The sequence below is a fragment of the Hydra vulgaris genome, chromosome 01 (assembly GCF_038396675.1).
Source record: "Hydra vulgaris chromosome 01, alternate assembly HydraT2T_AEP".
In the NCBI taxonomy this organism is placed as follows: Eukaryota; Metazoa; Cnidaria; class Hydrozoa; order Anthoathecata; family Hydridae; genus Hydra; species Hydra vulgaris.
In genome coordinates this window covers 355255-427343 of record NC_088920.1, presented here as the reverse complement: position 1 = coordinate 427343, position 72089 = coordinate 355255, and the positions used below count along the sequence as shown (strand labels likewise).

The following is a 72089-nucleotide window of genomic DNA, read 5'->3' as shown; positions in this document are numbered from 1 at the left end:
TATATCACTTTAAACTTTAGGAATTTGAGAAAAAACTTCACTATTTTTAAATGCTCTTCTGGCAGTATTGCGGCCATTGGTATTTCCAGATCCAGTTTTAGGCAGTTCAACATATAGGTTTAACCGTTGTCGTAGGCCTGACCTATCATATCTTCAAGTGGAAGTTTATTTTCATCAATAAAGCCACAATGTTTTGCTCAAATCCATGGTCAGGAAAATTAAAATTTGGTTAATTACGTTTCTTAACTTTTAAAATATACTATATCAAAAAAATCAGAAAAATTTCAAAAATTTACAAACCTGTGGTATCATCAATAATAATAAAATTTAATAAACACTCTCGGATGTTGACAACCACTGAATCGTTACGTTTTTTCTATAACTAGATATCATATAATAAGAATTACATGTTCATGATGAGTGGCATCTGGTGTCAATCCGCAATAATGGAGTAGTATTTGGCTTTTCAAATGTATTTCTAAGGATTTCCTCTCTAGTAGCACGAGCCACTAACTGAACAATTTCTTCTTGGATATTTTTGCTAAAGTAATGGGTTTTGTTTAGATTTCCCCCTGCTTTGGAGACATGAAATTCCATAATTGGGTCAAATTCCGCCCTAAGTTCAACTATTTTTTTAAGAAATTTCCATTGTTTTCTTCATACAGTTTATCAGATGACCCTCTAAATGCTATGTTTTGTGATGCCATCATAATGATTATGGAAATTATCCTTTTTAAAACATTGTTCCATCGATCAATTACATTCAAAAGTTGCTTTTCCGTTAAACAATCAACAGTTTTTGAACTTTTAAATCTTCTTTTCAACTCGATCCAATTGCCAAAGCTTTCAATATGATCAACACTAACTTCATGCCTCGTTAAACTTTGTGATAAATGCGTCCATTCAGCAGATTCTATTCTCGCAAGGGAAGAATCTTTTATGTTAAATAGTTTACAGAATATTTTATTTACTTTTTAGCCATGATCTAGGATGACTTTTACCATTCGAAACTTTTCGGCAAAAAAATTTTGAGTTGAAGGAACGGTTATCATAATTTCTTGCATAACTGTTTAATTTTTGGTTTACAGGGCCCTTCATAACTATTTCTTGAATATTATGGTTTGTAAGGGTCTTAGGCCAATCAGAAATTTCTTCCCATGTACAAAAAGGGAGCACGTCAGTTAAATTCGCTCGATTCCCGATCGAGAATCGAGTTTCTTTCGAGAATGGAGTTTTGCTCGATTCTCTATTTTGGTTCAATTCTTCACCTTCCATCTCGATTTCCTGTACTCTGATCTCGTTTGAATTGATTTTATATGGCAAATTTTTTATCTCAGAATCATTGTTGGGGCTATAAAATGTTTCTGAACTTAAAAAAGTATCTAGTTTAGTTTGATTTTTATCACGTTCTTCCTGTTTCTTCAGCCGTTTCAGATGATACTGAAAACCGGGCAACTTTTTTCATTCTCCATTTTCTAGAAATTTAATAACAATAAAAATTATATAAAGTTTCTCCCCTCAAAATAAAATTGTTAATTAAAAACTCGTTAGACAATATCTAATACTTTCTTATTTATTGTTAAACATACTAAAAAAAAAAAAAAATCACTAACTTGTTAAAACGACTGATCAACTATAATAATAAAGTTATTATGATAACAACATTGAAAATCCGCCAATTCAAGAAACAAATTCTATTGGTACTAAGATATGCTGAATAAGCAAAAAAGAACTTTCTTTAGAGACATTTTTATAACTAAATTATTTACAAAAATTAAGTATTGAAATATCGATTTAATTTTTTACATATATATAATAATAATTTTTATCAGAACAAAGCATTTTTTTGGCAAATTTTCATTTAATGTTGATCTTAAAATTTGCCGCCCTTAGAAATTTGCCGCCTGTGTGCATCGCACACTTGGCACACGCCACAAGCCGGCCCTGTATATAGCGCCAAAAGATTTTTTTCAAAATAAATATACACTTTTATTTAAATTAAAAGTACTCTATTTTAGTTAAATAAAAATCTCACATTTTTCAGGTTTCTTTGAAAATAATATCAAATTTTTTCGCTTCTTTTTACTATAAAATACAAAAGAAAAGTTTTATTAAAGAATTATTCATACTTTTGAAAAAAAGTTATTACAATTAAATATTATTTAAAAAGGGTACTTAATTGATAGAAAAGTTGTGAGGGGTTTATAAACATTTTTTGTTGTTTTGAATCGTGTGCGTTGCCAGCAAGAATCGTTTCACTTCTGAATGTTTTCTCATCGCATCCAATATTCAGAGCACCATTCCTCAATCACTGAAATCATTCAAAGTACTTCTTTATTATCTGTTTTGTCCCTATGTACAATTAAGCTTGTTTCTGAGAATCTATAAGCATTTTAACTTGTACTTTTTGTCCAAAGTCATGCTCAAAAAGTCAGCATTACTCATTCCAATTTTATTAAACAAATGGCTTTTACTCTTACGCGAGTCAGCCGAGTTTGCTTTGCCGGCAGACGCATTGCAGGTCTGACTCGCAAAATATAAATAAGATTGCCTTAATATTCCAAATAAGAGGGCGTTAATATTCCGACTATTTCAGACAAATTGGATTGCACTATTCCAATCATATCAATTCACAATTATTTAAAAAATCCGACGAGAAAAAGTGAGCGAGAGAAGAAGACTAAGGCAAACTCCAATGAGCACTTTGATTAAACTTATTTTAAATATGAGAACAACAATATAATTTTTGTCTTTTTTAGAGAAACCTACAATAACAAACAACTGGGTCAAACGCGGAAATACCCAATCAACTACTGAATTATATTAAACACAGAAAAATATATTTGACATGTGATAAATGTCAATAAAAATGTTTAAATTAAAAACGGATTTTGTATATAAAAAAAAAAATTCCAACTTTTATGACATCCTTTTTGAGGAGGAGGAGGAGGGGTATAGAAAAAAAGACAACCGGTGACACTGGGATTGGAGGGGGGAGGGGAGGGGAGGGTAAGGGGTCAAAAATTGCCTTAAAATTGGTGACCCTAACCTAGTTGCTTAGTTCTGAGTTTACATATTTTTTGTTCAGTTCTGGAAATTTTGTTAACTAATTCTACCATACTAAATGCTGTTTTTTAAAATATCTCTTAAGAATAAGGAATTAGAAAAAAAATTAATATTTTTTGAAGTTAAAAAATTGTTTTACTCAAAAGTTTTGACACAATAAGAATAAAAATATCTTTATTACTATTAAGTAGAAAACTAAAGTAGTTTTAAATAAAATAGCAAACACAAGTTTATCAAAATAAAATTTATAGACCTTATAAAAAAAAATTATATCCAAATACTTGTTACTTTTCAGTCGACGGTGAAAAGACGACATTTTGGATAATCGTTCACTACTGACCTTTCATGGAAACCATATATAGAGTCAATTGCGGAATTAGCATTTGCATAGGTTGCTTCGTTTTCTCTCTTTTGGTTCCATTCTCTAGCTCTACATGTCTTTTATTTGTCCCTGCATGGAATGCTCTTGTAATGTTTGAACTGGTTCTTCTAATGATTTTTTTTCTCATCCTGACATTTTAACACAAAGTTCAAAAACACGTTGAAAACGTTGTAAGACCCGCTCTATCTGCCAACCTCGAGCCTCTCTCCCACCGTCGTAAAGTTGCATCTTTTTCTTTTTTCTTCAAATATTTTCATGGTTGCTGCTCTATCATCTCTAGTTATATGTTGTTATGTTGTTATGTTGTTATGTTGTTATGTTGTTATGTTGTTATGTTGTTATGTTGTTATGTTGTTATGCTGTTATGTTGTTATGTTGTTATGTTGTTATGTTGTTATGCTGTTATGTTGTTATGTTGTTAAAGTTAAAGTTATATGTTGTTATTGTTATATATAACAACACTAACATAATAATATATTTATTAGTAAATATTATACTATTTCCAGTAGATATTATATTATACAATTTATAAATTATAATATACATATATGTATTATTATACATATAAATGTATACTATAATTTATATACATAATTTATATGTATATTACAATTTATAAATTATAATTTATAAATTGAAATATACAAATAAATTTTGTGTGTATATATACTTACTTAATACACCTTCAAATTTACAGTATCCTGTAATTTTTATGGATTTTAAAAATTGCAAAGATAGTTCAGCTAAAGAAATTAAATCAAATTTCATTGATACAATTATTAAAACTGTAGAATGTTTTGCTCATTTGAAAAATAGTGATAAACCATATACTGTAAGAACAATCCATGAGGAGTACATATAACTCCTTCATAAAATTAAATTATTTTATCCTACAGCATTTAAAAAACTCAGTGATTTACTTAGGGCATATCATTCTAAACAAGTTTGGATATTAATTGATGAAAATGATGCTGCTGCAAATATGGCATATCTTTAATTTAGTCCTGAAGATGCTATAACGGTAGCAGGATTATGTGGATCTATTTTCTGACCTGCTTTAAAAGGAAATAAAAATTTAGAAAAGGGTGTAATTACTGGTGTTCAGTATATTCTAAAAAGTGGAATTTTATTAGGATTAAATAACTTGACAAAACATAATATAACCAGTTGCAAATACTCAAAATATTACGAACTTTCTGAGGTAGAGCTTAGGATTCTTATTAATCATTTTAAGTTAAAAAAAGATGAAAATTATATAAAAGATTGGTATAATAGATATTTGTTAAATATTGGTACATACGTTAACCCATAATTCAAGGATAAATATAATGTTTGATCAGTTATAAATTATATATCTAATCCTGATAAATTTGTCTCATATTGGGAAAACGATAATCTAAAAGAATTTTTTAATAGTAATATTTTGAAAAATCATGCAATAAAAGATATCATATATCATATAAAAGATATCAGCTTGGTTGGCAATTGTAACGTCTTAATAAGTATTCCTACCACTGATTTTAGTGTGAATGATTTTCAAAATACAAAATCTGTTACTAGTAAGTTAAACAAAATCGAAGTTAACAAAGTGGGAATAAACTTACTACTTTCCTATTTATTTATTACTCGTTATCTAACTAATACTAGATCAGTAAATGAGTATTATATACCTAACAATGAAATTAAAATCGAGTTTCAGAAAGTTCTGTTATTATATTATAAAAATGTCTTTAACATTCTCTCTTCTTTATTTGATGATATGAATAAAATTCTTTTGATGTTTTTGAAGCAGATGAAAGTTGCATTTCTTCTATTTTTACTAAGAGTTTAAAAAGTCACACAAGCTAAGGATTACTTTGCATTAAATAAAAATGCCAAAACTTGCCACTGATCGATATACAACAAAGCCTAGAGGCAAAAAGGGGCAGAGCTGATATAATTTTAATAAAAAATGACATTTGTGTTGTCATAGAAATGAAGTACAACAACGATGTTCTGGAAGCTTTCAAACAAGCTAGAGATACTTTGTATTAAATAAAGATGTCAATATTAAGGTTTTTGTTGAATGTAATATAACAGATAAAAAATTAGTGATTTTATCTGAAGAAGTGATTAGCCCTAGTTCATTTATTTCTTTTAATTATCCATAACTTTAATTTAAACAATATTGGGTTTACATCATTTTTTTTTCGTAAATTAAATACACTCTTACAAAAATTTTTTAGTGTACTTTTATTTTTGAGTAAAAGTCATGCAATGTTTTGTTGTTGTTTAGGTATATGTGGTCGTTGTTCCAAGTTTTGCGTTTTTTTAAGGGACATGTATAATTTATTTATCAATGTTTATTCTTACTTTTTACAGTTTAAATATATTGACTTTGTTATTTTCTCTAAAATCTTGCGTTTTTAAACCTATATATATCTTGTGTCATTCCTTCAATGTGCATCTTGAACTTAATTAAAAAAAATTTTTCTTTTTTTAAATGTTTAAATTAAACTGTTTGAACAATAATAATAAGCCATATAAAGATAAGTTATTTGCTGCAGCATCATATTTAAAGTTTATAGTCATTTAAAAAGTTATTAAAACTAAAAAATAATTGACCTAAGTTTACTCCCATCGTTTTTTTATTGAGTTGAGTTTGCATTTTTTTAAATTCACTTCCTTCAAATATAAACTAATAAATCAAAGATAAAATTGCTAAATAATTGTCTAATTTATCAATATCTGAATCAGCGATATCAAATCCATTCAATCTCAACATGCATGCACTGCATCTACATTTGGTATACACATTTCGAATGCTTGCAACAGCAAACAACAAAAGACATCTTTTACTAATTTGTTTGTTTTGACAAGTTTGGCTTGTCGGCAAGGCCGCCAACCAATTCTTGCTACAAAAGGTGATGCCATCCGCTGCCTTCCCTTTTACCACCTCGGAGAACACCTTACCGTGAAGGACAGTATTAATCGCATAATTAAAGATATCAATATGGTTTGAAGCAAAGCAAGAATTCCGACTCAGAGGATTGATTCTGGTGAAGGAAAACCGAAGAAGTTGTATGGTGAATATCAACTGTTGAAGGTGAATAGACGAAAGCATATGAAAGCTGCAGATTTAAAGAGCAAATGTTCAAAGACGACCTGATGGAACTTTATGACTTGGTCACAAAGAATGCTTTGGACATCATGACGAACAATGAAGACAGACAGTTTCTAACGATGCAATGAAGACAGAAAATTTCTAACGATTCACACTAATTTATATATATATATATATATATATATATATATATATATATATATATATATATATATATATATATATATATATATATATATATATATATATATATATATATATATATATATATATATATATATATAAATATATATATATGTATATATATATATATATTTTAACTTTAAATATAAATATTATATATATATAAAAAATTAAGAAATAGTTGTCAAAAATATAAGTTTCGCTCCCTAAATTTTGCCAACACCAGTTTCAAATCCAACTTCCTTTATTGTGTTAGTAAATTATGCAAAGCATAATTTACCAACACACGTCGATGTTTGCGCAAAACAAAAGACCATAAATTATTGCACATTTTTAATGGTAAAGATTTTACATAAGAATGAAAAAAGCTTGGAAGGTTTTTGTTATGCTTTTAATTTGTATAATTACTACATGATATTTTTTTTTATGTGTTAATGGTATAAAAAAGGAATAGAGGAGTCATGTTAATTGTGTAACTAGATAGTTATATATTTAGCTTAACATATGTTATTGCGACAAAAAGCTAAACTTAACTACTAGTAAAAAAAATCCTCAAAAATGGAAACAAAGTTGTAACGCAATATCGAGTTTAATTAATTAAACTAAAAAATTTAGTATTTAAGAAAAGTAAAGAAATAAATTTGCAATGTACGCAAGAATTCAGAGAAATTTTGTTAATTTTTTTTTTTTTTATGTTTATTCGTTTTGTACGTCTTTTCGCTTTTAAAAATGTTTTGCTATATTTGACGTTTTTTTTATCGTTACTTATATAACAGGAAAATTAGAAAATAAATTGTTATTTGTTTGTAAAATATAATATTTGATTTATAGTTTTTGTAATGACGGCGTAAGTTAAAAAGAATAACATGGTTTCTTTAATCAATGTATTTACTGCATTTGATGCATGTCTCAAATAGCTTCTTTATAATGCCCAATTTCAAACGTTTTTATGAATTACTTATGGTTGCTTTGTTTAAAAAAATGTATTTAAAAACTAAAAAAAAGGTTTTAGAAAGGTTCCTTACCATTTCGTTAAATGGTTCGGTAAAGTGCACTAGCCCACAAGCTTTTGGAGCATCAATAACAATATTTTATTAGAAAATAAGCTATTGGGTTTAAATGCACAATTTGGGTACAAAAGTGCAGACATTTTCAATGGGGTTACTAAGGGCAACCAAATTTTATATTTAAATATTATTATTAGTACTTTTTATTTTTGTTTATATAAAAAACTTGTTTGAAATTTTTTTTTTTTTTTTACAAAAAAATAGCTAACACCTGATGACTAAAAAATGAGACAACTTTAAAATTGTTATTATAGCCATAGTTACATAGCTATCAAATTTAATTTAAAATAAATTTATAAACAATTATATGATATTTAAAAAAAATATATATTTATTGGTTTTCAATAACGCCTTTAAAAGCAATTCGACCTAGACGGACTGAAGTCATTGAGGCATAACGTTTTGCCACTTCCGGATTCATTTCGTTAAGACAATTCACAATACGCCATTTGAGTTAAGGAATCCTTGTTGCTTGCCAATTATCCTCATAGAATAAGCGTTTCAAATGACCCCAAAAGTCCTCAATTGGTCGAGATTTTGGTACATTGGGTGGATTTTTTTACCTTTGGCAGGTATTTGATGTTATTGGCATCGAGAAAAGAAACCACTTCATTTGCATAGTGCGAGCTAGCTAAATCTGGCCACAACAAGTACTCTTCATTTTTATAATGTTTATCAATGAAGGGTATTAACTGCTTGCGGAGACATTCAATGTACTTCTTCTTTCTTTTGAACTTGATGTCGCTAGTTGTAGATGACACGTCGCTAGAATAGAAGCAATTGTTGCCAGCCAATTTTGTATTCGCATATGTGAAATATGATTCGTCATTCAAGACAAAATAAAAATTCCTAAAATTGCGATATATATGCCGACACAAAGGTTTGAATCGAGCTAGTTGGCTTTCGCTTCGATGTGGAATCTTTTTCTTCTTGTAATATCAAATATTTGTCTTGTTTTTAAGAATTTTAGATATATACGATTGGTCACAATCGAATCTTCGAGCTTCTTGACGTTGTTAAACACCGTGATGATTATCAAATGCCTTTTTCAATTGGTCTATGTGCGTTTTGTCCATTTTTTTCGCCTTTGGACCGCTTCCTTTTTTTTGTTGATAGCCTAAATTATTGTCTACACGTTCTAGAGCACGATATATGGTCGCTTTCAATGCTCCTTCATCTAGAAAGTGTTTTACTTTTGACTTTTCCAGATGCGAATTTCTAAGTTGGCAAATGCGTTTTCTTAGGTCGTCTTGCAAACTTGTTTTATACGGAGCCATTTTATTTAATATTTTAAAACTATTATATAATTTTAATAGAGTATTAAATTCCCTATAAATATACTAATTTATTTCAATTGCATGATTATGAATAGCATACATAAATTGATTTAAATTTTGTTTTTTAGTCATCAGGTGTTATTAGTTTTGCAATTAATAAAGACAGTAAAGTTTAGCAAAAACATTTGAAAAAAATTTTCTGTTTAATTATCCATTCTTCTAGCGCAAATTATAAAGTGTTTTCTTAATATACTGACTAAAAAAAGTCGGAAAAAAATTGTAAAACAAATAATATTTTTGTTTTCGTTATATTCTTATCTACTTTTTCCCTCGATTTGTATCTGTCAATTTTGGTAGTCAAAAATAAAAATATTTAGGCAATACAAATATGAAAACAAAAACAGTAAAATATTTGTGTATATTATTATTTTTCACAACAATTTATTTTTTTAATATTCCATTTTGTTAGCTTATTTTATATAGGTTTTTTATTTCGTATAATCTTTGGTTCTTTTCTTCGAGTATTGCGGTTTTATTCTCTCTAGTTTCTTATAGTTTTATTTTGTCGCAAATTCTTAAAACGCTTACTATATAAATATAAGGTCAAGTTGTTTAAAAAAATTACTTAAGGCGTGGATGAACAGGCAGGTTCATACCGGATGTCCGGTATGAACCTGCAGGCTTGCAAGTTCATACCGGACATCCGGTCACTTTTATACCTAAAAAATTTGGGAACCAATGCGTAAACCAATACAAGTAAAACTGAGTTAAATTTTTTCAAACCAAGGTTAAAAAATCTTCTTATCAATTTAAAACAAAATTAAATGATAAAAAACTTTTTACTTTAAAATGTGCTAACTATCTTGGAATAAAGATCGATGAAAGTTTGGAGCCTGAGACGATTATATTAATTATTTAACATTGAAATTAAAAAAATCCAATGCAATTCTGTCTAAACTTAGACAGAATTGCATTGTTGACAAAAAAACATTAAAACCTTGTTAAAAAAAAACATTTGAACCTATAAATTTCGCCATGATTAGTTCACACCTCACTTATGTTTGTTTATCTTGGGGACAAAACGAGAAAACGTCTCGCTTTTACTCAGAAAATAGCTATAGGGAGAGTGGGGCGACATGGTACATTTTTATTTTTGTTTTGTAACTTTTTTAAACAAGTTTCATTTTTAGCAATTAGTGCAATTTGTAGATAAATATTATAACTTTAAAATTAAAATCTTAAATTACCAAAATAAAATAGGTTGAGCTTGTAATAACTTATTGAGTAAAAGCCAAATTTTGTATCAAGGTACCCCATCCATGGGTTACCTTGATACAGTCGATGGGACACCATAAAAAAAAGATAACAAAAAAAATATAAAATGTAGGAAAACAATACAAAAAGTTATATAAAAAAAAGAAACAATATTTTCTAAAGGCTCATTATAAACTTTTAAAAATAAGAATAGGAATCATGTTAATCATCTAATAAATCACTTTCGGAAACAAAATTTTTATTTTTATTTTTCTGATAAGATAGTTATTTCTTTATCTTCCTTTTCTTTTCTTTACTTCAGTAAAGAAAAGAAAAGGAAGATAAAGAAATAACTAAGAAAAAAATAATCAAGAAAAATGTTGGTGCATCTGTTGCTATAATACGGCTAGCTTTCTTACAAGGTTTTCTTTTGTTTTTTCTTTCAGCGGCCTTCAGAAATCCTATAAACTGAGAAGGGCTTAAAAAAGTGAATAAATTCAGAATCGTTGGCTTGACTTGTACTTAGCTCGGAACTGACAAAAGGCTTTTAAAGCTTTTCTGGTGAGAGTAACAAGTTATTGGTGTTTAGAATTTTTCCAGTGTTTGTTTTATATGTATTTGGATTGTTTCTATCAGTAACAACACTAAATGAAATATCTGCCTCTGAATATACATTCTTGTCAAAAGAAAATATTCCACTTTTCCTAAATCCACTTTGAATGTTTGTGGTAGTAAAACTTTTTTCATATGCGATGCTTACACAAGATGCAATTTTGTAAAATAGTGATTCTTTAGGGATGATTTAGAACACTCACAGTAACACTCCAGGATAATATAGAATCTAAGATTTCACTGTGTCATTATAATAAACTTTGAATGGAGCAAATACAGAAACATTATGTGGTAGTATAATAAGATTAGTAGCACTGATATATTTAGTAAGATCAAGAGCTTTTTTAGATAAGTGGCTCTCGTGATTATCAAATATAAGTAGAGATGGATTTTTCTTTGACGAGAATTTATTGATATAAAATGTTGAACTACTTCTACAAATAACTCTGTATTCATTCATCCAGTTGGATTTTTGGCCCATTTAAGGGTTTTTTATGGCCCATTTAAGGGTTTTTTATGGCCCACTTAAGGGTTTATTTGCCACTCAGCCAAAGGTGAGCAGCGCCAACTTAATGGTTTACCTCCATTTAACGTCCGGAATGGACGGATTGCCTTGAGATTACCGGACGTAGAAGGAGACACTGAAAAAGCGACTACGCCAAGAACCTCCATCAACTGTCACGGTTTTGATGCTGTTTCTGCTTTCTAAAAACACCGTAATTAATCGAGAGATGGTCCGGAGCCGAAGTAAGAACGTATACTACATTTAATCATTTGAACAGATACTACACTTGATCATTTACTTGAACAGATACTACACTTGATCATTTACTTGAACAGATACTACACTTGATCATTTACCATTCGGCTGAGAAGCGAATATTTTACTTTTTGTAAATGAAATACAATTTAGTGAAGCTGCACCGAGCAGTGAATAATACAATAATAAATGAATAATCCTTAGAGATAAATAATAAGTTAAGAAGAATTTACATTACAACTAAAAAGGACTTTCTACAATACTTTTATATCGCTGCATAGTTGCTTTGTTTCATAGTGCCCATGGGTCATGGTGCTCCACTCTCCCCTACGAATAATAAAATTTTTACCACATAGCTCCCGCAGAATAAATCCATTCAAGGAACTCCAATTAATAACTTTTTCTAACAACATAAAAGTTGAAAACTGTCTTTTTATATACAGTTGCATTAATGATAAGATGCATTTATCTTTACAGAATGGTTTACTCCATTATTGCATGCAAATACCCAATCTACTAAGATGTCTCAAAAGAAGCGGATTAAGTAATCAAGCTTTTTATACAAAATTTATGGTAGACATTCCTTTAACAACTCTTCAATTAGTGACTGGAATTTCTAACAAAGTAAGCAAAATACTTTTCCTTTCTGTGAACTAAACAAAAAAAAGTCTAAAAGAAAAGCTTTAACTTATTTTAAATTATTCTTCTTAAATCTAATAAGTGATAATATTTTTTTTTTTTTTTTTTTTTTTTTTTTTTTTTTTTTTTAAATATTTTGCCGTTTAAAAATATTACAATAACCAATTATATTTTACAATTTTTACATTAGTAACGACAGGACTTCTAGAAGATCATGTGGATCTTGTCATGAAGCCCTTTACAATATATGGTTAATTTTTGATAAAAATACAATGTCTTAAGTGAAATAATAATAATAATACAACTTTATGCAAAAACATGTAAAAACCAAGATAAAATTTTAAAAAGCCAAGATTAAAAAATAAATAAAATATACAAAATAGAACAACAACGAATAAACAAACAAACAAAATAAAAAAACAATTAAAAGTAAATCAAAATATTTTCAATTAAAAATATAATTCTTTTAAGTTTTTGTTTGAATGAGGCAAAAGTCAGTTGGGTAGAAAAATCAAAATTTGGTAAGACTATTTTGTTCCAGAGATAAGGACCTCGATAAGAAACAAAAAACTGGTCTTTGCTTTAATGGCAAAAAGGGGCAATAAGATTGTTATTAATTCGAAGATTATATTTGTTTTTAGGTTTCATACAATAAAGATTTTGTAATACGTTTGGCAACAAATTTTCTCTACATTTAAACATGAAACATAAAATGTTTAAGACATTTTGTTGATATACATTTAAAATATTCATTTCTTTAAAAAGTTGTTTCGTATGAAAAAACCGATTTTTCCATTAGTGTTATAGTGATATATTCATAAATGTATATATATATATATATATATATATATATATATATATATATTTCTCGCTTTTCTTTGAGTTTGTTCTTTATTTATTTTATTTGTATTTATTTTTTTAAACTTGTTTATTTTCTTGCCCTTGTCCTTTATAAATTTGTATTGTTTAAAAAGTTGCTTTCCTCGCTTTAGCCAGGCTATATGAGAGTGAACCTTCCCGTCAGCATTATGTTATCTAACACTTTTGTATAATATTTACTGGTAAATTATTGTTATGTTCTTGTTGTTATATATAACAACACTAACATAACAATATATTTATCAGTAAATATTATACTATTAACAGTAAATATTATATTAATAAATTTATAAATTATAATATACATATATACGTATATTATAATTTATAAATTGTAATATACCTATAAATTATATGTGTGTGCATAAACAGGCCCGTTAGAACAAAAATTATGTTAGGGGGGGGGGGGAGAGCAGAACTACCCCTAAGTAGATTTAAGGATTTTTTGTTTTTTTGAGTCATTTTTTCAGTCGATTTCTTTAAAATTATATATTTGCAAAATTATTTGAGGGGGGGGGGGGCAAATGCTATCGCTGTCCACCCGGTTGCTACGGGCCTGATATATACTTACTTAATACACCTTCAAACCTTGAAGATTTTTGAAATCCATTCATTTTCTATTATATAAATTCTGAAACATTATTGTTACAAAGTATAAAAGTAAAAAGTAAAGCTTAAAATATTAAAAATTTCTCCGAAAATTTTGAAATCCATCGTATATAAACATTAGGCCGGGTGAATATAAAAATAAATAAAAAAAACTTTTTACAAATAGCTTTCTATTCAATCGACTAAAAAGTAGAAAATAACTTTTTTCTGTTTCTGGTACTCGTGGAAATCATGTACTTAGTAATAATCACTTTTGTAAAGCCAATACTGGAAGACAATTCATATACGTATGTAAACAAACAAACTCATCGAAGTAAATGAATAGAAAGTTTGGCGCCTTTTAAGTCAGATGCTTTCAAAATCAAATTCGTTTAAAATGTACATAAAGCTAAAGGCGCCAAACTTTCTAGTCCTTTACTTCGATGAGTTTGTTTGTTTACATACGTATATGAATTGTCTTCCAGTATTGGCTTTACAAAAGTGATTATTACTAAGTACATGATTTCCACGAGTACCAGAAACAGAAAAAAGTTATTTTCTACTTTTTAGTCGATTGAATAGAAAGCTATTTGTAAAAAGTTTTTTTTATTTATTTTATTTTCGACTTTTTAGTCTTGATAAAATTAAATTATTACACTTATTGATTATGATTAATATTCAATAAAAAGTTATTTTGAATTTCTGAAAACCGTTACGCTAACTTGCCATTACAAATTTATCCGCTCTCTTGAAAACAAATTAATTCATTTTACTAAATCTAAAAGACTTATTGAATCAAATGTAACAAATATAGCTATTGTTAGTCGGCAAAAGATTATTTGTAAAATTTCAGGGCTGTACGATCAAAAGAATTGCTTCAAAAAGCGCTGTGAAGTTTTGGCCTCCACAAAAAAAAAAATGCGGACTCGTTAGTGAGTGAATAGAAAGCTATTAAAAAGCAATTGCTTTTACTTAGTAATTGGTCAGTTTTACCTAAATAAAAAATACCTGAGGTAATTGACGAATTTTTATTTAGGTAGAGCTGACCAATTCTTTAAAAAAAGCAATTTTTTTTTATTCGCATGCACCACAGTTTATAGACTTAAGTCTATAAACTATGTTAAGTCTATAAACTGTTAAGTCTATAAACTATGCATGCATCAAACTTTCTTATATATGGGTGTTTATATTACCTCTAAAAGTACCTTCAGTGCATCTTTTGTAGAGCTTTCCTGAGTATGGAAGTTAAACCTTCAATATTTCTTGGTGGGGGTTTCCTAAAGTTAGTTGAAGAAAGTACTATTTTTATTGATAAATCGTTATTTATAAAAGAAGTTTATGAAGATAAGTCTGAAGTCATATTAATCACAATGCCAAGGCGATTTGGAAAATCTACAAATTTAGAAATGCTGAGAATGTTTTTGTCTATTGAAGAGGATAATGTAGAAGCAAAAATAATTAATCGAAGAATTTTAACAAAAAAAATAAAGAATGTTGACAAATTAGAAAATGCCCATCTTGATATCTCAAGTGTTGTTACTTTAATACGTGATTCAAAACAATTCGGAAAATTTAAAAAAATTGAAATTTTATCATTACAAGGACAGTATCCTGTAATTTTTATGGATTTAAAAAGTTGCTAAGGCAACTCAGTTGAAGAAATTAAATTAAATTTAATTGACACAATTAATAAAACAGTTAGAACTTATGCTTATTTGAAAAATAGTGATATACCATATTAAGAAACTACAATTGGTAAAGAGTACATATCACTCCTTCATAGAATCAAACTGTTTTACCCTACAGCAATTAAAAAACTCAGTGATTTACTTAAAGAATATCATTCTAAGCGAGTTTGGTTATTAATTGATGAATATGATGCTGCTGCAAATAAGGCCCACCTTAAGTTTAGTTCTGATGAAGCTCAAAGTGTAGCAGACTTATTTAGATCTATTTTGGAACCTGCTTTGAAAAATAACCAAAATTTAGAAAAGGGTGTAACTACTGGTGTTCAGTATATTCTAAAAAGTGGAATTTTATTGGGATTAAATAACTTAATAAAACATAATATAACTAGTTGCAAATACTCAAAATATTACGGACTTTCTGAGGTAGAGCTTAGGATTCTTCTTAATCATTTTAAGTTAGAAAAAGATAAAAGTTATATAAAAAGTTGGTATAATGGGTATTTGTTTAATATTGGTACAAATGTTAACCCATGTTTCATTGATAAATATAATGTTTGGTCAGTTGTAAATTATATATCTAATCCTGATAAATTTGTCTCATATTGGGACAATAATAATCTAAGCGAATTTTTGAATAGCAATATTTTGAACAATCATGCTATAAAAGATATTATAGAAGACTTGGTTCGCAATCGTAATTTGTTAATAAGTAATCTTACCACTGATTTTAGTGTAAATAATTTTCTAATATTAAAATCTATTACTAGTAATTTGAACAAAATAGAAGTTACAAATGAGGGAATAAACTTACTATTTTCCTATTTATTTATTACTGGTTATTTAACTATTACTAGGTCAGTAAATGAGTATTGTATACCTAACAATGAAATTAAAAACGAGTTTCAGAAAGTTCTGTTGTTATATTATGAAAATATCTTTAATGTTCCCCCTTCTTTTTTTGATGATATGACTAAAATTCTTTTTGATGTTTTTGAAGCAGATGAAAGTAGTATTTCTTCTATTTTTACTAAAAGCTTTGGACCTAAACTTTCCTTGTTAGTTGGTCATTTAAAATTATACTCAAAGTTTGATAAAGATGTTAGTGTAGGATTGTATGGAAAATAAAGACCTAATGCATTCATTGCTAAACTATATTGCTCTACAGGTTTTCAATGCAAAGTTTGCCACTGAGCGATATACAACAAAGTGTAGTGGCAAAAAGGGCAGAGCTGATATAAGTTTAATAAAAAATGACATTGGTGTTGTTATAGAAATGAAGTACAACGATGATGTTCAGGAAGCTCTCATACAAGCTAAGGATTACTTTGCATTAAATAAAGATGTCCATTTGAAGTTTTTTGTTGGATGTAATACAACAGATAAAAATTTAGTTTTTTTATCTGGAGAAGTAATAAGCCCTTATTCATCTATTTCTTTTAATTATCCATAATTTCGATTTAAACAGTAATAGGTATACATCTGTTTTTTTTCTTCAGTTGAATTTCTAAAAATTTTCGTTTTGGTGTACTTTTATTTTTGGCTAAAAGTTATGTATTGTTTTGTTAATGATTAGGTATTTATGGTTGTCGATTTAAGTGTTGCTTTTTTTTTTAAAGGTCATATTCAACTTGTTTATTAATGTTTATTCTTATTTTTTAGATTTTAAATATATTTCTTCTTTTCTCGAAAGTCTTGCGTTTTTAAACCTATATAAATCTTGTGTCAATACCTCAATGTGCATCTTAAGCTTAATTTAAAAGTTTTTATTTTTTTAATATATAAATTAAACTGTTTAAACAATAATAATGAGCCATATAAAGAATAATTATTTGCTGCAGCATCATATTCAAAATTTATAGTCAATAAAAAAGTAATCAAAACTAAAAAGTAATTGACCTAAGTTGAATTACTTTGTTTTTTAATTGAGTTCAGTTTGCTTTTTTTAAAATTCACTTGCTTCAAGTTTAAACTAATAAATCAAATATAAAATTGCTAAATAATTGCCTGATTTATCAGTATCTGAATCAGCAATATCAAATCCATTCGATCTCAACATGCATGCACTTCATCTACATTTGGTATAAACATTCTGAATGCACTGCAACAGCAAGCAACAAAAGACCCCTGTTACTAATTTTTTGAGGTTTGTACATTTATCATAATTGATAACATTGTTTTTTTAAAAAAAAGTTTTTACTTCAGCTAACAACTGGTGATGTACTTAAGAGGTATATTTGGTATACCTTAATTTGTTATTATTACAACATTAAATACCTGTCAAGTTAGAAATTTGATATATAGTTTATATAAATTTGATATTTACTTACAGGATAATTAGGCTTTACATAAGCTTAGTTTGAGTATATAAATCTAAATCGTGAGATAAATCTAATCATTAGGAAGTTTATTATTAAATATTTAAAATATTAGAATCTAGATATTAAGATGTATTTAAAATATACACAAAAAATTATAAAGTTTAATGAGAAAATAATAATAATAAGTAGCTCATTATAGTTATAAATCCTAAAGTTTCGCTCCTAAAGTTTCACTCCTAAAGTTTCACTCCTAAAGTTTCACTCCTAAAGTTTCACTCCTAAAGTTTCACTCCTAAAGTTTCACTCCTAAAGTTTCACTCCTAAAGTTTCACTCCTAAAGTTTCACTCCTAAAGTTTCACTCCTAAAGTTTCACTCCTAAAGTTTCACTCCTAAAGTTTCACTCCTAAAGTTTCACTCCTAAAGTTTCACTCCTAAAGTTTCACTCCTAAAGTTTCACTCCTAAAGTTTCACTCCTAAAGTTTCACTCCTAAAGTTTCACTCCTAAAGTTTCACTCCTAAAGTTTCACTCCTAAAGTTTCACTCCTAAAGTTTCACTCCTAAAGTTTCACTCCTAAAGTTTCACTCCTAAAGTTTCACTCCTAAAGTTTCACTCCTAAAGTTTCACTCCTAAAGTTTCACTCCTAAAGTTTCACTCCTAAAGTTTCACTCCTAAAGTTTCACTCCTAAAGTTTCACTCCTAAAGTTTCACTCCTAAAGTTTCACTCCTAAAGTTTCACTCCTAAAGTTTCACTCCTAAAAAGGCAACCACTATTAAGTTGGGAGTTACTAGAAAACAAAGAATAGAGTTAAAGAGAAAGGAAAATATTGACAGAAGGCTTGAAAAGTTGCAGATTGTAAGAGTCAGGAAAACATAAAGATGAGTTTTAAAGAGTTTAGGTATGGGGAAAAAAGTAGATGAATAAAAGTTTTTAGAGCATGCAGCAACAGGTACTGTAAAAGGATGTGACTTTGCAAAATGACAAGTCAAGTTAATTTTCAGTAAATGAATCATGTAGTATATGGAAAAAATTGATATTATAAATTTTAAATAGATAATATTTAGTCTTTTACTGTGATTTAACATTCCAAGTTGTCTATTTCATAGGACAATAGAAGTTAATTCCAATTGATAATTTTCCAACAGAATTCCAACTCTCGTGGCAAATTTTGAAACAACAGTTGATACCTACACCAATGAAAAAAGACATTGTAAATTAGTAAGTTTTTTATATGGTAAACAAAACATTTATTTTTACTGCAACAATAAATGTGCTGAGAAGTAGTATAAAAACTTCCCCAATGACTCCAGGGTTAGAAAAAAAATGCTTTCATGAAAAAAAAAACATAGTTTTTTTAAAACCTAAGAAACAAAAATGTGTTTTTGTTTAAGTTTAATTTTCAAAGAATAACTTAGTTTCATTAAAGTTTTCATTAATGTTTTAAGTAAAGTTACTAAGACATCAAACACGTGCATCGCTGCCGTTTCAAAATTTAATCCTTTTTGTTAGAGTTTTAAAATGAAATTTTAAATCAAAGTTTACATTTTCTTCAAAGTATTATGAAAAAACGTGAAAAATATGAAGTAGTTATTTTCAGTTACTTATATATCCTAGTTGCACAAATGAAGGCTCTATTTTAAAGATGGTTCTTGTAGATGCATCCATGTATTTAAAAATAAAATCAATAAATATATTTAATAAAATTGTATTTAAGAATAAAATCATTTATTCAAAGCATATGCATAGCACCCAATTAATGATATTTTTGCCTGATCTATATGTTGTGGCAAATTTTGCAAGTACAAAAAAAAAATGTTTTAACTGACAAATCCAGTATTAAATGATGAAAATTTTGCGCCTTTTTGGCGAAAATTTGGCGAAAAGGAAACAAATTCATACTTTTTTACAATAAAAATAGAAAAATATTACTCTTTATAGTTAAACAGACTTTTTATTTTGCTCCTGGTTTAAGGGGTAAACAGGTTCTTAACTTAAAGCTTCTTAAACTTAAGGGGTACGCAAATTCTATCTGTTGACCAGCCTCGCACCTTTTCTTCATCTATTAGGCTGGCCCAGATGTATTTTTAATACATTGTTTCCAGTTTAGGATGTTGAATGCTGGATCTTCTTGACTCAATGCATGGGTTTTGCTTGTGTCTCTGTTTTTATGACTAGGCAACTCATTCTATTATCTCCTAATGAGGGTACGGCTCTGAAACTCAGTTTTTTAGTTCTGAGGCCAGCTGGTAGTCAGGTTTCCCGAACTCTGTGGTAGCTCTCAGAGAGGCTGATTTCATCTACAGCTGAAAAATATCAAAGTAATAACAGTTCCATGTTGCGCATGGATGGTGTCCCTGTTTGTACTTTTGGTGTGCATTGCGGAGGCCACATTTGGAGCCCTTTGTTACGGCTTAGGGTTTATTAATAGTAATGAGGCAATTTCTTGGGCTATTAAACAGTGTTCTGAGTACTATCTATGCTTTGAGTCAAGTTCTTCAATCTAATTTAAAAATGAATAAAGTACCAAAAACTATTAAACACAAAAAACCATCATCATCACCAAGTTCTCTAAACCCATCGTTCACTAATATTCGTGGCCTTAGAAGTAACTTTTCTTCTGTTGAGTCTTATCTCTTGCAAAGTTCACCAGACCTACTTGCTCTTTGTGAGACTAATTTGAGTTCAGCTGTCTCATCTTGTGATCTTAGTGCTGATGGTTATCTTCCTTTAATTCATGAAGACTTTAATAGTCACATGCTTGGCCTGGGCATCTACATTCGTAAGAATTCACCCATTTGTCGTGAAACTTGATTTGAATCCACAGACTATTCTTTCATGTGCTTTCGTTTAGCACCACTTTACTCTATTGCCTTTCTCTTTGTACTATATCGCTCTCCTTGATCTCAAGACTGCACTCTTTTTGATGTTATTTCTGATCATATTGACCAAGCCCTCTCTCTTTATTCATCAGCTAATATAGTTGTTGTGACTTTAATGCTCACCAAACTGAATGGCTTGGTTCCAGTGTCAGTGATTCTGCAGGCATTAAAGTCCACAACTTTATCAATCCCTTACTCAAATAGTCAACTTTCCAACTCGCTTTCCTGACAATCCGAATCATTACCTTCTCTACTCGACTTAGGTCTTGTTTCTGATCTTAGTCAGTGCTCAGTTACTCCACATTCACCCTTAGGTGCTTCTGATCACAGTTTGATCTCTCTAAAACTAATATCTCATTCTTCTTTATCACTTGAATCCCCCTATTATCGAACCTCTTACAACTACGGTAAAGCTGACTGGGATTCTTTCCGTGATTTTTTTCGTGATGGCCCTTAGGTAGAAATCTTTTATCTTCCTGTCGACAAATGTGCTTCATACATAACTTTGTGGTATCAGGCTGGCATTGAATCTTTTGTTCCCTCTCGATGATTCCAGGTAAAGCCTCACTCTCCTCCATGGTTTTCCTCACACTGTTCTGCTGCGATTGCCAATCAAAACCGTTACTTCCATATTTATCATCAAAACAATTCTCCAGAAAACAGACGATGTTTATTACTGCTAGAAACAATTGTAAAAAGGTTCTGTCTAATGCCAAAAGCCGCTATTCTCAGGTCATGAAATCTCGTATCTCATTTCAAAAATTAGGCTCTCGTTACTTCTGGAGAATCTTAAATAATATCATTAATAAGGGCAAATCTTTAATTCTACCTCTCTTGTATGGTTCAGACTTTGTCACCTCACCTAAAGACAAAACTGGATTGTTTGCTAAAAACTTTTCATCAATATCATCTCTTGATTCCTCTAGTTGCGTTCTACCTGATATTGTCAACAAACAGGTTGATCCATTGCTTGACATTCATATTACTTCAGCTTGTGTATCTAATGTGATTTCCTGCCTAGACTCTTCTAAAGCCTGTGGCCCGAACAACATACCTGTTATTGTCTTGCAGAAGTGTTCTACGGAGCTGTCATCTACACTCTCAAAACTATTCAACAAGTGCTTATCTTCCAGTCTTGTTTTCCAGCCTGCTGAAAGCGACATCTGTTTACCCTTCTTCAAAAATTCTTATATTTCAAAAGCTGTTAATAACGTTTGGCATGCTGGTCTTCTCCATTCTTTCTTTTTATGGTGTATCCGGCAATATCTTTAAGATTATTGAATCCTTCCTTTCCAATCGTAATATAAAATGTTGTCCTCGATGGACAGCTCTCTTATTCTTATTCTGTGAATTCAGGGGTTCCTCCTTGTTCTATCCTAAGGTTCTATCCTTGGCCCTATACTCTTTTTAATTTACATTAACGATCTTCCAGATATTCTCACATCTAAGGTGGCATTGTTTGATGATGATACTACTATTTATTCTTGTTGTGATAAGAAACCAACACCCTCTGATTGCTTGGGCGGGGCATTTGAGCTTGAAAAGGATCTCACCTCTGCTACAGCATGGGCCTCACAGTGGCTGGTGAACTTTAATTTAGATAAAACTCAATTTTTTTCAGCCAATCATTATCGCAATAATTTAGATCTTCCTATATTTATGAACGGTGATGTAGTATCCTAGAAGACAAAGAGAAGATGACTCATCGAGTCATCTTCTCTTCATCTGGGTTAGGGTTTGAATAATATATAAAATAATATATTCTTTTATATGTTATTCAAAAGCTCTTTTATTTGACAAGAGGTTGTTTGTATTTGTGTAAGGCATTTAGGTGATATAAATTTTTTTGTCACAAATTGTGCTGATTTCTGACAATGGAGCAGGGGTTTAAAAAATTGTGGAGTCAAAGCTAACTCTAAAAACTAAATAAAATAAATTAAAATATAAACACACACTTATTGTCTACCTCTGTATATATATATCAGCGTGTTAGCCAGCCTGATGGCGCCGCAAATAACGCGGTTTCCTATTTGGTTTAAAATTCCCAAAGGTTTTTAAAATCATGGTAAAAAAAAAATGAAATCAGTCTCAGATTTAAATTGTTGCGCTAGACTAGTGAAAAACGCAATTAGTACGCGCGACAAGGAAATAAATTAAGTTAATCAATTAAGATTTAAGATCGATTTTTAAAGTGAAAAAAAAAGTGTTGTCATTAACAAGCAAGATCATTCATTCAAAAGTTGAAAAAAAAGATGTTTTTAATTTTTAATTGACGTCAGTTATTCTCCAGTTAAAATTGTTTAATATGTTTTATAAATTATTTAATAAGTTATTCAAAAACTCTTTATTTACATTCTTGCTTTTTATCTTAAGTTAGGAAAGGTACAAATAAAATTTGCATATTAATAAACATTATAATATAAAATAAGTTAATAACGTTTTTGTATTAAAAGATTTATTAATAATTTTGTTAAAATAAGTTAGCTGGGAAAGTAAACCGAAAACAACCAAGAAATCAAAAATAAAACTGGCTATGAAACGTATTATATATGTTATATTTGCGTAAAACATAAAAGAAGATAATTAAATAATATTATTAGTTATTAACCAATGTTTACAATAATTACAATAAATAATTTTTTTTAATTTACAAATTCAAAATTTACGTAGATGTTTAATGTATATTTGTAACTTGAAAAAAATCGATCTGCCCCTTAAATGTCTTTGTTACTTACTCTGTGTGGTTAAGGCAATTTTAAAATACTATAGCGTCTGTATGATATTTTGTTGACTAATACATATTTCCGTTAAATGATTAGGTCTGTGAATCATGAAAAGGCGGAAAAAATAAAATGATAAATTTTGCGGTATCATAAAATATAATTATTTGAAGCGAAAAAACCCAGATTGTAGATTTTTGTTTTTTCTAAATCTTCTTAAAATCCTAATTCGCTTGTCCAAATTCGTATAAGATTTTAAATAAATACGATTTTTGGGTAAAATGAACATCATAGATAAAAAACTTTTAACATTTATTGGCGCTTTTTCTTGATGATTGCATGTTCTTTTTTGGTCGGAATTGTTGTATTTTTAGTAAAAATTGATAGAAATATTGTACTTTGACAACTATATAAAGCTAATAGCTCAGAAACGATTAGAACTAGGATCTATAGTAAATTAAGTCACTTTTTCAAAAGATTTTAACTAAATTCATGTTAACGCCGATGAGCGAAAGTAATCTAAAGGCTCCAAAATGGTATTCTTTGTATTCACAATTAGGGGTAATAAAAAGGATTAGAAAATTATATAAAAAAGGAGAAAAATTCTTCATATATTAAAAAAATTTCGGAAACTTTAGTTTAACTTTCATTTAAAAGCTATTAGATAAAAGTAGAAGATAAAAGTTAGATAAGTGTTTTTAACTAATTTATATATATATATATATATATATATATATATATATATATATATATATATATATATATATATATATATATATATATATATGTAAATTATGTTAGTGTACTTTACAAATAGAGTGCTCAATGTTCTTAAAGAACAGAGCAATAATAAATTAGTAAAAAACATTTATCTAACTTTTATCTTCTACTTTAAGTTTCACCATTGCTGGATCATCAAGAAAAGTTAGTAACTCTTCCTGATGATCCAGCAATGTTGAAACTTGAAAATATATATATATATATATAGGGGAGAGTGGGGTATTGGCGAACACCTAAGCGGGAATGCAAATTAAAGACACCAGTTATACAAAATTGATCATATTTATTGCATATCAATTAGTTTAACTACTCAGTCACAAACCCTCAAATGGAATTTTTAAAAATCTTATTATAAAATAAAAATTTATGCCAGAAATAAAACCATTGGTGTTCGGAATTACCCTGCCTACGTGGGGTAATTCCGAACACATTGGGGGGCAATCACAAGCTCTGTTGTGTAATAGCGAATAAAAAGCTAATTGTAATAACTAAGTCTAAAAACTATATTATGCAACAAAAACAAAAAAAAGGAGTGACTTTATTTCCATAGAAGCTACAACAGAGTGTTACTCAAGAAAAAAGTTGCATAAAATTATCAGAAAAATTTAAAATCAAATAATAGTAAACAACATCCGCAGCTTCATTACACTACTGCACGTCTGGAACTGAGCATAGGATCCCTTCTCAGCAGGTAAAAAAAAATTGTTTAATTTATTTTTTTACAATGCTGTTTTGACCATGTTCGGAGTTACCCCGCGTTCGCCATTACCCCACTCTCCCCTATATATATATATATATATATTAGTAGTAAAAAATCACTTAACAAAAATTTTTTCCATTTAACACTGTGTTTCATCAACAAAGATTCATCAGAAACGGATGATCAAATTAATAAAACTTCACTTTATACCAAAAATTAAATTACAGGAAGTTTCAAATGTCTTAACTAATTTTGAGGAGTTTTGGTTTAGTCTGTTAATAATTAAAATCGGGATTTGTTTTAGAACTTGGGGTGGATGGTTAGAGTTAATGTTAATATATAATAGTTCATTGTTTGGTTTTTTGAAAGGCTTATATGAATTTTCAGAGAGGTTAACCCAGTGGGCACAGGACCTAAATAAGACGTCTTTTGAACGTTCAAAAGACGTCCAAAACGTTCAAAAGACGTTTAAAAGACGTCTTTTTTACGTCCTGTGCCCACTGGGAAATGTGACATCAAGAAAATTCACAATTTTTAAATTTATGTTTATTTCGATTTGAAAGCCAATATTTTTAAAAATTTTTATAATATCTTTTCTAATTTTGTTGAGCTGTGGACCAGATTTTCTACGCATTACTATTAAACCATCGTCGCGATAAAGGCCTAAATCTTTTATATTGATTATTTTACTCAAATGAAAATGTATTCAATTCCTCTAAACGAATATTTGAAGATGCCCTAAAAAAAAATGGTTTTGAAAATTTTGAACTAATATTTGACCCTGAAAAAAAGAATACAAAAAAACGAAATTGAACTAGAAATGTAATTTGGTTCAACCCCCCATATAGCAAAAATGTTTCTACTAACATAGAAAAAGTGTTTTTAAACTTGGTCGATAAGCATTTCCCGCGATCTAATAAATTACATAAAATTTTTAATCGAAATACAATTAAAGTTAGCTGCAGTTGCACAAAAAATATGGAAAGAATTATAAAAAGTCACAATAAATTTTGTGACTTTTTATAATTCTTTCCATATTTTTTGTTAAACAAAAAAGAAATCCTAAATGAAAAAACTACAGAAAATTGTAATTGTAAACAAAAATTCAATTGTCCAATGCGTGGAAGTTGTTTATCAAAAAATGTGGTATATAAATGTGTTGTTTCCTCTAAGAATGTACCTGATAAACAATATATTGGCATAACAGAGGGTGAATGGAAAAAACGTTTTGCCAATCATAAGCAATCTTTCAAGAATAAAAAGTATTCAAAAGACACCATGCTGTCAAAATATATATGGGAATTAAAAGAAAAAAATATTGATGATTTTATACTGAATTGGTCTATCCTTAAAACAGCGCCTGCTTATAACATTATTTCCAAAAAATGCATACTATGCCTTCAAGAAAAATTTAAAATAATTACACATGCAAATCAAGAATGCTTATTAAACAAAAGATCGTAATTAATTTCTAAATGTAGGCACGAAAATAAATTTCTCCTAAAAAACTATAAAAATAAATGAGTTCAAATAATATTTACATTAACTACCCTTTTTAAAAAAACATTTAAAAAAAAGCATAAGTAATCATTTCTAAAGAATTCTTTTTATAATAGTGTCAGCAAATTCCACAAATGTGTAGAAATTTATAGTAGTTAAGACATTTGCAACTTCCTGTAATTAAATTTTTGGTATAAATTAAAGTTTTATTAATTTGATCATCCATTTCTGATGAATCTTTGTTGATAAAACACAGTGTTAAATGGAAAAAATTTTTGTTAAGTGATTTTCTACTACTAATATAATTGCTCTGTTCCTTTAAGAACATTGAGCACTCTATTGTGTAGAATACTTAAAGTTTTAAAGTTGTTTAAATATATATATATATATATATATATATATATATATATATATATATATATATAAATATATATATATATATATATATATATATATATATATATATATATATATATATATATATATATATATATATATATATACTTTCCTAGGATTTACCGTGTTCCGATAAATTTAAGTAATCCGCTTTAATTTTAAGACAATAAACAAAAATGGTAACCTTAAAAAATAATTGGACTTATGGCGAAAAATAATTTAGTAGCGTTATTTCAATACAGAAGGTTTTTATCCAATGTATATTGTTACTCATTAAATAAAATTGAGCAATTCTCCAAGGTTTTAAAAATGAATCATTTTTCAGGTATAATATTTTAACATGCAGGTATAATATATTTTATTCAATAGTTATAGAAATAGTAATACTCATAAAAATAATAATAACTTATAATATAAGTTATAGTATATAGTATCTAATGGTGTAATTAAAGAAAAGATATCAGCCTTTACTTTACAGCAGAAGTTTTTTAAGAACCAAGTATAGTTATCAATAGTAGTTATTCTCTAGACGATTGTATATTAAAATAAGACTTTATTTTTTTCAAAATATTTGAATAGTTACTTCGTAATAATACTTAAAATGAGGTTCCCTATTGATTTTTTTTTTTTGCAGGTGGTAGTGATTACTCCCATTTTACCTCTCTATTTAATAATATTACCATAATTGCAACCGATAATGTAGACGTAATTGAAATGTAGAATTCTGTGAATCTTGAGGACAAAATTCTCAATTTTTTGAATCCTCTACAAATATCATTAGAAGTTATTACACGATCTTGTGATAAATTTGATGTTAGTCCTTCTTGCAAAGGTATAATTTTTTATAATCTATTGTATATTTTAATTTATTTTATCAAATCTATGTTAGTGTTACTTTTTCCTAGGGAATGGTACCGAAGTATTGCAAATGTTGTGAAGTCATGTTTAAGTAAAGTATTAGAGCTAAATGAACAAATAAAAAATGAACGTAAAAAGTTTTTTTTCTGCTCATATCACATATATATGGAACTTGATTCATATTTTCATGTGTTAATGCATCTTTTGTCAATTGTTCAATTTGCTATTATTCTATTAGAAGAAAGTAATTCTGGTTGCTTTCAAAAGAAAAAAAAATTGATGAAAATGTATTGGCTGATTTTTAGAAAATAAATCGTGAATGCTTTTATGGAAGAAGTTTTGGGTTTCAGGTTTGTAGTTTTTGTTGCAAATTCGCATATTTTTAGATGGTTTATTTTTATATTGTTATTTGGTATATATATATATATATATATATATATATATATATATATATATATATATATATATATATATATATATATATATATATATATATATATATATATATATATATATATATATATATATATATATATATATATATATATATATATATATATATATATATATATGTAGATATATATATTTATATATATATATATAGATTATATATATATATTATTTTTTTTACTGTAAATCATGCGCAAAGTGTTGCTACATTGACTATCTTATTGCCTGACTTGCAAGGGAGTGCTGCTACATCGACCCACAAATAGCCTGACTTGCAATGGAGTGCTGCTACATCGACTGACAAACAGCCTGACTGGCAACAGAGTGCTGCCACATCGACTATCTTATAGCCTGACTTGCAAGGGAGTGCTGCTACATCAACTGAGGGTTTGGTTGGGGCAGGCAGTCCATCAATTAATAAAAAAGAAATATTCCGGTCTTTCATTTTAATTTTTTTTTGTGTCAACAAAATACGTTAAAAACTTTCTGATAACCAATTAGGAGTTATCAAGGAGCTATCATCCAAAGTTCAATAAATCAAAACACATTCTTGTTTGTTCATTTTATTGCTCTTTATACAATAAAACTTTCTCAATGGGTACTTCAACCTCAACTTTTCTGTATTCTTTTTTGTTTTCTAAATCTGTCCTATCTGTTCAAAGGAAGTTATAATTATACCAATAATTACAACATATTTAAATAAATTGTGCTGGTGCATAGCAGATCGTGTGTGCGTAACAGTGAACTCTAAAGTTCAACAAAACTTTCGAATACCTGTGTTTTTTTATGCTTTCAAGTAAGTTCAATGTAAATTTAAAATGTTGTTTCTTAAAAATTTTGAAAAAGAGTCGATTTTATGACAAAACAGTAAAACTCAGATTTTACATCTATTATCTCTTTATTGAAGTAAAAAAAAAATTAATTTCAATTTTTAAAATTTTATGCAAAATTTTTCGAAAAAAATATAATGTTGACATTTTTAGGAAAAACTAAAGGACATAAATAACAATAAATGTGTGTAGATAACTACTGTGATGTCACAATAAATTAGCCTCCTGCGGTAAGATACAGTACATACGTTGACTATTTTCTAGCCTACTGCTGCAAAGGAGTGCCGCTTCACACTCATATTGTTTGAAATAGGCTTGTCACCAATCCGTATTGAAATCTGATCAACTGGTATGATAAAAATAGACAGCATTTTTATTTTGGTTATTTTTTAAGATTATTGAAAAGATTTTCTTTAAGAGGAGAGTATTGGAAGTTTTTAAAATTGCTTGCTTTTCATCAACATTTTTTCATCATCAGGTACATGAAGTAAATTATAGTAAATCAATGCTTGGTGCTAAGCCTGCGCCACCTTCACGTTATCTGATATTTCATGCACATGGTGGTGGCTTCGTTGCTCAATCTTCGAAATCTCATGAGGTAAACGATTTTTATTTGAAATGAGTTTTCCACATTAAAATATGATAATATAAGCCTTTGAAAAAACTTCACAACCGACAACAAGAACCCTTTAAGTTTCTTGTTTAATAGTTGTCTATATATTATAGGCAACTATTAAATGAGTTTAACATGAACTCATTTTTATGATATTAGATTTTTCTATTAAGCATAAATTTATGAAATGAATTTTATGTGTAAAATAAAATTTTTTTATGTTGTTTACAAAAATAAAAAAAGAGTAAAATTGAGCTGTTTACCAAAAAATTATCACCTGTATAAATTGAAATTAATAAGGAATAAATCAGTTGTATAAATAGAAATTAAAAAAGAATAAAAAATTTAGGTCTTGCAACCAAATTTTTTTTTTGCTAATTTTTTTTTTTTTTGTTTCTTTTTTATCTTTTCTATTTTTTTTTTCAACTCAAATTTACATTTTATTGTTCGCAAGTTTAACATTTTTTAAGTGTTCAAAGGGGATTACTTTGCTAGTAATATAAAAGAAACAAACAATGTTTTAACAGTTTTTAGTTGTCTTTTATTAAATTTGTATTTACTGAAGTATATCTAAAATAATTAATGTTAAATTTTTTTTATATTTCTAAAAGCATTTTAGATATATTTAATACATTATAGTATGTCGAATCATTAAAAAAGCCTTTGAGATTTGTTGTAGTAAATATGGCAGCATATTCTGATGGCTACATTCGACACAACCATTCGCTGTTTCGAGTTCTATCGTCTGTTATACACAGTGGAAAATATTATATAAATCCTGAACTTGTGCAAAACGTATTACTGAGTTAATTTTTTCAGACAAAAAAGCAATCCTTTGGTCCATTTGCTAGTAACATGTAAGAAACAAACAACCCTGTTGTCATTTGCCAGCAACATATAAGTAACAAACAGTTCTATTGTCCTTTGCCAGTAACTATTACTCTGAATGTGGTTTATAACTTTTATTTAGTTTTTTCATGATGAACTATTTGCTGATGAAAGTGAAATGGTTAAAAGTGGTCTAAATAATCTTTAGTTGTGGCTCAAGCACTCTTTACTCTTGTCCTCGATGCCTCTCCTGGTTAACTAATCCAATTTTATCTTTACAATAATATAACTTAACACTTAGTTTGTAGGTATTTTTTTAATGTTGCTATTGCATCAATTTCTTATAAGAGTTTTTTATTGTATTTACTATAAGTACATTTAAGTTCAAAACCAACAACAATAGTGTAATGAGTGTTAAAAGTATTTAGCTTTAAATCTTCTATAAACTTATGATGCTCATAAGGTTCGAGGCCTTATTTAGATCGTTGATGTATACTAAAAAGAGAAGTGGACCAAGTATAGAACCCTGTGTTGTTTTATTCTGAAAATCAAAAGGAAGCAAATCTTCTCCGTGGTAGACCAATTGCTTTCTATTTGACAAGTAGTTTTTATACCATTTGATCAACTTACCAGTTATTCCGTAGAACTCAAGTTTTTTAAATTAAAATTTTTAATTTAATAAAATAATTGTTAAAATTCAATTACACATTTAATAGGTCAGAAATTAACTATTCAAGAAATGAACATAAAATTGGTGTATGTTTTGATGCATCACTGAAATGAAAGAAACGCTTAGTAATATGTTTATCAAATGCAAATGCAATATTTGGGATAATAAAAATCACCAGCAATTATACACAACTTTTGTTAGACCTCTGATTGAATTTGTAGCACCAGTTTGATCACCAAACTACAAAGGCAGATAAGAGCCCTGACCAACCCTGTGCACCACATCTCTGTCTAAAGGTGCACCACAGAACCCTGACTAACTCTGACAGAATGACAAGAATGACATAGAACATAAGAAGTCTGCATTAGCAATACTGTTTACAGACAATAAATTTAACAACAATGTCAGAAAGAAGGCAAAGAGGAGGTCTTATTTAATTATTTAAAATATTCAATAAAACCAAAAAAATTAGAACTTTTAAATAAACAAACTTTTCAAAATCACTTAGAGGTTACAATACGAAATACAGTAAAGAGCAAACCAATTTTGTATCGAGACACAAATTCCTTTTAAACAGAACTGCAAATTTATAGAATGCATTGCCATCAGAAGACTTCAATTTAACAAACATAAATAATTTCAAAAATAAAATAGTTGTTCATTTAGCATCAAAAGTTAACTTAAAAACTCTTTTTGTTTAGTATTTTAAGTTGAATTGTTGTATATTATCAAAAGCTGTCAAAGTGAGTTTTTAACTCACTCGCTGTTAATGGAGCTATAATGTTAACTAATAAGCGAATTTTGAAGTCTCTTATTTTATTAAAAATAAAGAAAATGGCCGGTTTTTATTATTAACGTAGTAGTCGTAGAAAAATGCTGCAACAGGTTTCCTTGTATAACCTACCGGATTGGTCAGCCTTATCTACTTCATATGACATGTACGAGAAAAATTCTGTGCAGACATTTTAAACGATATTTATTTAACTATTGTGTTTTGATATTGAATATTATAAATATTTTGCAAGTACATATATTAATATTCTTAAATTTCACTTAAGAAAATTTGTGAAGTACGTGAAAACGCATGCACTTTGCGTTATACACTCAACATCAGCTTTAGCACAGTCTTCGACTGGACTTACTTAGTAGCTCTAATTCATTTATTTTTGAAGTCTTCAATGTTTTTGGTTTCTTCTACATGGAACCTTAGTTTTCTTTTGACAAGAACCCAATATCTTTCGATAAGACGTAGTTCGGGACAATTTGGTGTTTTGCTGTGTTTTTCAACAAAATCTACTTTATGTTCTCTAAGCCAGTTTGAAGTTGTCCCAGAGTAATGACATGATGCTAAATTGGGCCTAAATGTATATTTTGGTGTTAATTGTTCCCATAGTCACAAAACAAGAGCTTCTTTCACTACATTGCTAGCCACTACATTGCTACAAACTGCTAGCCCAACTAAGAATTTTTCAGCAAATTTTTGCATTCTAATGCATTTATTATTGGAATCAGTTTCTTGTGATTAATTGCTGAATAATATTGGTGTCCTGGAAGAGATCAGAAATATGCAGCACAATAAGTTTCATTGCCAATAATCAAACAATATTTTTTGGCATATATTTAGAGAGTGGCTTTGAACAACAAATTGCAACATTTTTTTGTTTTTCTTCATGACGAGGAACTTTTTTCTTTTCATAAGATTTATAGCCATAATTTCTCTTCACTTTTTGTATAGTCGAAGCATTTGTCCTAAATTTATTTGCTAAAGTTCAAACAGAAATCTCCAGTTTTCTGTCTAAGGAATCTTTTACTTTTTTACCAAGATTTTGTCTAACATTTTTTTCTTCCACTTCCTGGTTACCTTTTGATTGTACCAGTGTCCTTAAATCATTTCACAGCGCTCTGCACTGTTCTCAAAGCAATCTGCAACTCTTTAGAAATTGTTTTGTTTGATACACCAGGATTTTCAACGTGAAAGTGCAAAAAATTTTCTCGTTTCTTATCTTGATTTGATGACATTTCTATTGAAACTAGTTTTTTTGATAACAGAGTTGTTTAAACTTTAAATAACACTAATGCAACGTCATTTGAAAACAATTAGCTATTTAAAATGATGCACGGTTTCCCTAAACACCACATCAGAACACGCACAGATTTTTTCTGGTACATGTCTTACTATAATTTTATTGATATCTATATATGAAATTTTACAATAAAATATATAGCATAAAGTATCAGTTTGTGTTTTTTTTTTTTTTTTTTTTTTTTTTCTGAGTTATAATCTCGATACTTATGTGGATTATTCGGAATTTCTGCATCAAGCTGAGCTTTGAAAGTGTAAATAGATAAAGCGCATACAACTTCTAAACACAGTGCATTCCAATGATTCACTATTCTCTTTGTTCCAATGATTCCATATTCCATTTTGTAAAAAACTTTTTTATTTATCTTTATACAAAACTTGCTAACTACCTCATTAGCTTAGGTATTTTCTTGGGTCGTTATATATATTATATAATGTTAAGAATAGTTTATATTACAATATTTTTATTTAAGTTTTATTTACACTATTTTATATAGTCATGTAAACAGCCTTTTTTTATAATTTTTTACAGAAATAGCATCTCTTTTATTATGACAAACCTTGCTGTAATGCAATTCAACAACACAATTTTTATATGGAGGCAATTTCTAAGAAAACAGATGATAAAGCTATATGCAAAGTGAGTGCATTCAAAAATTTAAAACTGTTGTTTAATTATATTCAAAACTTAGTCTGATAATTATAACTGTTGCTGGCTAAAGAAAGTGTTTGCATTTCTTTTTACTGTGTTTTCATAAATTAAAATCTCTTTAGAGTTTATAGCACCAAGTCTATACTCGCCAGATTCAACTTCAAAAGTTTTAGGAGAAGACCTCAGAATATAAAATAAAAATCACAACAATTTTCAACAACCAAGGAAGAAGGTGCATTTAATCGGGTTTGTGCTATTAACAGTAAAACTTATACTTAAATAAATATGTTTATAATTGAAAATTTTTAATTATATATTACTAAATTAATATTTTTTTAGTGTTGATGATTATTTAAAAGTTATTTTGTGAAATGCTTAGCTTGCTACAACTGTGTTTTTGTTTTAAACACAATCTCTGGATTTCTCGAGGACAATTTTTTCAAAATACCGGGATTACATATTTCCCAAAATTTTTGCCATCCCTACTTTTGATCTTGAATGTGTTATTGTATTCACATAATGATAAAAAAGTTGCTTATGTTGTAGTGGTGAATGTATTATTATTATTGCAAATCTTTTTATTGTTTGTGATCTTGATTCCAATCAAGAAGGCATATTAATGCATCATAATCATTACAGAGAATAAAAACTCATTTTGGAATTAGATGATTAAAATACCTTATTTTATGTAGAAATTATACTTAGATGAAAGTTTTAATTTCATTGTATTGGAAAATGAAGTAGTTTTAAAATAGGTTGTGCGATTAGAGCAATTGGACAAATAAACCCCAAATCTTTAGACATCCCATGCCCACTTTCTTTTTCTTCCTTTATATGTATAAAAATATAATTATATCTTATCATTTTATATATATTAATACAATATTTTTAAATTATAATTAAAAATAATCAATATTAAGTTTTGGTTTTACATCAAAGCAGATTGTGCACCGTAAAAAAACATAATCTTGGGACATTTATTTGAAAAATTATTAGATTTTTGACGAAGTTATGGATTTTTGCTGGAGTGATGGATGTTTGTTAAAGTGATGGATATTGATGAAGCAAAATACTGTATGATAATAAGTATATATATTTTAATAATAAATACTGTATTATATATATATATATTATGTATATATATATATATATATATATATATATATATATATATATATATATATATATATATATATATATATATATATATATATATATATATATATATATATATATATATAGATGTATATATATTTATATTTATATATATATTTAATAATTCTGACAAAAATGTTTTGAAGTGAAAATTAATAATAATCTAAATAACTTTTTAGTTTTGCATCAAAGAAATTGTGCACTTAGAGGAGATCAACTTACGACATTTGTTTAATGAAGTGATGATTTTATGATAAAATAATGGATGTTTGATGAAGTAAAATACCGTATGTTAAAAAAAGTTTGTCAAATTATTATTTATTTAAATATATATATATATATATATATATATATATATATATATATATATATATATATATATATATATTTAAACAACTTTAAAAAAGTATTCTACACAATAGAGTGCTCAATGTTCTTAAAAGCACAGAGCAATTATATATTAGTAGAAAATCACTTAACAAAATTTTTTTCTGATGAATCTTTGTTGATGAAACACAGTGTAAAATGGAAAAAAAATTTTGTTAAGTGATTTTCTACTAATATATATATATATATATATATATATATATATATATATATATATATATATATATATATATATATATATATATATATATATATATATATATATATATATATATATATATATATATATATATATATATATATATATATATATATATATATATATATATATATATATATATATATATATATATATATATATATATATATATATATATATATATATATATATATATATATATATATATATATATATATATATATATATATATATATATATATATATATATATATATATACATACATACATACAGGGCTTGTGATGAAGTGGGCGTGAACACGCCGCGCTTGTAAAACATGCCTGTAAACGGAATTTTTAAACCTTCTAGGCGCAATAAACAACGCTTGCTCAGCTTATAACGAGAGTATAAAATCACAATCGTTTAAAAGTTTGGGACGGAAAAAATAATAAGCATCTATATAGTTTTTTTATAAAATATTTGTAATTTAATTTTTAGGTAATGATGAAACTTGTTGATTTAACAGTAAACCTCTGTTTTCCTTATACTTTTATCCTTATACGAAGTACTTATATAAAATATAAGCATTATGTCACTCGCTCTCTGCATGTATCTGTTTTGCTATTTTGTCAGCATTTTTCTGTTTTGCATTAACATAATGAATTGACAGTATGAATTTTTTACAGCTAATTTCAATAAAGGAATGCTAACTATTTTAACCAAGTGCGCGTGGAAACACAATGGGAATTATAAAAAAATTTGCAAATGAAATGGGAATTGAAAATTAGGAAATAACTATAACAAGGTTAAAGCTTTTGACTATTTTTAATTTTCTACAAAGGTCAAGTAAGATTTATTTTATTTATTGTTAATAATATTCCACACATTGTTTACACATTTGCTTGATGATAAGGTTTGTGTTAATGTTAAATGTTGAATTATTTCAAAAATGCGCTAAAAAAACTAAACTAAGATAAAGTTAAAAAAAATGTTAACTTAAAAAAAATTAAAGTTTTTACAAAAAAAAACTTAATTAAGTAAAATAATCTTTTTTGGAGCAATGTTTCAGCATTTTTTTTTTTTCTACAGAATTCATTTTTTAATGATGCAGTTAAAACTTATGTAATATATACCGCTGACAAAAGTTGAGGGAAAAATCTCTTATTTGACTTACAACTAATAGTTTTAAAGAAGAATTTCAAATTGTTCTTGTTTTAAAAGCTTCTAATTTTTTGACGATAAAAAAAGTGTTATTTATATAAGAAATTATAAAAAAATATATTTAATAATTATTAATTAATTTACGAAAAAAATTAATTACTAAAAAAATATCTAGAAATATAAAAACCGTTAATCGTAAATATTAAATTCACAGCGTTTTAAATACATATTAAAACAACGAAAGCAAAATATTTTAGCCTCTAATTTATTCTTCAATACTGTTAGAACTTTTTTAATTAGAACTTTTTAAGCACTTCCGTTTTTATTTGGTTGCGTTTTTTTTTTATCATAAGTATTTAAAAACATAGCAATCTGGCGCAAATATAAAACAAAAAGTTGGGAGGTAAGAACTGCATCATTGAAGTTGTATAAATGCACTGTTGTAGATACTACTTCAGACATTGACGAATGAAAGTCGTATATTAAATAGAAAGCTTTTTATAAACAGAGCTTTTCAATCACCTTGAAATTCCTCAAATCGTTCGTCTCACCAAGCGCCCATAATTATGCTCAATGACAACATATTATAATTTTACGAGCGTGATATAACACGCTTGGCAATTTTCTTCATCACACGCCCTAAATATATGTATATTTATATATATGTATATATATATATATAATATATAATATATATATATAATATATGTATATATATATATATATATACATATATTTATATATATATGTATATATATATATATATATATATATATATATATATATATATATATATATATATATATATATATATATATATATATATATATATATATATATATATATATAGATATATATATATATATATATATATATATATATATATATATATATATATATATATATATATATATATATATATATATATATATATATATATATATATATATATATATATATATATATATATATATATATATATATATATATATATATATATATATATATATATATATATATATATATATATATATATATATATATATATATATATATATATATATATATATATATATATATATATATATATATATATATATATATATATATATATATATATATATATATATATATGTATATATATATATGTATATATATATATATTTAAGCAACTTTAAAAAGTATTCTACACAATAGAGTGGTCAATGTTCTTAAAAGAACAGAGCAATTATATATAAGTAGAGAATCACTTAACAAAAATTTTTTTCCATTTTACACTGTGTTTCATCAAGTTTTATAGTTTTTTAGAAGAAACTTATTTTTCGTGCCTAAATTTAGAAATTAATTCAGATCTTTTGTTTAATAAGCATTCTTGATTTGCATGTGTAATTATTTCAATTATTTCTATATGAAATAGAACCAGAAAAGTAATTTGGTTCAACCCTCCATATAGCAACATTGTTTCTACTAACATAGGAAAAGTGTTTTCAAAATTGGCTGATAAGCATTTCCCGCCCTCTAATTAATTACGTAAAATTTTTAATCGAAATACAATTAAAGTTAGCTACAGTTGCACAAAAAATTAGAAAGAATAATATAAGGGCACAAAAAGGCTTTGTTAAACAAAAAAGAAATCCTAAATGAAAAAACTACAGAAAATTGTAATTGTAAACAAAAAATCAATTGTCCAATGAGTGGAAGTTGTTTATCAAAAAATGTGGTATATAAATGTGTTGTTTCCTCTAAGAATGTACCTGATAAACAATATATTAGCATAACAGAGGGTGAATGGAAAAAACGTTTTGTCAATCATAAGCAATCTTTCAAGAATAAAAAGTATTCAAAAGACACCATGTTGTCAAAATATATATGGGAATTAAAAGAAAAAAATATTGATGATTTTATACTGAATTGGTCTATCCTTAAAACAGCGCCTGCTTATAACATTATTTCCAAAAAATGCATACTATGCCTTCAAGAAAAATTTAAAATAATTACACATGCAAATCAAGAATGCTTATTAAACAAAAGATCGTAATTAATTTCTAAATGTAGGCATGAAAATAAGTTTCTCCTAAAAAACTATAAAAATAAATGAGATCAAATAATATTTACATTAACTCCCCTTTTTAAAAAAAACATTAAAAAAAATAGCATAAGTAATCATTTATAAAGAATTCTTTTTATAATAGTGTCAGCAAATTCCACAAATGTGTGAAAATTTACAGTAGTTAAGACATTTGCAACTTCCTGTAATTTAATTTTTGGTATAAATTGAAGTTTTATTAATTTGATCATTCTTTTCTGATGAATCTTTGTTGATAAAACACAGTGTAAAATAGAAAAAATTTAAGTTAGGTGATTTTCTACTAATATAACATATATATATATATATATATATATATATATATATATATATATATATATATATATATATATATATATATATATATATATATATGAATTTATATATATATATATATATATATATAAAACCCTCAAAGACGCAAATATAATTGACCAGATAGTTTTTAAAAATATTCTGAATGTTTGTAAAACATTCTGAATGTTTATGACAATATAAACAATGTTTTTATTTTTTATAATAAAATGTTTTTGTTTTTATTTTTTTCACTGTAAATCATGAGCGTTGCTACATCGACTATCTTATAGGCTGACTCGCTAGGGAGTGCTGCTATATCAACTGACAAATAGCCTGACTCGCAAGGGAGTGCTGCTACATCGTCTGATAAATAGCCTGACCCGCATGGGAGTGCTGCTACATCTACTATCTTTTAGCTTGACCCACAGGGAGTGCTGCTACATCGACTGAGGGTTTGGTTGGGGCAGGCAGTCTATCAATTAATAATAAAAAAAATTCCGGTCTTGCATTTTATTTTTTACTTTTTGTCAACAAAATATGGAAAAAACTTTCGCGGGGCAACTCCGGCCCTAAGCAACCTTTTATCCGGCACGTCAATTAATTGTAAAGATAAAATAAAACTATAAACATATATAATAATAATAAATTATATAATATTTAAATTTATAAATTAATAAATTTTAAAATTTTTTTTGTAAAAATACAATCGCTTTAAATAATTAAAAATATATTTAAAAAATCCTGCCCGCAGTTAATCGCAGGATTAATTTACGGCACTGCTGGCAATTACCATTAGCGTTTTTTAATTGTAAATGGCATCTTCATAATCGAAACAACGAAAAATCGACAAGGAATGTCGTTTATTTAATGATGAATGGCAAACTAAATACTTTTTTGTTGAATGTAATTCAGTGCTAGTAAGTTTAATATGTAGTAAATCGGTTTCAGTGTGCAAAGAATATAATTTAAGGAGGCGCTATGATACAAAACATTCAAAAACTTATAATCATTTTGTCAACAAGGTGCGGAAAGAAAAATCGATTAAATTGAAAAATAAGTTGTTTGAACAAAAAGATTTGTTAAAAAAGGGCAACACTGAAACAGAAAATGCTGCTATTGCAAGTTATGAAGTGAGTCTTCTTTTAGCTAAAAATTGTAAACCATTAAGTGATGGGGAAATTATTAAGGAATCTCTTGAAATTGTGTTCAAAAATATTTGTCCTGAAAAATTGAAAATTTTAAATAATATCTCCCTCTCAAGACAAACAATTTCACGAAGAACATGTGATATTGCTGATGATCTGAGTTTGTCATTGACTGAAAAAATAAAAGCATTTCAGTATTATTCAATAGCTATTGATGAATCAACTGGTATATCACAAACTGCTCAGTTAGCTATTTTTATTTGTGGTATTGATAATGATTTTCTTGTTACTGAAGAACTACTTGACATCTATCCTCTGCAAGGCAGAACAACAGGAGAAGAAATTTTTTTTGCCATGAAGAAAGTTTTTAAAAAGTTTAACTTGACTTACAACAGATTAATTTCAATTACATCAGATGGTGGCAGCTCAATGATTGGAAAAAAAATGGGTGTTGTTTACAGACTGGAAAATGAAATGGCAGAAAACATCTTGTCATTAATTAAGCTGCATTGTATTATTCATCAGCAAAATTTAACAGCAAAGACTATGGATGTGGAAAATGTAATGTCTGTAGTAGTTAAAGCAATAAACAGCATAAAATCCAGTGCATTACGAAGTAGGCAATTTGAGGCTTTTCTTGCTGAAAATGACTCTGAATATAATGGTCTGCTTTATTATACTGATGTGAGATGGCTTTCTAGAGGTAATATGCTGAAAAGAACTTATGCTTTGAGACAAAATAGGTTCAAAATTATCAACAAAGATTATCCACCAGTGCTAGAAGAAAAAGAGTTTATTGAAAAATTTGCATTTCTAGTAGACTTGACCCAACATTACAATATACTTAACAAAGAACTCCAAGGAAAAGATCAATCAATTGGAAAAATGTACAACCTAATTAATGAAATTAACTTTGTGGGAGCAGCAGTTAAGAACTGGAAATTTCAGTCATTTTCCAACATTGGGTGAGCTGAATCCTGGAAACACAGCAAAATTTGTTACCTGTATTGCTGAATTGAAAACAAGATTTTCAAAAAGGTTTGCAGATGTTAAGAATCACGCAGACAAAATCCATTTGTTCACAGTGCCATTCTCTGCTGATATTGAAACTGTACCAGATAAATTCCAAATGGAGGTAATTGATCTTCAATGCAGCAATGTTTTGAGAGAAGCATATAATAAACAAAATTTGTTGTTATTTTACAAAAATCTTGACCAAAATAAGTACACCAACTTAGTCAACAATGCGAAAACCATGGGTGTCTTGTTTGGTAGCGCCTATTTGTGTGAAAGTGTTTTTTCTCGTATGAAATTTGCAAAATCCAAAACAAGATCTGTACTGACAGATACTAACTTGCAGAATACATTAAGAATCGCAACCAGTCAGTTGCCTATTGACATTAAAAATATTGTGAAAAAAAGGCAGGTTTGTGATTACCAATAAACTACAATTTGTATTATACCTAATAGCCTTGTGACCAGCATATGTTAATAGCTAGTAAATATGTGTGTTTGAGTGTTATTCCTTTGCAAATCAATATTTTTAAATAAAATATTAAAAAAAAACTATATTATTAAAAACCTCTGGCCCCATTCAACAGTTAAAAAGCTAACTTTGGCCCTTATCAAAAAAGTTGTGGCCACCCCTGATTTAGAATATTCTAGAACAATTTAGACTGTGTATATATAACTACCTACCTAATTTTATAGTTATTACAGAAGCAACACATGGCAACAAACAACCTTAGCAATAGTAGGATTCAGAAGAACAAAGAGGCCTGTACCAATCATCTGGTAAAATTTGAAGACTCTCATAAAAGAAGAAGAATGGTCCACTTAGAAGAATATTCTCTGGAAGAAAAGTGCAGAATGCCTCTCCAAAAGCAAACTATCGAGTGCTACCATTTCCTTGGACCAAAAATCAAAGGAAGAAAGGAGCGAATAGCAAAAATTTCCAAAGAGGTCACCAAATTGTGGAAGAATAAACTGAATTTTCCTCATATCTGATCAGGTTATATAAGCAAAGCTTGATAAAATACTGAAATTTTATGATGAATGTGTCAAGCGGGGAAGCTACGAACCCCTTAATAAAATTTTTGATATTAGTAAAGTGGATGGAACATGGTTATCTTGCGAGGACAAGCGATTGTACCATCTCAAAGCAAAGGAACAGTTGGATACTCAACAGACCTAGCGATTAGTAAAGAAACAATCCATCTGTCTAAAAGACAAAGTCATTCTAATAGGTCATCCAACTCATCATCTTACAATCCTGGTTTTAATGATTCTGACTGGGGCTGACGGCAGCGGATATGAAAAGGATAAAGAAGATGAGACTAGAGACTTTTTCTACACCAAGCAGAAAACATCATAAAAGCAAAATTGCAGTCAACTTGGTGACCTACGCGAGAGTATCAACAAACAAAGCTTCTAACATATGCAAGCAATTAGCTTGTAAAGGCATTGACATCCCAACTCCATGTCAATCAGTTATTTACAAGTCAACGATTGAAGAGGCAATCAAGCTAAAAAAAGAGATGATTGAAAGTTGCATATGCAAAGTTGGTCCTTACACCTTGATGGCAAGCACATCAACGGAATCAATTATCAAGTGGTCCTCCTTAAAAATGAAAGAAAAGAAATCAAATTGTATGTTCTGGGCTTGGTAGATGGCAGGTAAAAACTATTTCTAATAGAGTTTCTAAAGTATTCGATCAATTTCACCTATTGAATTCAATACAGATGATTGTTGCAGATATCACCAGCATTTTTACTGGAAAAAAGAATGGTGTTGTTGTAATATTGCAACATGTCTTTACAGATAATCGCATTAACAAACCTCAGTTCAGAGAATTGCATCAACAAACCGCATGGTGATGGATGAAGGACTTGGAAGTAAAACACAATCGACGAACATGAATATCCATTTGTATCTAAACTGTTGAAAGAGTACAAACAAATAAAAACACAGTTTGATAAAAAAGTAGAAGTAATTCTTGAAACATCAGGCTGGAGAGATAATGTGAAATTTTTATTTCGTCTCACTCGAGTGTTCCAATTTTTTGATGAACAAGTGTGCTTTAATTTTTTAGAAATTGAAGAAAAAACCCAAGAATAATGAAAGAAAAGATTGCTTTTCCATACCAAACCTTCTAATTTTTTAATGACGCCATTTGAATGCAGCATTAAATTCATTCAAATGGCGTCATTAAAAAAATAGAAGTTGCAAGGGCTTTAGTATAAATAGCCTGACTCGCAACATAGTGCTGCTACATTGGCATGGGGTTTGCATTGGGGCAGCAAACTTTTCTTTTCCTTTTTTTTGCTTTTTGTTCTTTTTCTTAAAAGTTTAAGGGCAGTTTTTACCTTAAGAGCGCAAAATTGATATTAAGAAATTGCGACCTGTTATATGAATTAAGTATATTATATATATATATATATATATATATATATATATTATATATATATATATATATATATATATATATATATATATATATATATATATATATATATATATATATATGTATATATATATATATAAATATATATATATATATATATATATATATATATAAATATATATATATATATATATATATATATATAAATATTTATATGTATATATATATATATATATATAATATACCTTAATTATTAAACTAACCATTTAATTTCGCATTAAAGGATATTGAAGAACTAAAATAAAGGAAAAGAAGAAAAGGAAAGAACTTTGGACATTAGCTTGAAGAAGTAATGGTTTTTTGATGAAATGATGGATGTTTGATGAAAAAAAAATAGCTTTTTAGTAATATGTATGTCTTATTATTACATATATAGAAATAATGATAATGTTTTAAATTAAAAATTGAAAATAATCAAAATTTTTTTAGTTTTGCATTAAAGGATATATTGTACTTAAAGAAGCATCAATTTAGGACACTTGTTTGATGAAGTGATATATATTTGATAAAGTAATGGATATTTTCCGAAATGAAGGATGTTTGATAAAGTAATGGATATTTAACGAAATGCATGATGTTTGATGAGGTGATGGATGTTTGATGACGTGATCAATGTTTGATGAAGCAATTGGTGTTTGTTAAAGTAGTGAATATTAAATGAAACTCTGAATTTTTAATGAAGTTACAGATATTGGATCAAGTGATTGATATTTGATGAAATTATGAATGTTTTATGAAGTGATGAATGTTTGATAATGTGATTATTGTTTGATTAAGCAATGGATGATTGATAAAGTTATGAATTTTTGACGAAGTAATTAACGCTTGACGAAGTAATTGATGTTTGATGAAGTGATGAATCAATTATTATGCAATGAATGTTTGATGAACCAATAGATGTTTGATGAGTAATGGATATTTGATAAGGCGATTGATGTTTAATGGAGTAATGGGTGTTCTATGATTTTATAAATAATTGATAATGTGACGGTTGTTTTATAAAATGATGGACGTTTGATTAAGTAAACACTATTTAGCATGGTGATAGATGTTTCATGAAGTGATGAATATTTGATAAAAGCAAAGGATGTTTCATGAAGTAAGGGATGACTGATGAAGCAGTTAATGTTTGATGAAAAAATGAATGTTAAACTGATGGTTTTTTGATGAAGTCATGGATGTTTAATGAAGTTATGGATACTTGTTGAAGCAAAATGCGACTAAGAAAAAGATTCATTTCAAGATATTATTGGTTTGTATTTTTTATATTGGTATTTTTATATGAAACTGATATTTTATTTAACATTGTATTATAGTTATGTTATATTTATATTTACGTTTATAATACTAAAATTTTACAAACAAGAAACAACTACCGTAGTATAAATGAACTTATAAAGTCAACAAGTTGTTGACCATTTGTATAGTTAAAATATAATATAAAGTACAACAAAAAACAGGACAGGTATGACATGTGATTGTACACTGTAACTGACCATGCTTATATATATTTTTTCTTTACAATTTAACCACAGCTATTTTGATATTTTAATAATTTAAAAGCAATAAAAAAAATTGGTATGAATAACTTTTAATTATTGATCTTTTCTAAAAAAATTTAGTTTACTAGAAGGCTTTTAAAAAAATAAAAAAATAATATGGTTGTTTAAAATAAACGCAATTTTTGTAAATGAACAAAAAATGTTATATTAAAATTTTTTTATGTATGTTTGTATTTTTTATAATAAATTTAAATATTTGAAACTGTTTTTCCATGTCTTTCTACAAAGATAATAGCAATAAATCTAAGATCCAAAGATGTACAGCCAATTTAATTAGTCTCACAAAGAACAAGTAGATATATAAATGATGTAAAATAAAAGATAAGATTCAACAGTTGAAAGACCACTAATATTTGTGAAGAATAAGTTGAAACAATGTCGTGGTGATGATTATTTTCTTTGGGTAATAGTTTTAGGTTATTTAATGTACCTTATTTATGTTTGCAATAATTAGAGAACTTGACCCAATTAAAAAAGTGCATGATAATGTAAGCAATAAGCTAAGTGGTTGCTTCATTCCTTCTAATCAACCCAAAGTTGTTGCAAAGGGATCTTCGTCTGGCCTCTATAACGTACACCAAAAGTACAAGAGGGATACCTTCCATGCAATAAGTTGCATTGGTAATTCTATGGTATTTTACAGCTGTTAGTGGAATCAGTCCTTCTAAGAGCTGCTGAGAACTTTATTAAACCTTGCCACTAATGAGCCTCAGAACCATTAAACTGAGTTTAAAAGTTGAAGGCTCATTAGGATACAACAGGAAAAGTTGATAGCTTTTATCATCCTAGGCAGGAAATAATGCATTTAGGGTAAAGGAAGGTATGTTCGTGATAAATTAACTAGATGTGTAATTACAAAGTCAATTTCAGTAATTTTACTTAATTACTTTAATTGTTTGATGTACAAGAGTAAAGTTACTAGAATTTATGCAGTTTTGGGATTTTAAGTCCTTTGATAAGTTTTTATAAAAGCTCAAAAGTCATTGAGAAAAGTTAGGTAATTTTGTGATATGATATTTAATTTCGTGATAGTGGTTAGGTAATTTCGTGAATACACAATAATATTTAAATTTTTCTTTATTAATTAAGTATAACATCTGGTATAATATAACAAAAAATATCAACACTTGTTTTGAATTCATAACTATTCAATCAGACTTTAAGTTCATAAAATATAAATATAGTCAGGCTTATAAGTTAACAAAATTATAATAATACTTTCATTACTTTATATTTATATATAAAAAAAATATACTTTTAACATAGGTAGCTTAGAAAATAAAATAACAGACCTACAAAAAACTCTTAATATAATAACTATAATAATAACCATACTTATATCTGATTAACTTATTTTTCTAAATCACATTCTTGTCGACAACATGTATCACACATAAATACTTCACCAATGTCCTCATATGTTTGACAACTCTCATGATAAGGTACTAAACAATAGGAACACTGCACCCATTTTTTTTAATGCCACTTTTTTTAAATGCATTTTCTATATTTTTTTTAGAAAAGCTTTTAATAAATGCTGGATTCAATATTGTATGAAAAGTTGTCCGATTTGGTTTTTCTCCAGGATTTTCCCTCATAAAGTCATTTAAGCTAGTGGCCCAGTTTGACTTAAGTGGCTTGTATATTCCTACATCTAGTGGTTGCAAAAATATTTGCAGATTCGTATAGAGAAAGATATTATTATCATTTAACTATATAGTTATATCGTGCTTAAAACAATTTTTAATGTCATTATATTTAATAAAAGAAACATGATTAAAAATGTAAATTCATTTGAGGTGAAAACGTTAAGAAAATGTGTAACTGCGATAAGGAATCATAAGTTATAGGAAGTTAATAAAAAAACAAAAGTTTTACCATTTAATCAAGCATCTTTTCTAGTTTAATATTTAATAAAAATAATTTACTTACCTAAAAACACAAGTCTGGAAATAAAAATGTTGGACAAGTACTCCAAACAAATGTGCTGAACGCACGTTAAATAATGCTAAAGAATGTACAAACTGATAGTAAACAATTGACGTATCACACGCACCCAACGACTATTTGTGAATCGACAGTAGTACCCCGGGGTACCATTTGACGCAATTTCGATGTTTTTGGCTAATAGGTATGTTCGCTACAAATGCCGAGCGAAATATCACGAAATTACATATATCACGAACATACCTTCCTTTACCCTACACCAGTCTTTTAGATGAAGAATTTCAATTCCTGCTAACTACCAAAAGTCTATTCTTAAGTCTTCTGCAGACAGTAGCTGGGTGCAGTTAACATCTTCCCCAGATGAGTAATTATAATAAGTTATGATCTCCCTTTTACTCATTCAAGAATAGTAGGTGACCGGGGCCCCGGTCCCAGCTCAAAATGAGTTTAAAAATATATAAATGTATGCCAGTTTTTATTAAATACTGGCATACATTTATATATTTTTAAACTCTAATTTATTTCCAACAAGATTGCAAGCAACCACTATGAAGTTATAAGTTACTTTAAAATAAAGAATAAGTTAAAATACTAGAAAACACATAACTTTTATGTTGTATAAAAAAGGAAAACATGAAGAGTTATAAAGTTTTTTTGATGTTCCATTAAAAAAACTGGATTAATAAAACTTTTATAGCATGAATGGGCAGATATATAATAGTAAAATATATAATAGTAAAATATATAATAGTAAAATTTGGTTTCTGGTTATAGAGATGATAGCTTGTTTGAGCATCGAACATGATTGTATTTGTAGAAAAAAGAAAGAAATACTACCTTACAACAATGGGAGAGTGGCTCAAGCTTGGCAGATAAGCAGGTCTAATTACGTTTACAATGTGCTTTTAGGCTTTTAGTCTGAGAGTAAGAAGGTTGTTATTTGTCAAGTTAGGAACGCCCACAATATTTTAACATTTGTTTTCGGTAAACAAATGAGTTTTGTTTTCTAACAAAATTTGTGGATTTTAAGTCCAAAATTTAAATCCACAAGCAACTGCAAGCCTTATTCTGTTACAGTAAAAAAGAGTAAATAAATAAACTAATAACAGACTGAAGACTAATTGAAGGACAGTCAAAAATGTCAAAGTGTATTTTAGAGTTTTGAAAAATTAGAACCACTAGAACTTTAGCACTTTTTAAAAGTTTAGCAAAAATTGAAAAGAGTTCTAGAGAACACTTTTTTAAGACTATGATAGAAATCTATTCTGAAGCACAAACTGTAGAAATGTGTAATTGAGAATAAACTGGCATTAAAAGCCAGAGTGATTTGGATGTTTAACAATGGGTTTATCTGTTTAACTAGCAGGAAGAGTATGCGTATTATATTCAAAAGTCAAATCAGAGTAAGATTTCTTTGCAAATAACTCTGCTTTATTCTGAAAAAAAGTAAAAAGATCAGACCCATGAATTAGAGATTAAATGTTAGACCTACTTTAGTTAATGACATTGTTGAAGACAAAACAAAGTTCTCTAGAACCTAACACCTAAGATAAGATACAAGATTTATTAAAATAAGAATAACTGAGCTTAACATTAGACAGGACTTTTTTACTTTGGCTTCTGGCAATAATAAAAGAATTCATTTGTTCTTAAAAGAGATGTTCCTGTAAAAAAGATGAAAAAAAAAAGAATGTTTAACTGCTCAAGATGGTAAGAAATGTGAAGTAGAATAAGGCTTGACTTAAAATTGAAGTGAAGTAATAAAAGCTTCCAAACTTTTATACCAGAAGGAGTAAAAGCTTTCAAAACGCACTTTATGTATACATATTATGGATAAAAACCAGGGATGCGTAGTCCCAAAAAGGACTCCGGATTTGAAAGTCACAAAAAGATTACTTTATCCTAGTTTTTGGTATCCAGGAGCTCTAAAAATATAAATAAGTTTATGGACTGCTAATAGGAAAAAAATTAAGACTTTTAGGTTATAGGAACAATCAATTTTTAAACCCTAAGTCTTAAAGTCCTTTTTAGAGTCCTATGGTATAATGGCGACAAGGAATCTGGGCTTAAAAACAATAAGTTTCAAGTCATTAAATCTCATGAACTTTTTTCTTATAGCAGATCATAAGTCAACAATCATGTGTAGAGCTTCTAGACATTACAGACTTAGAAAAAGTAGAGATATATAGCCGGAGTCCTTTTGGGACTCCGCATCTCTGATATAAACATATATGTTTGCTATTTATTTAGATGCTGGAATACAATATCCTTTCATTGTTATATAAACTTTAGTAATTATATGGTGTAGTATTTGCCGAAAGAGAAGGTGATCAAATGGATGTGTGGTGTGGCTCTAGCAAGACAAGAAAAGGAGGCTTAATTTTCGATAGACTTGAAAAAACGTTGTATCGAACAACATTTGTTAGAAAAGATTAAAGTAAATTAGGTATCAGCATGTTGAGAGTTAGCAGCTTCAGTAGAAAATGGTATTGGTAGAAGTAAGTATAAACTTCAAGAGAGTGCCTTATATATTGTATGAATGAGCTTTCGTTAAGAAAAAAAAATGCTCTAGATTGTTTACATTAGAGAAACAGCATAAAAGAGGATGGCTAAAATCTGATGATGATGATGACAATGATGATGATGATCATCATCATGCTAAAGCCTGATGATGATGATGATCATCATCATCATCATCAGGCTTTAGCTTTCGTCTTTTATGCTGTTAATAATGAAGATCATGACCATGATGATGATGATAATGATGATGATAATGATGATTATGATGATCATGTTGATCATAATGATGTTTATATATATGCATATATATACAAAAATAACTAGGATTTTGAATAAAAAAATATTTTAAGGATGTATAAATGTTTATGCAGCCCCGGTCACAAACCCGACTGCGGCTATATTTTATCGAATCCGGCCCAGGCCCCAATTAAATATCAATCCAGTCACTTACTAATTAAGAATTCTATGTCATAAAATGTTTAACGTAATCAAAAGTCATTAATAAATAAAGACTTATTTTAGTTTTATCTTATTTCAACTATTTTTATATCATTATCATAACATTTACTGCAGTGAGGTACATTTACTTTAGTGAGGTACATTTAATACAGTGAGGTACATTTACTTCAGTTAGGTACATTTGCTGCAGTGAGGTGCATTTACTGCAGTGAGGTACATTTACTGCAGTGAGGTGCATTTACTACAGTGAGATACATTTACTGCAGTGAGGTGCATTTACTGCAGTGAGGTACATTTACTACAGTTAGGTGCATTTGCTGCAGTGAGGTACATTTACTGCAGTAAGGTACATTTACTACAGTTAGGTGCATTTACTGCAGTGAGGAATTAAAACAATATTTGAAGATAATTTGCAGCAACATTATTTTCTTTTTATTATTTAGTAATATCTACCATATGTATGTTTAGTAATATCTACCATAAAAAAAAATGTTCTGATTCAATTTTTATTCATTTTTTGCAGTGAGGTTGTTTTAAATAATTTAAATGTCACAAATAAAGTAATTTTATTTTTGTTAGTTTGGTTGCATTAGACTGAAAAATGAAAACAATCCAATAATCCTATATTTTTTCAAACCAAAATTTTATTTGATAATAATTTATTGGAGCTTAAGTTTTTTTTAAAGATATTACAAGTTGGTTACATTGAAAATTGTTTTTGTCAATAGTTAATTCTTATTTTATCCATTTTTTCATTTTTTTAACTATGAAATTGTGTCACTCATATAGTTAAAAACTAGTCGTTAAAGTTACCTTAATAAAATAAATAAATTAAGCAAAAAACAAACAAACAACAAAAGTAATAATATGGACCAAAAAATAATTGTAATAAAAAACCATTGAAATAATAAAAAAGAAAAAGTGAGTGAGCTGACATTAGAGATAATGCAGCGTTTAACCATAAGAAGGATGATAGCAAATAAAAAATGAAAGATATATTTAAAAAATAAAAGATATAAAAGATATATTTAAATATTACGATGAAATAAAAAATATAAAATCACTTGAATAGTAGAAGTAAAGAGCAAAGAGATACACAACAAAATAAAAAATACACAAAAATACCCGATAATATAAACAATGCAAACGATATAAATTAAAAAAACTTTAAAGTTGTTCTTTTTGTTTTCTTTTAATAACATATTAAAAATTTTTATGTTCAATTTATTACAAACATTTTTCTTTTAGGTATTCTGTTTATTTATTGTTTTTTAGGTATTTATTGTTTATTTATGGTTTGTTAGGCATTCTGTTTATTTATTGTCTCAATTTATATTGTTTAATATTTTCATTGTTATCACTTCATTTTTTTCAATCTTCTATTCTAAACAGTTTTTATTCGTTTTTCTTTACCACTTTTATTTATTTTTCATCTTTTCGCCGTTAAAAAAAGGACTTCCTGAACAAAAATACTTCTTATTTCATATGCGTGCTGATGTATCAAAACATTTTATTAGTCAGTTAAATGATTTTAACTTAAATTTGATTAATTATATTTTTGTGTGTTACTGATGATGCAATAGTTATGAAAAAAATGATAAGAAATGGAATTTACCCATCAACTTTGCTATTGCTTTGAAATTCACTTTGCAGTATGTCAGGTTAGATTATCCTGCTACTGGTAACATGTTTATAGTCAAGTCAGGTTATCCTGCTACTCGTAACATGTTTATAGTCAGGTCAGGTTATCCTGCTAATGGTTACATGTAACACAGTACAACTTACTTTATGTCCTGCTGCGTTGTGATACGCTTTTTTAGACAATGGCCAGGAGAAGCCAACTCTGACTTAAAATGCAACAGGGTAGGGGCTTTGGGGTTCTTGATTGAGTAAAGGCTTAAATACATCCAGCTACTGTCTTTCAGATGGTTTTCTAGGCAAAGACTTAAGGGGTGATCAACTTCTATCTGCTGATGTGCTTCCCACCCCTTCTTCATTTATTGGGGTAGAATAGATGTATTTGTAATAAAATATTTGCAGTTAAGGTAACAATGTATTACAAATACATTTTTTTTTAAATCTTCTCGACTCATTGCATGGGTTTTTCTTGTGTCTATGTTTTTATGACAAGGCAACTCATTCTAATATCTTCTAGTAAGGGTACAGTTCTAAAACTCAGTTTTATGGTTCTGAGGCTGGCTGGAAGTCAGGTTTTCCAAACTCTGTGGTAGCTCTCAGTGAGGCTGATTCTATCAATAGTTGTAAAATATCGTAGTAATAACAATGCCATATTACGCAATGATGGTATCCCTGTTTGTAATTTAGTGTGCATTGTCGACACCATTTAGTGCCCTTCATTATGGCTTAGATTTTATTAATAGTAATGAGGCGACTATAAGATTATTAGACACCAGTTCTATTAGATTATTAGAACTGGTTGCACTGGATTACATGTTTCCAGTAGCAGGGTGATCATGACGACCATACACCTGACCTTGACACTTTACAGTTGTGTCAAACATTTTAAAATAACACTTAATGAATTAGTAATTCTATCTAAACTTTAGTATCACATGTGCATTAGGGTTATGACATTTTTTGAATCTATTGTGGCCATAATTCTATAACCTGAGAAATGTTGAGTAATTGATAAAAAACTGATTTAATGGTAGTCTAGTTACAAAAATATCCCCCCTCCCCCTTGACATTAACATGATTTTTCAAAGATTAAATGGACATTAGATTAAAAGGACACATAAAGCTTATTTCCAACTCATTTATGAACAGCCACAAAAATAAATAAAACTAAATGTAAATTATATTTAGTATTTGTAAACTACATATCATTGAAGTGGATCAATAAAAATAATTATTTATAGCAAGTATATAAATATATAATATATAAATAATTATATATAGCAAGTTTTAACGATTCACAGGTCATTCTTTTCCAATAAATTTCACATTTGCATATTCCCATTTTTTTGAATTTTGAAGGAGATCTTCCATCAATTTAACACCTCATTCAGCAATGATGTTTGTTTTTGGAATATGAACTACACTATCTTCTTTGCTCCAGTGTTTCATAAAACACTATAACGAAGCTGTACACTTAATTTTAGTCAATCCATCAAGCATTTAGTCATGATTTATTATCAAATAATTGTTTGTTGAACCAAAGTTTTTTCCATTGATTTACAATAAAAGTTGCTGCACTTTCAAGTTCACACTTCCATGTTGGTATAAGAAAATAGGCAAGAAAAACATATGATGCTCTAGAGTTCCATCTAGCACTGTGCAATGGAGGAAGCTTGTGTCACTTAATTTTTGGTAATTTTTTATGATTCTTGAAGTAACTAAAAGCTTCACATAACTCATAAAGGTTTTTGAAGTCATCTCGCCATCCCAAGTTTATGTAATAATTAGGCTCAGCTTCATATATATAATTTTTTTGAAGATTTTCATAGTTTTATGTTATACCCATCACAAATTTATAATAAAAACCAGGACTTGTTGATTTACAATTTACAAAATGATACAAAACATGTTTTAAAAGAATATCCAGTATATGATGCTGACATCCTAAATGTTTTGGTTTAGTAAAGCCTCTGGTTTCCATTTCATTTTGTATTTTTACAACTATACCATTTAATCTTCCTGTGTTTACTGCTGTTGTGTCACATGTAATCATTGAAATACATTTCCATGCATCAAAATCATTTAACAATTTTTTAGAAGCTTCAAAAATATCATTGGATTTTTCACTTTCATATTTAACAATTCCTAAGTTAATTTTCCTTTCCTTATCTTGAAGTATCACAACTTGGTATTCAGTCTTGTTTATTTTCTTTCCATTAAAATGTAGGCAGAGTTGTTCTTCTTGTACCATTTTAGCAACAATTTTCTTCATGCTTTCCCCTTGCCTTATGGTTGATCTCCATATTCCTGTCTGACTTTTTCTAATTCAATACCTTTTTCAAATAACTTTTTACAGACTCTAGCTGATTTATTTGTACTTAATGATTCAGTTATCACATGATTAGGTGCTAACTTTGTTTTATATACTCTCTTGCTTGATTTTTTTAATTCCACTGGTTCATAATTGTCTTTTGAATCTAAATCTAAACCACTTTTTTCTGACGCAGTTGAACTTGTAGTTCAACTGCGTCAGAAAAAAGTGTAATTCCACTGGTTCATAATTGTCTTGTGAATCTAAATCTAAACCACTTTTTTCTGACGCAGTTGCTTGTAGAAATTGTATCTTTTGCATTACAAACTCTGACTTATGAAGGATGTAATGACACTTGTGTGTTAGTACAGTGACCAACTTTCCTGAACTTAATAATTGTATGTTATAAAATTTTTTATCTTCCAGACTAAGCCATATGCCCTTAATATAAGTGATATTAAAAAAGATCTCCAAAAACAGAGCCTTCTTTCTTTTTACCAGGCTTTTTAAGATACTTGTCATCTTTTTCTATAACCTTTTCAATTTTTCTTCCAAATGATTTTTTAGAAATACTTGGAAAGTTTAGTTTGTTCCATAATTTACTTATTTCGACAGCTATTGACTTTACTCTTTCTTTTCTGCTTTTTTCAATTGATGCCAGGTAGTTACAATATTAAAAGTTTTTTTTAGCATTCTATTAAATGAATGGTTTTTCAATAAAGGGTAGACCAATTCTTGATGTTATACGTTTTTCAAACGAAACTATTTTATAAACGAAACTATTTTTGATAAACTAAATTTTTTGTCCATACTCTTGAATAATTGTCAACAGTTTTGCTATGTTTATTTGACATATTATAAAAATCTAAAATGCATGGATAATATATGTTAGTAATGTTCTATGTTTTAATATTATTTTAATAAAATACTTTTCTTTAAAAATTTACTGTATAAGTATAAAATTAAATTAAAAAACACATTGAAATGGGTAAAGATAAAAGAAATGAATGAAACACAAAATCGCATTAGTATTAACTATTTTCTGTATTTGTATAATATTTCAGTTCAGACCAACATATTAGGCGTTGCGAACGAAAGAGGCACACCAACCAGTTTTCGAAAGTCCGTTTTCTTTAACCATTTTTTACTTAAGTCTGTCATCTACAATATAACACAAGATCAACGTGTCTTTTTCTGACTGAAATCCCTTGTTATTTACACCTAATAAAATCTGAAGAAACACACTTTGTAACGAGTAAAACGTTCGTTCGAAAGACGCACAGCAACTAGGTGAGAGAAAAAACCACCAACTAACACAGAGGGGGGGGGGGGGTGTAAACTCTTCTACCACGTGGTAGGAAAAAGTGTAATTTTGCGCTCTTTCTCAAAACTTGATTTTGGTTGGTGTGTCGCTTTGCAAATTTCAGTCTTGAAACTTTAAACGCGATTTACTCAAAACCTGATTTTGGTTGGTGTGCCACTTTCGTTCGCAACGCCTGATATTACACAAGCACATAAAATAGTTTTTACTTAGGAGTGTTTTATGCTTTATATCGAATTTAAAAATCAAATACTTCCATAAATGTTATAAATACAACAATCTTTTTATAGCATAACTTAATTGTGGGTGGATGGGGGACATTTTTTAACTATATTCAATATTACTATGAAATTTTAATATTAACTATCAATTTCTCAGGTTTTAAAACTATGGCCAATTAAAACTGTGACAAAAGTTGAAAAAATCATAACCCTAATGTGCATACACACTAAGGTGTGTATGTACATTTAAGTAGAATTACTAATTCATTTAGTGGTTTTAAAATATGTTTTATATGTTTCTTTTTCACAAATGCTTTATAAATATTTTATAAATATAACTTAATTATCTTTATTACTATGTGACTTAATTATGTAAAAATTACATATTTATTAGATAACTTTATTATGTAAATATATTTAAAACTATTTTAGTTAGGCAAAATAGCAAAATAAAAAATGTTAAAGAAAAAAAAACAAATAAAATATGAATTTACTAAAAGATTTACTGATTTTATTCGCTTTTGAATGAAATACCTTGCTTCTCTAATACATTATTTTTTATGTGTTTTTGTATATTTGCTTACTTTTATCAAAGTATTTTTATTAAATTAAAAGAGTAGTCAAAAAACCTGTTTTATGAACATGATAGTTATTGATTTAAAGCAAAATTGTACTGAGTTCTGTAAATTACTTTTTCAAAACTTTGACTTGATTGAATGACTAAAACTTTGTTGTCTATCTTGGTTATCCCTACGCAGAAACCAACAAATGCCCTACTTTCCTTGGTTTGCTCATTCCATGAAGAAAATTTCCTGATTAAATTTTTCCTTATTTTTATTAAACAAGATTTTTTAGAATGAATTTAAGATAGGAGTGCAAATAGTGGGTTTTAAAGGACATTCTGCAATCCACGGCATTGTAGTAATGGAAATAGTTGACAGGCTATACAAAGCAATCTGATTTATGGTGTCCCAGAAAATATCAACCTAACACCAAACAGGATGTCAGTTGATGCTTTTTTTAATTTTTTTTGTATGGCATATTTGATCTGTTGACTAATAAAATCACTGCTTTACCTTTTTTTTTTTTTTTTATCATTATTTTAAGAGATGTTTCATGGATCTGCAAATTCAGGAAACACTAGCTATATTGCTAACAGATTAAAATCACATGATTGACAAATCATAAGACTATAATCTTGAAAATTTGAATTCTTGAACCTTGATTTTTTTTTTTTTTCTGTTTACTAAAGTTTCACACTTTTTATTTTTCATTAGTTTCAGTCTTATGCATAAAGTTATTAAGTATGCTGCTTCTATTATTTCACGTTTATGTTCTAATGTTAGTTTTTATGCAATTTTGTTATATATGTTTATTAACCACATATATTAGTCATCTTACTCTATCATCCTAAATTTTTTATGGTATTTTGATCTTCAATCATCAAATATTAAATTTCGCCTGGCTACATGAGATGATAAAAATTACAATAATGCAATCCTGGCTACTGGAGATAGAAATTACAGTAATCCATTCCTGACGAGTAATGCTATTCTTTTTTATCAGGTTTTGATAAAAATTGTACTTTGCAATTTTCATTATGTTTGTTCAAAATCTATTAATTTTTTTATATATGTAGGTATATTTGTTTATTTTAGACATATTTACTCACAATTTAATCATCTTGTTCTGCAGATGATTTGTTAACTGTTATAAGAGAAATGACATCAAATAAAATTCTTCAAATAAATCTGGCATACTGGTCTTCTCCATTAGCTTACTTTATATGGAGTATCAAAGTTGTCCTCAAAGCTCAATACTCTTCGTTTGCATTTTCCTTTGTGGCTCCATCCTTGGTCCTGTATTGTTTCTCATTTAATTAGAAGATTAAACATAATATCAAATATTTTTCAAGTTGTTTTTTTTTAGAGAAAGAATAACCTACAAGAGGATTGAGCGTGTGTGAGGGAAAGGGGGGGGGGTTAGTTAGACTTTATGGAAAGCTTTTGATATCTCTTTTTTTAGATACTTTTTTGGTTGGTATAGAAGATTATATTTGTAGATAGTAGGTCCCCCTATCTATATAACTATCTATATATTTTATACATAGTTTATATATATACAGTATTGGACCAAACGTTTGCAACCAACATCGAACAATGCTCAAAAGTGTTCCTAATTTTATATTAGGACATTACCACAGCAAACTGTTCAGGAGTCTGGAGTAATAGCATGCCATGACAAGAGCAATCAGCTGACAGGTGACAGCACACAGACAGAATTTCGTTGACAAGTGCCATTTTGCAGCGGACAAAACAAGTGCAACTTTTTTGGTTTGTTTCATTTTCTTAGGTCTGGTCCGTGTTAACGTCACGGAAGTTTTTTAATAATTAAAAGAAGTATCCAGAAGTTTCCAGAAGCATGCACAAGCTTCCAGAAGTTTCAAGAAGAAGCATATGGAAACATTCAGAAGCATCCAGAAGCTTCCAAAAGCATGGAAAAGAAGCATCTAGAATCTTCCAGAACAGGTTCACACAGGTTCATTTTACTATATAAGAGACATGTAAATCGACATGTAATTCAGTCAGTATATGGAAGTCAATCAGTCAGTATTATCAAGACAGTTTATCGAAGTGAGTTTTATCGAAGAACATCAATTCAAGAAGTGAAATACAACAAGTGTTTCATTACATTAATACAGTCCACATCCAACCAAGACATTGTGTTCCACAGAGCATTATTGTATCATCACAAAGTAAACGTAACACGGTAGGCCTTGAGAAGCGTGATTATTAATTTTTATCATTTTTATAACTTCAAGTGCAAAAATGGCTCCCGATAGTCTTGGATTGGAACTAAGAAAGAAATTTATTGGGGATTACATTTGTGGAATGTCACAAAAAAGTATTTGTGATAAATATCGCGTGAAAAAATGGACTATATCAAGACTATGTTTCAAGTATCGTTCTACGGGGAAGTTCGCAGCAGATAACAAAGGTGGAAGACCGCGTTTCACCACTTCTAGAGAGGATTCTATGATCGTCAGATCCATCAAGAAGGATCCCTGGATATCATCAGTCGAGATACAAAAGCAATTAGAGCTGCCTGCGTCGGACCGAACAATCAGACGATGTGCTGTTGAAGCCGGATTGTCTTCTCGAGGCCCTGCAAAGAAACCACTGATTTCACTAAAAAATCAAAAGAAAAAACTCCTGTTTGCTACATCTCATATTGACTGAAATGTGCAGAAATGGCGAACTGTCCTGTTCAGTGATTAATCGAAGTTCAACATTGGGAGCGATGGCATTTGCCGTGTACGTCGACCGGCCGGAAGACGCCTCGATTTACGTTACTGCCATAAAACCGTGACGCATGGTGGAGGCAATGTACTGGTCTGGGGGTGTTTTTCTGCTAACTGTTCAAGTCCAATACATCGAAACGATGGAATAATGGACCGTTTCATGTATAAAAATGTCCTGAAAGATGTTGTGTTACCTCATGCTGAATGGAATATGCCTGTAAAATGGGTTTTTCAGCAAGACAACGATCCGAAACACACAGCAAAAGTAGTAAAGCAGTGGTTTCAAGACAACCACTTATCGATGATGGATTGACCGCCTTAATCTCCGGATCTCGACCCTATCGAGAACCTGTGGAAGATCGTCAACCGCAGAGTTAATCGTTAAGATGTTTGTAATAAGGATCAACTGTTTGAACAAATCCAAAAGGCCTGGGCAGCGATTCCATAAAGTTTCATTAATCACCTGATCGAAACTATGCCTCGAAGATGCAAGGCTGTGATCGACAACAAAGGATTCGCCACGAAATATTGATAGCGAAATACAGCTTGGTCAACATTTTGTCCAGTTGCACTTGTTTTGTCCAGAAGTAAATCAACTTTTTTTAATAATTTTGATTAATTTATTAATTTTCGTGTACAAATAATGAACTTTTTGATGTTGTATTTGTAACTTTATCTCTAAACAGTTGCATAGTTATTTCTCTAAATTGAAAAATTGCATGTGTATATGTATATATATATATATATATATATATATATATATGTATATAAATATATATATATGTATATATATATATATGTATATACGTAACTGTAAAATGCTGCGCTCGTTTATCATAATTTTAAGAAAACGTTGACGTTTAAAAAAAAGTTAAAGATCTTCGAAATTAAATATCTTCAGAATTTTGATTCAATGCACATACACAAGTAAACGCAATCGAGTTTTAAATTTTATTTTTTTTATTTTTTTTCCAGTTGTTTTTGTAATAAATTTACCTTATCATTGCATTGTTTTGCATCGCATTGTTTATTATTGCATCTGAATGTTTTAGGTAATTATTTGATTATTCGTAATTGGATATTATAGAACTTTTGGATTGGATATTATATAACTTAACATAAGAGCAACATGCAGTACACGAGTCTCCACCAATTGCCTTGCAGCACAATATAGAAGAAATAATACTAAAAGCAAGAATTTAGAAGTGAAAGTAAATCTCGTCCTCTTAGTTCTGAAAAAAAGCTTCTTTTTTAAAAAAAAAAAAATTTTTTAAATTCTTTAAAATTCTTAAAAAAATTTTTAAAAATTCTTTTTAAAATATTATTATAGATTAAAGACTTTTTTTTTATTTAATTAAAATGATATTCCCCACCCCCCCCCCCCCCCCCCAAAAAAAAAAAAAAAGTTCAAAATACACTACCTCAGATCTAATTAAAAAAATAACATTAAAATTAAAATTTGAAAGAATTTGTCATTAAAATAAATTCAATAATGTCCCTTGTAGTTTTCAAGAGGAGTATTAAAAATATCAGAAAATTCTGCTTTTTGCATTCATCAAAGTTTAAAAAAAAATATAATTTCAAAATTTTATTAAATATTTAAAAACAAAATTTTTTAAATGATTTTTGAGTTTTAAAAATTCATATTTTGTAAACAAATGTGATTCAAATGTTTCAAATCATTTTTTTGAATAAAATATCAATATTTATTTAATGACTTGTTAAGGCGATATAGATGGTTGAGCACCAAACCAACCTGTACTGAAAAAATAAAAAATGATTTAATCAGTGTTTCTTTGCAAACAACAATATACTATACTTAAAATTTTTAGGTAAACTGGACAGCAGTTACTTTGAATTTGCTTGGTGTTGAAAACTATTTAATTTTGCACCTCCTTTCAACATATTTGTTGTTTAGGCTAATTAAGTGCTATGCCCTGGAAAAAAAAAAGGTAGAAAAAAAAATAAGGTAACTTCTCCCTCCCTCTTCAGGATTTTTTTGAAAACAAAACAAAACATATACTAATAAGACTATAGAATTGTTAGTATAATTTAATGTATATGTATTTTAATGTATTGTAATAATAATTTTAAATTTTTTCAACATTTTTGCTTCCAACAAGGCTGCAAACAACGACTATTAGAGTTAAAAGTTACTGGAAAAAAAAAAGATGAAGTTTATAGAGCAAGATAACAATTGACAGACAACTTAAAAGATTGCAAAATATATCAATCAGGAAAGCAGGTTTGGAGGTTGGCTGGTAGGCTGCAAGGCATGTTCATTTATGTTTGCAATCTGTTTTTGTATCTTGTCTAAAAGAAAAAGAGCATCATTGGAAGTTACTAATTTGTTACTAAAAATTACTACATTGTTAGATAAACACAGCATGGGAAAATCAGTTTAATCGGTTAATCCTTTAATCAGTTGCAAAAAGCCAACAAAAAACATGATATAGTCCCAGTAACTCTTCCAGTGGATGATTTTATTAAAAAAACTTGTCAACAAATAGACCAATTTAGAGACTATCACTATATAGCCAAAAATCAAGCCACTTATTTGCAGTATCTGAAAATAAAACTACCAACCAATCATATTTTATATCTAGATTTTGTTGAATATTGAGATACAGTACAAGGTTTCCATAGGAACAACAGTCTAGCAACAAAGCATCTTTTTGTTGTTTACAAATATGGAAATTTGGAAGCCTATCTTTTATAAAAACTAACAAAAATATATCTATTCACTTTTTAAATTGGAGGTTTTGTTTATCGACCTATCAAAACTCAACTTTTTATATTTACTAACAAACTTTAAGGTAGCCATTATGTATAAAACGAGACATTCAAAAATTCAATGTCAAAGTTTTATTATAGTCTAGAGTTGCATACTATAAAAAACTAAAAGGTTTTTTGAAATTTTGTTTTTAAAATATAGAGCTTCAAAGTATGAACAAAACATGTTTTTCCTACTGAAGTTTATATTTTTGGATAAAACAGAAAATTCAAATGGCGATATCTCATAAAACACAAAAGCTGGAAATTTCAGCTTTATGCTGAAATTTCAGGTACTGCTTTTCTCATTGATATAAACCAACCCACCAATTTATATCTGAGGTGGTCCATGTTGGACCTTGGTCCACTTAGCATGCAATAACTCATAGGCAAAAATAATGAATGATAATAAATACTGAATGTTTTGATTACTGGAATAAACACAGTTTGAGATCAAAACAGATTTTTTCTCACTTTCCTTCAAAAATTTATTAAATGTTAAATGAATTTTTTTATAAATGAATTAAATTTTTTTGAATTAAATGAATTTGAAATAATAACTAGAAATATTATTATTTAAAGTCTAAATAAACAATAATGCAGGCTTTGATCAGTGGGTATAACTTGAGAACATAAAAATAATTTAAGCAGTTTAAACAATTTAATTTTGTTGAAATATTATTAAGATCTCAAAAGTTTGAGATCATTAAATGCCAAAACAATGTGTTTTAAGTAATAAAATTAAATAGAAAGTATAAAATGATCATTATAATAAATTGGTGGAAGGAAAAATATGACAGGTGGCGAGAAAAAAATTATTTGACAATTTTTCATTTAATAAGAAATCAGTTTACGTAGAGCCGCTGCATTCTCCGGATACTGATCAGAGTTAAAAGTAAAACTTAATGAAAGAAGGTTATAATTAAAAACATCAAATAGGTGGAAATTTTTTGTTGAAAAAATTTCGATTTGGGTGATTCAAAATGATATGCTAAAAAGGCTATACAGAAAAGTGATAAGGTTTATTGCGAATTAAAAGCAAAATATAAAAATAAATGTTTTACTAAAAGATTAATCTTAAATAACAATTTTTTTAATAATTGACTTCAGCCGATCAGTATTGATCAGCAACCTTAAAAAATAATTATTTCCAGTGTTGGTTTAATGTTTCAGGTGCTACCTGGTATTTAGGTTTTTCCAAATTTAGTGGCACAAAAATAAACACAAGTTGTTTTAATTTATTAAACTTCCAAATTGTTTCAATTTATGTTATAAATATTTTTGTTAATTTATCTTTTTCAAAATGTCCAATACTTACTTGCACTATATAAGATAAATTTATTTTTATTAAATTTATTTTCTGATCTCAGTGTTGATGGCTACTATCCTCTGCTTCCAAAAGAAATTCCCTTTCTTATATATATATGCATCTCTTTATTATTTCTACAAATATTATAATGGTTGCTGCTCAAAAGAGCATCTCTAGTTACATCAACCAAAACTCATTCTCACATTACTTGACTTCGACAATGTTGCATCCTTCTACTGTATCTGTCTCTTCATGCTCTGAAGAGTTTTTGTATGGTTTTTTTAATATAGTTATTTAACTATATTTCATATAATTTTTTCCCTGCACTTAAATGGTTTGAAATTCTCTCACACTGAGAGAATTTCAAACCATTGAAATTAAAACCTTGATAAAAGACTTAAAACCTTTAAGTTTTCAAGTGTTCTGACAACCTTTCCTTGCTCTTTAACATTATTCTTTGTTTATTGGATGTGAATTTTATTTTAAAAAGATGCTGTTTTTTTTAGGCGACAAAAAAAAATTAAACTGACAATTAAATATGCACACAATGACAATGTTTAGTTACACAATACTTGTGCTATTAAATGCCACTTAACTTCATGGAGAGTTACTATTGTAAAATTGTCTCAACTTATTGAAACTGCAATTTATCCTAAACCAATTAAACATCAAAATGTGTCAATTGTTTTGGATAATTTGTGATGAGACTGTAACTGCTTTAAAAACTAATCTATAAAAAATGTTGACAACACAGTTTTTATAGATGGATGAATTTTTAAAATTGTTAATGTTGAAGTTACTTTTACTAAGGATAAAAATTGTGCTGTTTTTTCATCAAACATTGATAAACATTTAAACTTTCCTATAAATTTGGCTGATATGGTCGGAAAAATGCCTCTTGAAAATTAAGTCATGAAATAAAAAAATTTAATATAAAATACTACTTGTGCTTTTTTCCATCCATGTCATGAAATAGCTGAACTTGTAAAACATTTACTAACTACAAGTCATAAGTAAGTCTGTCACATTTTACTAGTGACCCTATTGGAAAAGCATTTGGAAGACGTTGACTTTTGAAGGATCAGGTGGTACCTATTTTATAAATGCTTAGCAAATATTACAAAAAAGTTGACAAAAAAAAAACTAAACTTTGTTTGAATACTGGTATCACTGCTAATGATTTAAAAGTTTTATCAAACCATTTTTGTGACAAATGTAAGTATGTAATACAAGGTGATATTTTGTTTAATGTGTTTCATAATCTTCTGGTTAATGAAATCAATTAGTATAAAAAAACTAAAACGTCTTAGATTTACATTGATGGCAGTAGAAGATAATCCAGTTAAAGATACATTTTATATCTAATGAAATATGACTTGGATTTAAAATAAAATTTTTTATTTTAGTGATTTTATTAATGACGTTTTAAATTTAATTATGAACTTTTAATTTATAATTATATATTGTATACTATAATTATATATTATATATATAACCAAATATTTTATAATTATAATTATAACAACCTTATTTTATAACTATAGTTATATTAATAACTCATTAGTTATTAAAAACAAAAAAAGAAAAGTAAATGCTTTCATGAAAAAGACTTTTTGAAAAATTACAGTTTTTTTAAAAGCTGTATGTTTACACAGCTTGTCATTATAGTAGGCCATGATATAAATACATTACACCTTTGAGGAATTTTTCTTTATTTTCTGATAAACATGCAGAAAAGTAATAAAAAAATAATAAAACAACTAATGAAATGCTAATCATAATAAGAGAGTAGTTGAAAATAATAACTTACATTCTATACTTAGACATCCATTATCAAGAGAAACATGAAGAGGGTAAATATTAGCAGGTATCTATAGATAATAAACATTAGCAAATTATATAAAATAAAGAATAAAGAATAAAAACAAAACATCTTTAAGTAGAAAAGTAGAAAATCAAGTCGAAAATAAAGCAATTAAAAGTAAGTAAAAGTAAACAAATTTACAAAAAATTTAATTTAAAATAGTTTATATATAAAAAAACTTTAAAAAAGCTAATTTATATCTTATGAACAAATGTTATAAAAAATGTGGAAAAATTTAAATCCTTGCCCCCATTTGTAATAAAATAAAATTAGCTGTTGAGTCATTCCATGCCAACTGGACCAAGGTCCAACATGGACCCCCTCAGATTTTGATGAAACTTATTGGGTTTGTTAATATCAATGAGAAAAGCAATTCCTGAAAATTTCAGCATAAAATCTTATGTGGTTCATAAGGTGCAGTCGTTTGAAATTTCTGATTTTTCCAAAAATAAAAACTTAAGTAGCAAAAACATGTCTTGTTCATACTTTGATGCTCTATATTTTAAAAACAAAATTTCAGAAAACCTTCTAGCTTTTTTATTGTATACAACTCTTGACTTACTTTAATAAAACTTTGACATTGAATTCTCAAATGTCACATTTTTTCCATAATGGCTACCTAAAATAGCTAAAAAATTGTTTGCAAATATAAAATGTTGATTTTTGATGAGTCAATATACAAAATCTGCAATTTAAGAAGTGAAAAGACATATTTTTTGGGTACTATGGGGAAGTTACAAAATCAAAACAATGGAAATTGCCCAAAATGCATTAAAAACAATAAAAACAAAGTTATTGTTGTACTTTAGTGTTATATATTCTAATACAAAGTATGTATGAATTTAAAAGTATTTTACAATAAGTACTAGAAATAAGTTTTTAATTAAGCTTGAATTAAACTCAGTTTTTAAATAGCCCTAGCTCCTACCTGCCCCTATCCCAAGCATTTACTTTTTAACATGCACATTTTTGTCTAGAACTTAGAAAGAAATATGTCTGATGTATGAAGTGTCTATATACACAAACAAAGAATTCAACATACACATTTAAAAGCTGTGACATAAAAAACAAGCAAATTATTGAGTTTTCTTTTTATATCTTTATATCTTTTTATATCTTTTTTTTTATTTACAAATTTTATCAATTCCTATATTTTTATTGTGCCAAAACTTATAGAAACCTTAGTTTCAAAACTTGTTTTTAAATAAATCTTTTTAGGTATTAATAAAAAGTGAATGGCAAGTGCATTGCTAGATCTAACTCAATGTTCCATTGGAAAAGCATTAAATTATAGTTGTCATGAAGTAAAATTTACCAAAATCAAAAAAATTTGTAATTGGACACTTTTTATAACACGGTGTGTCTGGTTTTATCTCTGATGTATGAAGTGCTATAATACCCAAACACACCACTAAACATACACATATAAAAACTGTGAAATTTAGTTTTAAATGTCAGACAGTAAAAAGACTATATTTAAAACTTATAAGTAGCCTATTAGGTTAAAATGAAAAAAAAGACTTTCTAGGCTAATTTACCCAATATTTAATACCATGGCCATAAATTTTGTAATATTTTTCCAATACACTCACTATTCCACCCCTCCCCATTAATTTGACTTATTCATTATCATGTTCAAATTTAGATTACAACTTATACCAAGTTAATATAATAACTTATATAAGTTATTTGATTTGTCAACACAATGCACAAGCTGATTGTGTAATAAAAAATATTATCTAATAAACAATCAATAAACATTGCATCTTTCTAATAAATTTTTGCTAAAAAACTATGGTGAATTGATAGGATCTGTTAGTGATTGTAAACTGGCCCTAGCTACAAGTCTTTTGACAGAGCCCCCAACGCCATCTCAAGCACTCTTTTCATGTGATGTGGCAAAAAAATGCCATTCTGCAGATACTTTATGATCTAGTTCATGGTAACATAAATTAGATGCTTTTATAATTTTTATATTGTGAACCTGCACCATCACTAAAATAAATGCAGTGGTTAAAGTAAGGCATCAACTCTTTTAAATGATTTATTACTTCATAAATGAAACAATGAACTGAGTTTGTATTGTGTTGCAAATGATCTAAAATAATACAAACAATTTTACATTTTATCATACTTTTTTCCATATAGTAAATAACAAAAGGATGTCGCTTGACTGTTATTCCAATGGAAACCTTGTACTGCATCTTCAATTAAAAAACTGTAATTTTCAGCGAAGTCAAGTTATGCTAAAATATGATTACTTGGTAATGTTATTTTTAGATGCTGCAAATATGCTGCTTGATTTTTGGCTATATAATAATGATCTCTTAATTGGTCTATTTGTTGACAAGCTTTTTCAATAAAATCATATACTGGAAGAGTTAGTGTAACTATATCATGTTTTTTGTTGGTTTTTTGCCACTGATTTAAGGTGATTTCTACCAAGCTGTGCTTATCAAATAAAGCAGTAAGATACTTTTTAAGTGTGTTGGTATCTGGACAGTTATCGCAACTGTGCAGCATGCAATCTCGATTTGTTAAGTCACATGCAACTAATGTCAAGAGGTCTTTATAGTCTTAAATATCTGGTATTTTTAATGCTAAAAGTTTTGCATTTTTGTGGTACTCACAAACACATACTAAATGGAGACCTGAAGCACCTCCAATAGGAATACACCACTTAGGTCTAAGTTCACAGAACTTAGAAAACCCAATCTTGGCGTCAACTGAAATTTTAATGAACTTTAAATAAAGTTCTTTTATATTAACTAATAGAAGTCTTTTTTGAAAATGTTGTCTTTTACCTAACTTGGATTGAGACATACTGTTTCATACCTGGACACATTCGAGAGTATTCATCTGATTTGTAAAATTCATGAACTTGATTTTTTACTTTATCACTAATAGATTTTCCTTCTTTTTTAGATAGTTCTGCCATTATGCCACACATTTGTTTCAAATTCCTTGCAGCTTTTATCATTCTAAGGAAAGCAGAAAAATAGTTTTGTGCATAATTAATGCTCCAACTCTCAGGAACCAAAGTCAGTAATTTAAGTTTTTCTGATTTCGAAGAAACATCAAATTTTGCTTTAACTAATTCCATTAATGAATCCAAGTCTTGTTTACTTTTGCAACACAGCTCTTTTGTTTTTGGTTCATCCTTAATTAAATCTGGAGAAACTCCCAAAACAGTTGCTATTTTCTTTTGGGTTGCAGTATGGATTTTGTTCATTTTTCTTTTTGCATAGCCGACCCTGTCTTTATGAGCTACTAGTTTTAAAGGTGAACAACCAAGGCTATTAATGCTTGAATCAAAGTTTTCTTTTAAACTGTTAATCTCATTAAAATCATTATCTTTATGTTGACATGAATCGCTTCCATAATCTTCTTTGTTATTTCTTAAATACAGCATTTTTTGACATTCTGTATAAAGCTTATGACCAGGTATTAAATCAAACTCCTTCGCAACATCCAAACTGATTACTCTGATAGATTCTAAATGGTAACACAATGATAAAACATTAAAGAAGCCATTATCTTTTAAAAAATTAATTAAATTATTTAATTTTTAATTTATATATTTGTTAAACACCCACTATATATTACAAGTAAGGTAAATAAAAAGTTTCAGAAAAAAATCTCTAGGATCTAGGAATTTTATTTTCAAGAACCTCCTTGAAGATTGTTCTTTGTTCTTTTGAGTTCCAGTACTCAACTGCACATTTTAAGATTTTAAGATCCGTTTCAGGAATTATATTTTTTAAACCACTAATTTTTATTTTTTCTTTGTGTTGCATTAGCTTCTCTATATTTAATTTATGACTATTGCACAGAGCCTTGACGCTATCTACAAAAGGTCGTGGACCTGATTTGTTGTTCAACTGCGACTTAAGAATATCAAATGTCATTTTATTTTTCAACAGGCGAATAAATAAGTTTATCTTATTTTGTTGCGTAATTATAGATATATCTTCAATACAAAATAGGGGATGTATATAATTTTTACTATGTTTTGAAACGTTTAGTAGTGACTTCAGTGCAATTCTTCCTACTATATTAAGCTTTTGCAATAACATTTCTTTATGGTCGCAAAGCTCAAGACCATACGTTAGTGTTGGAACAGCTAAAGTTTTATATAACTGGACAATAGAGTTTGGGTGAACAAAATGAATTCCAGCTTGAATTAAAGACTGTATTACTGCCCGGAAATGGGATATTCGGTTATCAATGTTTAAACGATTAAGTGAGGCAATTGGTGAATATTTTGTGTCCCATATAAAGCCTAGATGAGTAAGTTTATTGTCTAGTTTTATTTTTTGGTGGTTGAGTGTTATCGTGCATTTTTTAATTTGATGTTTTCCGGGGACCAAAAACTCGGTTTTGTCAGCATTTAATTTTATGCAATTTTCTTTTGTGTATTATGATTTATATATGTCAAATTTTTTTTAAAAACTTTTTAATTTAACTTTGTGTTTGCTGAATGGATCACAACAAAAGCTTCCATCATACAAAGTCTCAAATCTATCCAAGTAGACCTTTTCATGGTGATTACAAATAGTTTGAATATGATTGACTTTACTCCGCAAGTGTACAAGTTCTTGATCTTTTTTTGTTAATTCCTCAAAACCTTTAATTATTTTGATTTTGGTAAATTTTACTTCATGACAACTATAATTTAATGCTTTTCCAATGGAACATTGAGTTAGATCTAGCAATGCACTTGCCATTCACTTTTTATTAATACCTAAAAAGATTTATTTAAAAACAAGTTTTGAAACTAAGGTTTCTATAAGTTTTGGCACAATAAAAATATAGGAATTGATAAAATTTGTAAATAAAAAAAAAGATATAAAAAGATATAAAGATATATAAAGATATAAAAAGAAAACTCAATAATTTGCTTGTTTTTTATGTCACAGCTTTTAAATGTGTATGTTGAATTCTTTGTTTGTGTATATAGACACTTCATACATCAGACATATTTTTTTCTAAGTTCTAGACAAAAATGTGCATGTTAAAAAGTAAATGCTTGGGATAGGGGGGGAGGGGGCAGGTAGGAGCTAGGGCTATTTAAAAACTGAGTTTAATTCAAGCCTAATTAAAAACTTATTTCTAGTACTTATTGTGAAATACTTTTAAATTCATACATACTTTGTATTAGAATATATAACACAAACTAAAGTACAACAATAACTTTGTTTTTATTGTTTTTAATGCATTTTGGGCAATTTCCATTGCTTTGATTTTGTAACTTCCCCATAGTACCCACTATTTTTTTTTTCTGAAATCATGGAATAAAGTCTATTAAATTAGAAAAAAAAAAAAAAAAAAATTAAAACCAGTGTTGGTCCTTGGTTACCGGTGGTTTGAAGTGAAGGCACATTTTCCTAAGATTTAGCTGCAGCCATTTTTAGAAGTCTATAATTTTTTACTGATTTGTATCTTATCAGTAAATTTTAAAAAATTTGGAAGCCTACCATACATAGAAACTAAAAAAATGTCTTTTCACTTCTTAAATTGCAGATTTTGTATATTGACTCATCAAAAATCAACATTTTATATTTGCAAACAATTTTTTAGCTATTTTAGGTAGCCATTATGGAAAAAATGTGACATTTGAGAATTCAATGTCAAAGTTTTATTAAAGTAAGTCAAGAGTTGTATACAATAAAAAAAGCTAGAAGGTTTTCTGAAATTTTGTTTTTAAAATATAGAGCATCAAAGTATGAACAAGACATTTTTTTGCTACTGAAGTTTTTATTTTTGGAAAAATCAGAAATTTCAAACGACTGTACCTTATGAACCACAAAAGATTTTATGCTGAAATTTTCAGGAATTGCTTTTCTCATTGATATTAACAAACCTAATAAGTTTTATCAAAATTTGAGGGGGTCTATGTTGAAATCCCAAAATTTTGGTCCATTTGGCATGGAATGACCCTTTTTATATCTTAAACTAAATAGAAAATAATTGTAGGATTTAAAATTTTATCAATTATTCAATTGTTGGTAAGAAAACTCCAACAAATAGCTTTAAATGCTCACAACAAAAAATTATTTTCTGATGAAATTTAAAAATCCGGCAAGGAATTTTAACTTTTGTCAATATAAAATTGAATATATATATATATATATATATATAAATATATATAAAAGGGATGTTACGCTAGAAATAGATGGTTAGGATCAAGGTAGGGTAATTCTTGTATCACTCACACGTCGTTTTTTTTATAAAGTTATCATTTAAACTTTTGAGTTTGAGTAAACCTGATAAAAAGTTAAATACAAAATAGTAATAATATTTAATAGTGATTCGTTTCTGGAAACTAATTTGTTAAATAAATTGGGACCACGATATGTTATTGAGAATTTTAAGAGTCTTGTTGTTTCGAAAGGTATTTTAAAGTTGCCTGTTGCTCTTGTTTTAGATTTATTTATATTGTTTTCAAAATAGTTAGTTGCAAAATGTTCTGGAACCAGACTTAGTTAATATTTAAACATGAAAAGTATTTTTTGAATAATATTTATTTGAAATATATTTAGTGCGTTCATTTGTTACAGTAAGGAACAAATGAACGCACTAAATATATTTCAAATAAATATTTTTTCCATTTGTTCATTTGTTCCAGTAAGGAACAAATGAACGCACTAAATATATATCAAATAAATATTCCATTAAATTTTTGAAAATATAGAAAATTTTAGACAAAACAAAAAATTACCAAAAACTTTTTAATAATTTAAAACTTTTTATTAAAAGAAAAATTTTATCTGATAAAATATCTCTCACTTTTTATTTGTCAGGTTTTGAACTTAATATGGATAACTTGACTATTTCCTACAAATGCAAAAATCTTCCAGCACAAATTAAAAACCTAATTTGCTGTCAACGGTAAAACTAATCATGAAAATGATTTTTTTTTATGATTAACTTTAAATACTTAATAAAAATAATTGCGTAAATGACGTCACTTATTCGAAGATATTTAAAGCAATAAATCAGGAATTTTTATGCTTAGCAGTTAGTTTTGATTTTAAAAATAGTCTAGAACATCATTTTCAAACCTAATAATAATAGCTAGCAAAAAAATTTGGACTAAACCAAAATTTACCATGAGGGTCGCAGGGGAACTCTATGTCATTGTTGATCGCAAATAATTTTCGATAGTCTTTAGTCTACTAAAACATCTCTCATCATTAGCACGTAAAACATAAA

General features: G+C 27.9%; 1 protein-coding gene across 1 annotated transcript; it reads left to right on the top strand.

Moving 5' to 3' along the window:
* The first annotated feature begins 15048 nt into the window (after window positions 1-15048).
* LOC136075148 (uncharacterized) lies at window positions 15049-27623 on the top strand. The gene is made up of 4 exons (XM_065787499.1): window positions 15049-15445; window positions 15554-17641; window positions 18923-19034; window positions 27426-27623. Exons 1-2 carry the CDS (start codon window positions 15049-15051, stop codon window positions 16621-16623), a joined length of 1467 nt encoding a protein of 488 aa, XP_065643571.1. The 3' UTR covers window positions 16624-17641; window positions 18923-19034; window positions 27426-27623.
* The last annotated feature ends 44466 nt before the right edge of the window (window positions 27624-72089 follow it).

Excerpts from the sequence above, each read along its gene's own strand:
- LOC136075148 (XM_065787499.1), top strand. The coding sequence starts at position 15,049 with ATGGAAGTTAAACCTTCAATATTTCTTGGTGGGGGTTTCCTAAAGTTA. Across the intron at positions 15,446-15,553 it reads AATTTTTATGGATTTAAAAA|AAACTACAATTGGTAAAGAG; the intron begins GTTGCTAAGGCA and ends TACCATATTAAG.